Genomic DNA, 51,925 nt, shown 5'->3' with positions numbered 1-51,925 from the left:
GTTTAATAATCAAAATAACCCTCTCTATAGAAATTCTTAAATAAACTGAATACGCACCTTCCATTTAAAGCTTACTAAACTCAAAGCATTCCATATAAATCATAACCAAACTCGATAAATTTTACTCAAAAGCACTGAAATCAAGGTTGTATAAAATACTGAAATCAAATTTGTATAAAAGCACTGTGCTCGAGCCTTGCATAACTGAACAAATTGTATAAATGTATTAATGCCTGGAAACTCAGAAAAGCTGATATAAAATAACTGAAAATCATAATTATATAAAAGAAACTCAAAATCCTTTGAAAATACCACCAGTTTGTACCCCTGTCACTTCCGTCAATTCCCTGACAGGTCTCGGGCGTCACACAGGCTACCCGAGCCGCAAACTGGCGAAATCAGGGGACTATGATCAGCCTGTCCCGCCGGCAGATTTCTCGATGACACCAAGTCAGCTCGAGTCGCTCTGGCAGGATGCAGGGGACCGTCGTCAGCCTGATCCGCAATCCTGGCAGGTCTCGGGGACACAGAGTCAGCCGAGCCGCAATCCCGGCAGGTCTCGGGACACCAAGTCTGCCGAGCCGCAAATCCTGGCACTCACGGTCCGAGCGTCCCCGAAACTCGTGAGGCAAAGTCAAGTGCACTGACAGAACGATAATCAGACTGGATGTCCGTAGACATCGGTCCGACTCTGGGTAATCACCATAAACAAAATGGGTACAAGGTGGGTTTAAAATAGATTTCTTTAGAAAATCCGACTAAAACTGAAATCTCAAATTGTGCTGCTGTCTCATCTGATTTCAACCTCAAACTCTGTTTCTATGACTTTTAAATAAGCAGCACATATTTATAAAACTGTTACTGTACTGATCAAACCGTAATAAAACTTACTCAAGATCAAATAAAGAAACTTATTCAAATAAATTCATTTCTAAAAACTTATTTATATAAAATCAATATAAACTCATTTATAAAACTTATTTATATAAAAGCACATCAATCATTCATGAAATCTGTTTTATGAAAGAAGGTCCACTCACAGATGGTCCGAGCTACTCCGACCCTTCGAAAGTCTCTTTTCCAATTCTGTCGGGCTCCTGGTGCCTTACTCGATCGATTTGGTGGAGAAACGAAGGAGAACTTCGAGCTGGAAGTTTAGGTAGCTTCGAACGAACCTCCGTCGGAAAACACGATTTTCCGGCCAGTTCAGGGCGGCCCCAGGGTTGAGGTCGGTTGGAGAAGGTAGGGGACTCGATGGCGGTTCCAACGCCACCGGTCCCGTGGCCATTGGAGCTCGGAGGCGGCGCCAGCACCTTCTGGAAGTCGGTGGTCCGTTTCGCGCAGGGTCTGGGTTTATATAGATGCAACTTCGAAATATTTACGGTTATGCCACTGAGACTCTTTTGACCATAACTTTTTTGTTACAACTCCGATTCGGGCCCACTCCGTGTCTACGGACTCCTTTCGCCGTGCTCTACGCAATGGCGCAAGCGGAATTCCCAAATTCTTTCTCGATCAAAAAGTCAAATTTTCCCCATTAATAATGCAAGGGCAAAATGGTCTTTTTACTAAAAGATATTTTCCTTACTTTTTAGATATTTTCTTTCTTTTTAGATATTTTGTTTTGGGTTCTTACAATAAAATAGTATGTAGTCACCTAAATCTATATGTACAAAGTAAATGGTTGAGAATGGTGAAACATTCAAAATACGAGAAAATACCTTTAGTTAATGCAAATCTTAAGAATTAAAATTATTAATTAAATAAGGATAATATGATAAATTTATAGTTTTTCATATTAAAAAAATTTAAAATTTAAAACAAATCAGATCATAGGTCCTAGTCTTAAAAAAGAAAAAAACCAAGGGGCTAGTATCCAATAATTTGGTTTATATGGAAGACAATTTGTCATGAAATTTAACATTTGAATAAAATTATGTGCATGGATGTATTCCAACCAATATCTTTAAAAACTTTTATAAAACAAAGAAGTTGACTTGCAAAAGGATTTGTGTTGATCAATTAACCTCTTACCCAAGGAAAAGCAGCTGACCCATCACCCAAGAAAGAGTGAGGAGCAAGAAGCCGATCCCTACAAATCCAAAGCATCCAAAACCCGATATCCAAATCCCAAATCCTTTTCCCGTGAAAGCTCGACTTTTGAAAGCGCAAAAGCGCTTTTGGCAACAATGGGCATAATGGGAAGCAGCTTCTCGTTTATATTGGGCTCAGTGTTCGGCATCTACGTTGCCCAAAACTACAACGTCCCCAACATCCAGAAGCTCTCCACCACGGGCCTCTTGATCGCCAAGCACATCGAAGAGACTTACCGGAAGCCTAAGAAGAGGGACGACGAGAACCAGAACCAGTAGATCTCGCCGTACGACATCGTTCCGAAACAGGTTCTTTTCTCGTCGTGGAGAGTGAAGCGCATCTTTATTTCGTTGGGAATATGTATGTATTATTTTTCATTTTTTAGTGTTGGGTTTTGATGGAAATCTGAGCCTTTTGCTTTTGGTCCCAGTAATGGATGCAATTTCTGTTGTGAATGTAGTTCTTTTCTCCGTTTGGTTGCTGAGAAAGTGTAGGAATTGAAAGGAAATTTTTGGGATTTTGTTCAATTGGCTATTCAATTTGGAAATTTGTTCAATGTGCATAGCTGCCTTCCTAGTTCTTAATGCTAATGTCTGTTCAATGATTGGATTCTCCACAATTTACTGAGAATTTGCTTCCTAATCCTCCATTCATGAGCCTTGCATTTTAATCATCAATACCTATTACAAACCATGTATTCCTATCCAAAAAATAAAACCATGTATTCTCATATAGAGGGTGATAATCTGTTAGCTTTTTTGTGGTAGCTTTGCTAATGTATATTTATAAAAATGTATATTTATAAAACTACTGACAGAAAACCAGGAATAAAAGTAAGCATTTTATCATGGGAAGGCATTAATTCGAAAATAGATACGATCATGCTCTATAACTTATAGTTTTCCTGCTAGATAAAATATCTACTACATATGTACATTAGTTACATATATCAACATAAAGAAAAATGTAAAGCAGAAGTTGAAAGTTGCCTCAGCTACTTTTGTATTAACATTTGAATCATAAGCTGCCTCTGTTGTAAGCTTCAGGGTTGTGCATTCTATTCAATGGTCACGTAGAAGTCACTTGAAACAGAAGAGGCTGTGTCACCCTCTGATGGAGACGAAGAAGGAAAGGCCAAGGGGCTCTCCATCTTGTGCAACAAACGCCACTCATCAATGCTTGAAATCTGGTGAGGGTCCATACTTGGGGGAATTCTCTGGTCTAGAATATTCAGAATGTTTTCAGTTTTACCGAGAATGTAAACGGCATGCCTCACACTTTCCTCCCTCTCTTCAATGGTGCTGTTCAAACACTTCCTCTTTATAACTTGCTTAATATTCGTGAGACAAGCAGCCAGTACGTCAGATATCATGACAGTCAATGCCTCAAATAATCGCTCACCTGTCTGGTTGAGGCTGCCTTCATAATTTAGCAGAAGAGTTTCACTTATCCTATACATGGAATTAGCAGCCAATTCCTTGACAGGCCATTTTGAAGGGGTATCTCTTAAACATACATTCGTAATCATTTGCTTCTTTTTAGATTCTTCAAATATGAATTTTGCAGTTTCAGCAAGTCCTTCAAGTATCTCCTTTGAGCTCTTTCCATGAAGTGACAGTTTATGGAGATCCACATCCAGCCATGTATGGTAGAGATCAACTCCTAGCCACACCATATCTGCTGTCTTTCTGATGTTGGTAACATCCTCTTTAGAATCCAGGAAATTTTCAATAAAATTTATGTACATGATCCCTTCATGGACACCACATATCAACTCTTTTATTGAACAACTGCTGATGTTTGGAAGTGCAAGAGCAATACTAGTTAGTGTTACAACAGGTAGAGCCCAACTGTTTGGTGGTTCTTCCAAGTCTAGACAGGGAACTTTTTCACTGTCAAAATCTAATACTCCTTTGAATCCTTGTGAAAAGGTTGATTTCTCCAACAGTTTAACGATATATTTAGGCTCTCTTTTCTTTCCCCTCTGAAACCAATGATCAGTAGCATCACAATTACTTCTCATCGTGTGCTCAACCAATGCATCCTCACCTTCAAGATGCAGAACATAACATCTAAGATCAAGCTTTTGGTTTGGCTGTGACTCTGGCCCTGAGTCGTTAAAAACAGTGTTGAATTTGAACTTCTTCTTCCACTGTTTGCAGAAGTCACAGCATAACAAGATCCTGCTTACCAAGAAAATGGAAATGAGCCGAATTGCTTTACTCATTATGACATTCCCTGTCTGCATTCCAATACACAAATCCAAAAATTTGTTTCTTGTCTCATGAGCAAGTTTCCGGCAGTGCCTATTTTTGATTCTTATGAAAGATAACGGGCACTCTTTCAACTCTATCAGTCTCTGTGTCCAGTACTTTTCTACTCTGAATTCTCCTTTATAGGTGATGTTTCCTCTTTTTGCACACCTGAAGTTTATGGAGATGAACCATCTAGATGCAGGACCAATTGTGCCAACTGCTACTGCAATTGTTTGTGTAGCAAGAACCAAAGTGGTTGACCACTTGTAGTCAGACTCACCGCCGCAAAATGTAAATGACCAGGGCATCAAGTAAGTCCGAAGCATGGCTTCTGCTAAAATCATGGTACTCAAAAGACAGATTGCTCCAGAAGCTGTGCACGTCGCTGAGCGCCCCATCACAAACTGGGGACTAGAGGTATGAGCCATCATCCAATGTTTCATCAGACATTCTTTAAGTTTGCTAGCCACTCTTTTATCAGTTTCATTCATGCCTTCTTTCAGAGCTAATTGGTACCTTTTATTGTAATTGTGTTCTAAATAACGTTTAGATACGGGAATAGTTAAAGCAGAGAAATTCATCATGATAAGTAAAACAAGCATGATGAACATGATGAAAACATGCTCCTTGCAGAAAACAAAGATTGCACCAGTAGCTAGCTGAATGCAGATATTCACGATAAGGGTAATAACCAGTATTCCAAAAGCAATTATATTCATCATGATTTCTTTGTTTTCCATGGATCCAAGAGAAGGCATAGAGTTACCCATCACCGTGCAGATCAAGACAGAACTGCTAAGCTTGGCGAGCTGATCCTGGCGGCTAGGCATCGCAGTGTTTAGATCCACTGACAATTTAACTGCTACGCCTATCAAGGTCAAAGTAGTGGCATTGATGGAGAAGAACTGGCTAGGGAACCAGAGTTTCCAGTGTCGAAAGCCGTGGACGACATCTGCAGCCATTGCAATTAGGCAGGCCAGGGATGCTGCTGCTACATAGATGCCAATCCAAGGCATAGGAGCACTAAAATTTTCCTGGTTCAGGTTCCCATCGACGTTGCAGCCACCCATCTTCTTGCTCAGGTGGTGTTCTTTTGGGGGAAAAGCTTTCTGCTCTGGTTGTTGTGCAGCTGCTGAATGTTATTTGATCAAGTATTCCCGGTCCACTTGGTTAGCCTTAATATCTTGACTATGTTACAGTGCCTTCTTTGATGTTTGACTTGTTTCTGCTAAATGTTACTGCTGCTGATTATGAATGAAGATTAATTTTTTTTTTCTCCTTTCTTTTTTCAATGGTTGGACTTCTTGTTGAGAGTTGAGAACAGGCTAAACTTTTTTGGTATTTTCCTCCATGATAGTCAAGTGGGGTAAATTCAGGCTTATCTCGTCAGGGAAAATATCTCATCTTATTATCATACAACTTTTATAATATATTAATCAACTTTTGGATAATACAAGCACAATGAGTAACAACGAGAGCATATAATTATTTTGTTTGGAAATCATGAGGGTTAGTATAATTAATTAATTATATTAGAGTGGAAGCTTTCGGTACAAATTCAAATCCTCTTGCAGGAATGAAAGCAGCCGTGGGGGCCCTCCTCAAATCCACACTAAGCTGACTTATAACTACAATGCCTAAAGAGATGATATGAAAAAACCCTGCTACAATAACAATTGAATAGTCTCTGTCGACGAAAAAAATATTAAGAGTGATTCTTGCGTACAACTGGTTGTATACAAGTTTGTATCTGTTTTCCTCGTCACATTATCAATCACGTGATGAGATATATATATATATATATATATAAAATTATAATTATAATTTTTTTTAATGAGAGACAAATAATTACATACAACCAGTTATAAGCAAGAGACATATGGAGTCATACATGGGTTATGTTTTAGGTCCACTATCTTAGATCACTTCATTACACATAACAACTAAAAGGGTAACGAGCCTCATGCCCTGCAAATATAATCTAAAAATATCATAGATGAAGCAAAAGTTGAAAGCTGATTTCAACTAACATTAATTGTACAAATAACATGTGAATTTCAGTCCATGGTAAGGTAGAAATGATCACTTGTACCTGCAGAAGAGGCTTTGTCACTCTCTGATATTAGAAATGAAGTGCAGGCCACCAAAGGGATCTTGGGTTTGTGTAACAAACGCCACTCATCAATGTTTTCCATTTGGTGTTGATCAAAACTTGAAGGAATTCCCTTGTCCACAATGCTAAAAATCTTCTCAGTTTTACCAAGAATGTAAACTGCATCCCTCACACTTTCCTCCTTTTCGATTTTGCTGTGTGGGAGCAAATATTTTCGTATCCAATCACAACACGTGTGGAAAAGAAGATTATCTATTAAATTAATTAATTGAACCAGTTTATCTGGCTAATTAATTAATTGGGATAAATATTTTAATTAATATGATATTATTTTTATTTAATAAGATAATATTATTAATTCAGATATTATCCTAATAAAGAGAAAATAATATCATTAATTCAGATATTATCTTCATAAAAGGAGATAATATCATTTAATTCAGATATTATCTAAGTCCAACTCGATCCCTACGAATTTGGGCAAAGAATAAACTCAGCATATTCTCTATGAAACCCTAGCCCCGAGACGACCTCATTCATCATTCAAGGTACATCTAAACCTACTCCTAATACCCGAAAAAAATATTCGAAGCTCTCTCCACTCTCCATATTTTATCCACACGGCTTCGACCACCACACACGGCTTCGGCGCCCTGGTTCACACCCTACATACAACTCCGTACCCTTTGCTTAGCTATTGTTTTCCTACAAACACTCGAACCAATTTAGGTATTGGAGGGCTTTTGGCCAACACCACCTGGGTGTGGTCTATTTACTCCAATCTTTTTTTTTATAGGAAACAAGGAAGAGAGAGAAGGAAGATCGAAGGTTGAAGAATCTAGAAGCGAATATTCTCCCGCGAGATTATTTGCACAAACATTAGGTGCTTTCATTGAGAGCACGAGTTATACTCAACGCATGATCAAGGAATCCGTTCCTCCTATTTTCTAATCCATCGAAGCCTTCCAAACAACCATGGTTGGAAGCAAGCGCATGAGGAGCAAAACCTCCGTGATGGCTCAATCAGTGATGGCCCAAAGCTGCTCCTCCCTTGATCCCGCGATCGACATGGCAGCTCTACCACCTCTCGCCGCCACGAACCTGCAGCAGCCACCTCGTGTGACTGGAATGCCACCTGCCGAACTTGCAAGGAGGACCACCGCACCGGCCTCTGCCGCCGTCGTACCATCTCAAGGCCCCGTGGCCGGATCTAGCCATCTTCATAGCACTGTCGTTGCGCATGGTGGAACCTCACATCAAGGTGGGCTCACTACCACCGCCGACTTTGGCCAAATTTTGGAGCAACTTCAAGCATTCCCTCCATTGCCTCCATGCTCGACGCACACTCCCACGTACACATCCAATGAAACCCTAGCCCGTGTGCAATTGGGCTTCATACATTTCTCTCATCCTGATCCACGAAGTCAAGTAGATCTTATTCTGAGAGTTGACCAGCTAATTCAGAGAATGGACGACCAAAACAATTTAATGAGGTAGCTCCTCAACCAAATAGACTTGGCTCAAAACCTTGGCTTAGACAACAGGGCGAAGAGAGAAGGATGAACGAACGAGCCGATGGGTAGTTCGGTGGGAACTAAGCAGGCCGAGCAGGAGTAAGTAGACAAGAGAATGCACAACAACGCGATCAGCTTGCTGACATGTCGCAAGCATCTGCAAGTCACACTCAAAGCAGACGAAGTCTCCCATTTAGATTGAATTTAAGGACAAACGTGCGCGATAGGCTGGGCCCACAACTTGGCATCCGAGCCCGCATGGAAATGTTCATGAAAGGCTAGGCTCCTAGGGAGGTCAAACCGACAACCGCCGCAATAAGGATCGTGAAGAGAGGCGCTCCGCTGCCCGCTCGAAGAGAAATATTCACGAAAGGCTAGGCCCTCAAGGATGTCAACCTGGTAACCCTTACAATGAGGACCGTGAAGAAAGGCACTCCACTGCCTGCTCTCGAAGAACCAATTCTCATTGCCAAACTACTGGAAATCCCTCGCAAGCGCAGTCCATCAACACTCCGCCTAGGCAGCGCAACCGAGAAGGTCGACCCTTACAAACCAATAAGGAAGTTAATCAACATCGCCTAAATCGTGAAGGTCATCAACGTGACCGACTAGCCATGCGTGCAGCAGACGTTGAGAAGCTTGTGAATAACCGACTTTGAGACTTAAATATTGACGGAAATTTCGAAGATGCACTACGCATTGAGGTAGAACGAGCAAACTCCTCACCTTTCACCGCCAAAATCGAGCAGGCTACTTGCCCGAAACGATTCTCAACGCCCTCTTTCACATGCTTCATAGGTGATTCCGACCCCGAACGTCATCTGAAGCATTTCAAGAGCCTTATGATCCTCTACAAAGCCGAAGACGTCTAATATGCAAGGTATTTGCAATGACTGTGAGGAGCAGCTCAAGATTGGTTCCACACCCTGCCATCCGGGTCGATCAGTAGCTTCAAGGAGCTTACTTACGTCTTCACTAAAGAATACACTTCTTATCAAACGATCAAGAAGAACCTTAACCATCTGTTCAACCTACGCAAGAAGCCCGACGAATCCCTTCGATATTACATCAAGAGGTTCAAAGTAGAAAAGGCCAACATCGTAGGGTTAGATGACCAAATAGCATCCTCTGCTTTCAAGAAAGGTCTTCCAGCAGAACATGCTTATACCGTGAGCTAACTATCACTCCCAGTCAGACTCTGGCAGAGGTCTTCGCGACCGCAGAACGCTGTGCACTCTTGGATGACGATTGAATCGCCGCGAAGAAGTGCACTGAGCAAGAAGAACGACCCACCAAGCTGGCAGACCAAAGAAGCGACAAGGCTTGGCAGCAGGGACAAAACAAACGCAGGTCGCGCCCATAAGGAAACGCTATGACAAAAGAGAACTACACCAAGTTCTCCTCAAATTTTAGCCCAAGTGAAGGACAAACCTTGGTTTAAAAGACCGACACCCTTGAAAGGAGATCTGGACAAGAGGGATACCAAAAAGTATTGTGCTTTCCATGCGACACACGGGCAAAATACGAATAATTGCTTTGCTTGGAAAGCGCACCTCGAAGAACTCGTGAGAGAAGGTCACTGCATGGAGTTCATCGAGAAGCAGGCCATCCAGCAGATTGAGGACCGTGATACCGCCAAGGAGCCACCCCAGAAGGTCATAAGATTAACACAATCCTAGCCGACTCCGAGGAGTCCGGATTGACCAACAAAGAAAAGAAAAGGAAGATCAAACAGGCTACTATGATCTCCCAAGTCTCAACTTGCCTCTCATTGGTAGAAGACGATCCCGTGATCGGCTTCCAAAAGAAAGACTTAATCGGCCTTGATTTACCACACAATGACGCCCTTGTCATCAGCATTCAAATCGTTTTGGCCATGGTCGACCGAATCCTTGCAGATGAGGGCAGTGCAGCCAACATCCTACAATTGGCAGTCATCTAACAGATGGGCTTAGAGACAAAGATAAATAAATCAGCCAAGTCGTTGACTGGCTTCAATGACACAACAACGGTTACCGTGGGCACAATAGATCTCGACGTTTACTCCCTACCTTTAATCAACTGGCAAACATTCATGGTCATTGATGAAGTCTCACCTTACAATGGCATTCTGGGCAGACCATGGATCGGCAAGATCAACGCCATCACCTCTGCCATACATCAAAGATCCACTACCCAATCCTTGGGGGCGGTATTTACCAGATCAACATCAATCAGGCAATGGTGAGGAAATGCTTAGCTCAAGGGCTGAAGAAAGACAAGCAAACACAGTTCCTCCCTGTGAATCAAGCAGATTTAAAGGGAGTAGAACAAGTAGAGAAGAAAGCAGATCCTGTTCCTGACGGCCGAGCAGACTAGGATGGAAATGGAATAACTACTCTCCAATAGCAATTAAAGAGTCAGGACCAAGTCGAGGGAATTTGTCCGGAAGTCTCTCTGAAGAAGGATGGAAGCCCGAAGAGGACGTCGAACTAGTACCCCTTGATCCTGACAAGCCATATAGGAAAACGCGGATCGGCTCGGGCCTAAGCCAGGAGGAAAAAGTAGAGCTTGCAGCCTTCCTCCAGAACAACAAAGACGTATTTGCATGGTCACCATTCGACATGCCAGGCATCGATCCCCAGATCATCTGCCATCGCCTACACGTCAACCCAGTTATTAAGCCTGTAGTGCAGAAGAGACGCAAATTCGTCCCCGAGCGGGTTGCCATTATTGAAGCCGAGATCGACAAGCTTCTAGCTGCCAGTTTCATTGAAAAAGTCTCCTATGCAGAATGGCTGGCAAACGTTGTTCTAGTAGTAAAGAAAGACAAAGGCCTGTGGAGAGTGTGTCGACTACACTGACCTGAACAAGGCGTGCCATAAAGACAACTTTCCACTGCCAAGAATTGATCAGCTCATCGATTCAACTTCCGGCAATCAATTGCTAAGCTTTATGGATGCCTACTCCGGCTACAACCAAATCATGATTCATGAAGAGGACAAGGCAAAGACCTCATTCATCATCGAAAGAGGTACATATTGCTACAAAGTCATGCCCTTTGGGCTCAAGAATGTCAGAGCAACCTACCAAAGGCTGGTGAACAAAATTTTCAAGGAGCAAATTGGCAAGACCATGGAGGTCTACATAGACGACATGTTAGTCAAAGCTCAAGCGAGCAGACCACATCAAGAACCTTGCCGAGGCATTCAGCCTACTCCGAAAATACAACATGAAGTTGAACCCGAGCAAATGCACATTTGGAGTCTCGTCCGGCCGATTCTTGGGATGTTTAGTCACCCAAAGAGAAATTGAGGCACATCCAAATCAAATCAAGGCTATACTCAACATGAAGTCACCTGCCACGACAAAGAAGATACAAAGTCTAATGGGTAGAGCTGCAGCTCTCAACCGATTCCTCTCAAGATCTACCGACAAGTGCAGGCCATTTTTCAAAGCCTTGAAGAAGGGACACAAAGACAAGTGAGATGAAGAGTGTGAAGTAGCTTTTCAAAACTTGAAAACCTACCTCACTTTACCTCCCTTACTCTCAAAACTGATATCAAGCGAAGACTTGTACATCTACCTGGTGGTGTCCGACTTAGCTGTCAGCTCAGCTCTCATCAAAGAAGAGCTGGGGGCACAACATCTGGTATTCTACACTTCAAAAGCTCTCCTCGATGCAGAGACTAGCTATCTAAAAATGAAGAAGCTCATTTTTTCGCTTGTGGTTTCTGGAAGAAAACTAAGGCCATACTATCAAGCACACTGGATAATTGTCATGACATAATTTCCTTTGAGATCGATCCTCCACAGCCCAGTCAATACAACCTCATGAAATGGGCTATCGAACTCAGTCAATACAACCTCATATATTTGCCGAAGATTGCTATAAAAGCCCAAGCTTTAGCAGATTTTGTTGTAGAATTTACTCCGACAACCGAAGAAGAGAAGATGGTCACGAAAAGCAAGGAAAAAGCAGACGACACCTCCCCTACCAGTTCGAACCTACCTAACGACATGTGGCAGCTACATGTAGATGGAGCATCAAATCACAAAGGAGCGGGGGCATGCGTCGTCATAATCACCTCAGACAGAACTTTGTTGGAACAAGCCTTCACACTAGGGTTTTCTACATACAACTCTGTATCCTTTGCTTAGCTATTGTTTTCCTACAAACACTCAAACTAACTTAGGCATCGGAGGGCCTTTGGCCAACACCCCCCGGGTGTGGTCTATTTACTCAAATCTTTTTTTACAGGAAACGAGGAAGAGAGAGAGGGAAGATCGAAGGTTGAAGGATCTAGCAGCGAATATTCTCCTGCGAGATTATTTGCACAAACAATGGCCACAGATTGCGGTAAATTAGTGATACATGCACCCATTATGTCAGAGATCATGACAACCAAGGCCTCAAATAATCTTTCATCTGTCTCGTTTCTGCTGCTGTCCACAATTTAGCAGAAGGGTTTGGCATACTCTGTACATGGAATGAGCAGCCAATTCCTTGATTGACCATTTTGAGGGGCTCTCTCTTAAGCAATTTTTATTTTTATTTTTTAATAATACTAATTTGCTTCTTTTTAGATTCTTCAAATATGGATTTTGCTATTTTTGAAAGTCCTTCAAGTGTTTCCTTTGGGCTCTTTCCCTGAAGTGACACTTTCCCAAGATCCACATCTAGCCATGTGTGATATAGATTATCTTTTAGCCACACAATATCTGCTGCCTTTATGATGCTGGCAAGATCTCCTTTGCTATCCAGCTGCTTCTCAATGAGATTCATGTACGTGAGCCCCTTGTTTACGCCGTGTATCAGATTTTTCATTGAACCACTGCTGATGTTTGGAAGTGCAATGACAATACTTGTTAGTGTCACAACAGGAAGAGCCCAACAATTTGGAGGCTCTTCACAGTCTAGAGAGGGAACTTGGTCACTGTCAAACTCTACCACTCCTTTGAATACTTGTGAGGCTGTTGAGTTCTCCAAGAGCTTGATGAGATATTTGGGCTCTTCTTTCTTTCCCTTCTGAATCCAATGATTAGTAGCATTGCAATTTGTATTCATCATGAAATGAACCAATGCATCCTCACCTTGAAGATACAAAACGTAATCGCTAAGACCTTGCCTTTGGTTTTGTTCTAACTCTGATCCAGTGTCGAATTCAAACTTCTTGATCTTCCACTGTTTGAAATGTCGTGGAGTAAAAAGAGCCGACTTACAAAGAAAATGGAAATGAATCGGATCACTTTACTCAATAGGACAATCCCTTTCTGCATTGCAATACATAAGTCCAAGAGCTTGTTCCTTGTTTGATGAGCAAGTTTCCTGCCGTGCCTATTTTGGATCCTAAAGTTTAATGGACACTTCTGCAAGTCCATCAGTCCCTAAATCCAGTACCTTTCAATTTCAAATTTCAGAGAGAGATAGAGAGAGAGATAAGAGAGATGAACCAGATAATGTGATGTGATTGCCTCCCTGTGGGCGGTGGCTGCAAAAGAGGCCTTGGTCACAACTTTCACCTCCCTCCACTGTTGTGGACTTCGGCTGGAAGATGAAGATGCCTGAACTTAAGAGTGGTTAGGGCCAGAAGCATTCATTCGTAGTTTTCTTCTTTTGTTTGGGCTTCAGCCCACCTATTAATCGAACAAGGACAAAGAAAGAAAGAGAGACTGATAATCAAAGTTATATGCAATGAGAGATTCCTATCAGAAATGGAGCTAAATAGTTTACAATTAAGGAAGGCGTATTCAATTTAGATTTTAAATGATGTTAAAAGAGTTATAAAGTTGACGGAGTTTAATTGAATTTAATTGAGTTTGACTGAATTCTACAAACTCCACATAGATTTTAATTGAATTCGTGTATAGATTTTAATTGAGTTTGTCAGAATTTTATTATTGATTTTAATAGAGTTTATAGCAATGACGATGGTGGTGATCGCAATGGCAATGGCGATGGTGGTTTGTGGGGGAGGTAGTGGTGGAGGAGGTGGGGGATGGTAGTGGCGGTGGTGGTGGGAGTGGGGTGTGGAGGAGGTGGTGGGTGGTGGTGGTGCTAAGAGTGGCGGCGATGATGGTGGTGCTGGCGGGGACGACGATGACTATGGTGGTGGTGGCGGCAACAACTATGGTTATAGTCGTGATAAGATGGTGGTAGTAGAAGTGGTGAAATCATATATTGATAATAAAACTAATATATTTATCAAAATCTCTGGGGGGAAACAAAGATTTGTCATGGCCTAAAATTTATCTATTATCAAACAAAATCCACTACTTTTTGTATTTTCTTTAAAATCAATGAGTTTTTGAATACACCCAAACTTTTATGAAATCTTTTAAAGTCGTGATTGAATACATCCAAATTTGAATGGAGTTCAAAAAGTTTGAATTGAGTACACCCAGAATTGAATATACTTCTATAAAATCGTGATTGAATACACCTAAACTTTTAAACTTCTTTAAAATCTTTTAAGATCTAAATTGAATAGTTTGAGTTTGAGATTGTTTTTTTAGGAAACACTTCTATTTATAAATATTTTTATTGGAAGAACGTGCTAAAAGTACAAGTGTTTCTCGAAAAGTTCTTGAAAGTGCTTCATGAAGAAACATCATGCACACATTTTTTCACAAAGTGCTTTTAAAATCCATTAGTACTTTGAAATGTTATATCAAACACAGTGAGAGTGCTTTTGATTGTTTGAAAGTACTTTTAGTCATTCCAAAAATATTTTCAAACAGGCTTTAATTCATAATAATGTGTTCTATGTCTCTTTAATAAACTAGGTTTTGATACATTGGTCACATAAAGAAATAGGGTGAAGCACTCTAAAAGCGACAATATTGTATGATATATACGTCGCCACATAGTGTTAGTTCGAGACTCCTCAAATAAATAGAAGCCCAAATTCATGTTATTGCCCCCCCAACCAGCCAAGCTATGGGAGGCTAATTGCCAGTCATGCTACATTAGGTTGATTGATCACATGATATTTTGATAAATTAAAATTATTAATTAAATGAGGATAATATGATAAATTTATACTTTTTCATATTAAAAAAATGTAAAATTTAAAACAAATCAGATCATAGGTCCTAGTCTTAAAAAAAGAAAAAAACCAAGGGGGTAGTATCCAATAATTTGGTTTATATGGAAGACAATTTGTCATGAAATTTAACATTTGAATAAAATTATGTGCATAGATGTATTCCAACCAATTTCTTTAAAAAATTTTAGAAAACAAAGAAGTTGACTTGCAAAAGGATTTTTGTTGATCAATTAACCTCTTACCCAAGGAAAAGCAGCTGACCCATCACCCAAGAAAGAGTGAGGAGCAAGAAGCCGATCCCTACAAATTCATACAGTGATTCAAATCTAAAGCATCCAAAACCCGACATCCAAACCCTAAAACCCAAATCCTTTTTCCGTGAAAGCTCAATTTTTGAAAGCGCAAAAACACTTTTGGCAACAATGGGCATAATGGGAAGCAGCTTCTCGTTTATATTGGGCTCAGTGTTCGACATCTACGTTGCCCAAAACTACAACATCCCCAACATCCAGAAGCTCTCCACCACGAGCCTTTTGATCACCAAGCACATCGAAGAGACTTACTGGAAGCTTAAGAAGAGAGACGATAAGAACCAGAACCAGTATATCTCGTTGTACGACGTCGTTCCGAAACAGTTTCTTGTCAAACAAGGTATGGCAAATATTCAGATATGCTCAGATTCACTCATATTATTATTCTTCTCCAATATGGAGGTATTTATACAAGTACAAAGATGTGTTAACCCTAAATAAAATAGGAAATATATCTAAATTACAATAGGAAATAAATCTCTATTACAATAGGACTAATTAATAATTGGTAAGTAACCAAAATTCTAATGAAATAAGGAACCAAAATCCTAACTAAGTAAGGACTCGCCAACACACCCCCTTAAGTTGGGCAAAGATATTTCGCACGCCCAACTTGACAAACGAGTCACAGAACACCATACTTGAGAAGCACCAATTGTAAAGAAGGTCTTTTCGTCAACCACGACTGAAACAAGTGACAAACTAAAGCAAAGTTCGCAGTGGAAACACAAGAGCAAACCCTAAAAAATAGGGCACATAGCAGAACACAGAAACCCTGTGAGCACGACAATAGGTAAGACAGAACACAGAAACCCTATGAGCACGGCAGTAGATAAGGCAGAATACAGAAACCCTGTGAGCACGACAGTAGGTAAGGCAGAACACAGAAACCCTGTGAGCACGACAGTAGGTAAGGCAGAACACATAAACCATATGAGCACGGCAGTAGGTAAGGCAGAATATAGAAACCCTGTGAGCACGGCAGTAGGTAAGGCAGAACATAGAAACCTTGTGAGCACGACAGTAGATAAGCAGAACACAGAACCCCTGTGAGTACAATAGTAGATTAGGTAAAACACAGAAATCGAAACCTTGTGAGCACGGTAGTAGATAAGGCAGAACACAGAAACCCTGTGAGCACAGCAGTAGGTAAGGCAGAAGCAAAGGCAAAAGGCAAGGCCACAACAACAACAACAACAATGACCACATCAACGGAAAGCGAAGCAAGCAAAGGCAACATCAACAATGCAACATCGACCACAACAGAAACACACCAGCAAAGGCATGAGCAATAATATTGGCACCATAATAGGCATGAGCAACAAACTGGTACCAAACAACAGCAATACAAGGCACTGGCACCAGCAAGAGAAATGTAAGGCACTGGTACCAATAAGACAAGGCAGGGCAAACAACTGTGGTAGCAGCAACAACAGAGACAACTTCTCTTCACTCTCCCTCTCTCCCTGAAGAGAAGGGGTCAATAGAGCCATATGATCAGTGGTACTTAAGAAACAGGCAAGAACAATGAGCCATGATAGATAGGTAGGTGAATTGCAATGGAATAGATGAGTAGCAGTGTCACTCCCCCTCAAATCCGACGATGTATGAGAGTCGAGATTTGGAGAAAGTAACACCCAAATAAACAGAGAGACAAAGGCCAGTTAGGAGAAGACTCGGCGAGCAGTGACGAGGCTTGCAGAGGTTTGAGATGGCTAGGTGAGCAGTGACGAGGCTCAAGGAGGAAAGAGATCCGGCCATCAATGGCCAAGGGGCGTGTTACCCATATGGTATACATTTAAAAGAGAGGCTCGGCGGTGAGCGCAAGGGACTGAAACTAACATGGGCTCAATCTGATTTTAACAGAAAGCAAGCTCATAGAGAGATGAAAAGTAAGAGAAAAATGGCAGCAGCAGGCATAGGTAGAGAAAAAGAAAGGTAATGACTCAACATAAACACGGCAAGGACAAAGACAAGGGTAAAATTGCAAAAAGGTGCGGTTATGGCTAAGGCAGAAGAAATATATGTTGATTATTAAGGAAAGGAGAAACAGGGATTTACAGCAAGGTGAAGACCCATGATGGGTTAGGAATGAGGAATGCCAATGACTCTCAATTTGTCGGAGGATATCACAGGTTAGCAACCTGGCTGTGATACCATGTCAAATAAAGTAGGGCAAAATATTCAGATATGCTCAGATTCACTCATATTATTATTCTTCTTTAATATGGAGGTATTTATACAAGTACAAAGATGTGTTAACCCTAAATAAAATAGGAAATATATCTAAATTACAATAGGAAATAAATCTCTATTACAATAGGACTAATTAATAATTGGTAAGTAACCAAAATTCTAATGAAATAAGGAACCAAAATCCTAACTAAGGACTCGCCAACAGTTCTTTTCTCGTAGTGGAGAGTGAAGTGCATCTTTATTTCCTTGGAAATATATATATGTTATTTTTCTTTTTTAAGTGTTGGGTTTTGATGGAAATCTGAGCCTTTTGCTTTTGGTCCCAGTAATGGATGCAATTTCTGTTGTGAATGTAGTTCTTTTCTCTGTTTGGTTGGTGAGAAAGTGTAGGAATTGAAAGGAAAATTTTTGGGATTTTGTTCAATTGACTATTCAATTTGGAAATTTGTTCAATGTGCATAGCTACCTGCCTAGTTCTTAATGCTAATGTCTGTTCAATGATTGAGTTCTCCACAATTTACTGAGAATTTGCTTCCTAATCCTCCATTCATGAGCCTTGCATTTTAATCATCAATACCTATTACAAACCATGTATTCCTATCCAAAAAATAAAACCATGTATTCTCATATAGAGGGTGATAATCTGTTAGCTTTTTTGTGGTAGCTTTGCTAATGTATATTTATAAAACTACTGACAGAAAACCAGGAATAAAAGTAAGCATTTTATCATGGGAAGGCATTAATTCGAAAATAGATACGATCATGCTCTATAACTTATAGTTTTCCTGCTAGATAAAATATCTACTACATATGTACATTAGTTACATATATCAACATAAAGAAAAATGTAAAGCAGAAGTTGAAAGTTGCCTCAGCTACTTTTGTATTAACATTTGAATCATAAGCTGCCTCTGTTGTAAGCTTCAGGGTTGTGCATTCTATTCAATGGTCACGTAGAAGTCACTTGAAACAGAAGAGGCTGTGTCACCCTCTGATGGCGACGAAGAAGGAAAGGCCAAGGGGCTCTCCATCTTGTGCAACAAACGCCACTCATCAATGCTTGAAATCTGGTGAGGGTCCATACTTGGGGGAATTCTCTGGTCTAGAATATTCAGAATGTTTTCAGTTTTACCGAGAATGTAAACGGCATGCCTCACACTTTCCTCCCTCTCTTCAATGGTGCTGTTCAAACACTTCCTCTTTATAACTTGCTTAATATTCGTGAGACAAGCAGCCAGTACGTCAGATATCATGACAGTCAATGCCTCAAATAATCGCTCACCTGTCTGGTTGAGGCTGCCTTCATAATTTAGCAGAAGAGTTTCACTTATCCTATACATGGAATTAGCAGCCAATTCCTTGACAGGCCATTTTGAAGGGGTATCTCTTAAACATACATTCGTAGTCATTTGCTTCTTTTTAGATTCTTCAAATATGAATTTTGCAGTTTCAGCAAGTCCTTCAAGTATCTCCTTTGAGCTCTTTCCATGAAGTGACAATTTACGGAGATCCACATCCAGCCATGTATGGTAGAGATCAACTCCTAGCCACACCATATCTGCCGTCTTTCTGATGTTGGTAACATCCTCTTTAGAATCCAGGAAATTTTCAATATAATTTATGTACATGATCCCTTCATGGACACCACACATCAACTCTTTTATTGAACAACCGCTGATGTTTGGAAGTGCAAGAGCAATACTAGTTAGTGTTACAACAGGTAGAGCCCAACTGTTTGGTGGCTCTTCCAAGTCTAGACAGGGAACTTTTTCACTGTCAAAATCTAGTACTCCTTTGAATCCTTGTGAAAAGGTTGATTTCTCCAACAGTTTAACGATATATTTAGGCTCTCTTTTCTTTCCCCTCTGAAACCAATGATCAGTAGCATCACAATTACTTCTCATCGTGTGCTCAACCAATGCATCCTCACCTTCAAGATGCAGAACATAACATCTAAGATCAAGCTTTTGGTTTGGCTGTGACTCTGGCCCTGAGTCGTTAAAAACAGTGTTGAATTTGAACTTCTTCTTCCACTGTTTGCAGAAGTCACAGCATAACAAGATCCTGCTTACCAAGAAAATGGAAATGAGCCGAATTGCTTTACTCATTATGACATTCCCTGTCTGCATTCCAATACACAAATCCAAAAATTTGTTTCTTGTCTCATGAGCAAGTTTCCGGCAGTGCCTATTTTTGATTCTTATGAAAGATAACGGGCACTCTTTCAACTCTATCAGTCTCTGTGTCCAGTACTTTTCTACTCTGAATTCTCCTTTATAGGTGATGTTTCCTCTTTTTGCACACCTGAAGTTTATGGAGATGAACCATCTAGATGCAGGACCAATTGTGCCAACTGCTACTGCAATTGTTTGTGTAGCAAGAACCAAAGTGGTTGACCACTTGTAGTCAGACTCACCGCCGCAAAATGTAAATGACCAGGGCATCAAGTAAGTCCGAAGCATGGCTTCTGCTAAAATCATGGTACTCAAAAGACAGATTGCTCCAGAAGCTGTGCACGTCGCTGAGCGCCCCATCACAAACTGGGGACTAGAGGTATGAGCCATCATCCAATGTTTCATCAGACATTCTTTAAGTTTGCTAGCCACTCTTTTATCAGTTTCATTCATGCCTTCTTTCAGAGCTAATTGGTACCTTTTATTGTAATTGTGTTCTAAATAACGTTTAGATACGGGAATAGTTAAAGCAGAGAAATTCATCATGATAAGTAAAACAAGCATGATGAACATGATGAAAACATGCTCCTTGCAGAAAACAAAGATTGCACCAGTAGCTAGCTGAATGCAGATATTCACGATAAGGGTAATAACCAGTATTCCAAAAGCAATTATATTCATCATGATTTCTTTGTTTTCCATGGATCCAAGAGAAGGCATAGAGTTACCCATCACCGTGCAGATCAAGACAGAACTGCTAAGCTTGGCGAGCTGATCCTGGCGGCTAGGCATCGCAGTGTTTAGATCCACTGACAATTTAACTGCTACGCCTATCAAGGTCAAAGTAGTGGCATTGATGGAGAAGAACTGGCTAGGGAACCAGAGTTTCCAGTGTCGAAAGCCGTGGACGACATCTGCAGCCATTGCAATTAGGCAGGCCAGGGATGCTGCTGCTACATAGATGCCAATCCAAGGCATAGGAGCACTAAAATTTTCCTGGTTCAGGTTCCCATCGACGTTGCAGCCACCCATCTTCTTGCTCAGGTGGTGTTCTTTTGGGGGAAAAGCTTTCTGCTCTGGTTGTTGTGCAGCTGCTGAATGTTATTTGATCAAGTATTCCCGGTCCACTTGGTTAGCCTTAATATCTTGACTATGTTACAGTGCCTTCTTTGATGTTTGACTTGTTTCTGCTAAATGTTACTGCTGCTGATTATGAATGAAGATTAATTTTTTTTTTCTCCTTTCTTTTTTCAATGGTTGGACTTCTTGTTGAGAGTTGAGAACAGGCTAAACTTTTTTGGTATTTTCCTCCATGATAGTCAAGTGGGGTAAATTCAGGCTTATCTCGTCAGGGAAAATATCTCATCTTATTATCATACAACTTTTATAATATATTAATCAACTTTTATAATACAAGGACAATGAGTAACAACAAGAGCATATAATTATTTTGTTAGGAAATCATGAGGGTTAGTACAATTAATTATATTAAAGTGGAAGCTTTCGGTACAAATTCAAATCCTCTTGCAGGAATGAAAGCAGCCATGGGGGCCCTCCTCAATCCACACTAAGCTGACTTATAACTACGATGCCTAAAGAGATGATATGAAAAAACCCTGCTACAATAACAATTGAATAGTCTCTGTCGACGAAAAAAACATTAAGAGTGATTCTTGCATACAACTGGTTGTATACAAGTTTGTATCTGTTTTCCTCGTCACATTATCAATCACGTGATGAGATATATATATATATATATATATATATAAAATTTTTTTTTTTAATGAGGGGACACATAATTACATACAATCAGTTATAAGCAAGAGATATATGGAGTCATACATGGGTTATGTTTTAGGTCCACTATCTTAGATCACTTCATTACACATAACAACTAAAAGGGTAACGAGCCTCATGCCCTGCAAATATAATCTAAAAATATCATAGATGAAGCAAAAGTTGAAAGCTGATTTCAACTAACATTAATTGTACAAATAACATGTGAATTTCAGTCCATGGTAAGGTAGAAATGATCACTTGTACCTGCAGAAGAGGCTTTGTCACTCTCTGATATTAGAAATGAAGTGCAGGCCACCAAAGGGATCTTGGGTTTGTGTAACAAACGCCACTCATCAATGTTTTCCATTTGGTGTTGATCCAAACTTGAAGGAATTCCCTTGTCCACAATGCTAAAAATCTTCTCAGTTTTACCAAGAATGTAAACTGCATCCCTCACACTTTCCTCCCTCTTTTCGATTTTGCTGTTGAGACACCTGATGGCCACAGATTGCGGTAAATTAGTGATACATGAACCCATTATGTCAGAGATCATGACAACCAAGGCCTCAAATAATCTTTCATCTGTCTCGTTTCTGCTGCTGTCTTCACAATTTAGCAGAAGGGTTTGGCATACTCGGTACATGGAATGAGCAGCCAATTCCTTGATTGACCATTTTGAGGGGCTATCTCTTAAGCAATTTTTTTTACTAATTTGCTTCTTTTTAGATTCTTCAAATATGGATTTTGCTGTTTCTGAAAGTCCTTCAAGTATTTCCTTTGGGCTCTTTCCCTGAAGTGACACTTTCCCAAGATCCACATCTAGCCATGTGTGATATAGATCAACTTTTAGCCACACAATATCTGCTGCCTTTCTGATGTTGGCAAGATCTCCTTTGCTATCCAGCTGCTTCTCAATGAGGCTCATGTACGTGAGCCCCTCGTTTACGCCGTATATCAGATTTTTCATTGAACCACTGCTGATGTTTGGAAGTGCAACAGCAATACTTGTTAGTGTCACAACAGGAAGAGCCCAACAATTTGGAGGCTCTTCACAATCTAGAGAGGGAACTTGGTCACTGTCAAACTCTGCCACTCCTTTGAATCCTTGTGAGGCTGTTGAGTTCTCCAAGAGCTTAATGAGATATTTGGGCTCTTCTTTCTTTCCTTTCTGAATCCAATGATTAGTAGCATCGCAATTTGTATTCATCATGAAATGAACCAATGCATCCTCACCTTGAAGATACAAAACGTAATCGCTAAGATCTTGCCTTTGGTTTTGCTGTAACTCTGGTCCAGTGTCGAATTCAAACTTCTTGATCTTCCACTGTTTGAAGATGTCGTGGAGTAAAAAGAGCCGACTTACAAAGAAAATGGAAATGAATCGGATCACTTTACTCAATAGGACAATCCCCTTCTGCATTGCAATACATAAGTCCAAGAGCTTGTTCCTTGTTTGATGAGCAAGTTTCCTGCAGTGCCTGTTTTGGATTCTAAAGTTTAATGGACACTTCTGCAACTCCATCAGTCCCTGAATCCAGTACCTTTCAATTTCAAATTCCTTTTTGTAGCTCACGTTTCCTCTTATCGGGCACTTGAAATTTATCGCCATGAACCATCTAAATGCTGGAGCAATGGTACCAACTCCTACTGCAATAGCCTGTGTAAATAGGATCAAAGCGGTTGTCAATTTGTAGTCTGATTCGCCGGCGCAAAACTTTATCGACCAGGGCATTAAGTATGTTCTAAGCATGGCTTCTGCCAAAATCATGGCACCAAAAAGACAGAAAGCTCCAGAAGCAGTGCATGTCACCGAACGGCCCATCACAAATTGGGGGCTAGAGGTGTGAGCCATCACCCAGAGTTTAGTCAATGTCTCCTTGAGTCTGTAGACCTCTCTTCTGAAACTTTCATTTTTGCGTTCTTCATGAGACAACTGGTACCTTTTCTTGTACCCTTTTTCTAAATAACTTTTGTTGGTAGGAACAGATAAAGCAGAAAAAATCAACATGAGGAGCAAAACAAGCATGATGAACATAATTGAAGCATGCTCCTTCCAGAACACAAAGATTGCTCCAGTGGCTAATTGGATGCAGATATTGACAATAAGGGTAATGACTAAAATTCCCAAAGCAATTACATTCATGAACATCTCTTCATTCTCCATGGCTCCAAGAGAAGGCATGGAGTTTCCCATTGCTGTGCAGATCAAGACAGAGCTGCTGAGCTTTGCGAGCTGATCGTGGCGGTTGGGCATGGGAGTGTTTAGATCCACTGACAATTTCATTGCCACACCTATCAAGGTCAGAGAAGTGGCATTGATGGAGAAGAACTTGCAAGGGAACCAGAGTTTATGATGCCGGAAGCCGAGGATTATATCTGCTGCCATTGCAATTAGGCAGGCAAAGGATGCTGCTGCTACATACATGCCAATCCAAGGCATTGGTGTACTAAACTTCTCCTCATGCAGGAGACCATTCATGTCACAGCCTCCCATATATATATATATATATATATATATATATATATATATATATTTGTCTTCTCAGGTGATATATATTTTCTCCTGGGAGAGAGCTTTTCGTTCTGATTCTTCTGCTGAATGTGTTATCTGATCAAGAAATTCAAGTCTTCCTGGTTTTAAATACTTTAACATGTTGACACTGTTACATTCCTTCTTTAATGTTTGACTTGTGTATGGAAGAATGTTGGATGAATTTGAGTATATTTTTTGTTTTTGTTGTTGTTGGATTTTTCTATTTAGAGCAGCCTGAGCAGGTTAACTCTTTTTGTTGCTTACTGATCATGGGAGTCCAGTGGAGCAGTTTAGGCTTTGTTTTAGTAATAATTTGTCTGTATCTCGTCCTTCTTATCATATAGTTCCTTAAAATACACTCGTGTATTATATAGGTATTAGGTGTGTAATGTAACGATAGAGTGGAAGTTTGTGTTTGTGAACGTAATATTGCCACATCTTGTATTACTAGTTCACTTGTTGTAATATTGGTGGACGACAGTTTTAAAAAATTGCTTATGAATCATGATAGAGGCACTAAATTTTCAAACACATTATATCAAATTGATATATTAATTAACAATTTGAATATTTACCACATCTCTAATAGATATACGTAAAAAGACCGTCGATAACAAAATTCAAAATAATTTGTTGTATGTAAAACCTCTTCTAACATTTAGAATAAAAATATCACTAAAATACGAGTTAGTTTATAATAAAGTAATCTAATTTAATCGTTCATGTTTGCATGCTTTCCGCCACAAACAAAGCATGGTTGTCTTGTATAAGATTTGATTTAAACAGCCATAATGAGTAAGAGTGAGAGAATTAGAATAGAATAATAAACTGAAAGTTATTGTCGGCCAAATAAATGAATAAACATCTCTCATGTTAATACCTATCTTTGGTTCAATTCATGAATGAAAACCTTGAAATCGTCATTGAAATAACAACCATTTGGATTTTATGTTTAGAATTGCTTCTGTTCAATCTTTAGACAATTCTCGTACTCTATTTTATCTAACCTCCGGTTTAATAATAATTAGTTCCTGAGTTTGTGCCAATTGATAGTTTAAGGTGAAATTAGTGTTATAATGTAGGATAAATATTTTTGAAAGAAAAAAAAAATCGGGGATTCGGAGATAAATATTCATGAACACCATACTCTCACACCACAACTCCCTTGTATGTAAAGAATACACACACAACCTGAGTTGTTGCTTCTCACTTGATACTCAAGTGAACCCAAGAGAAACCCCTCTTGATTTTCCTGGAGTTCGTGGGACTGCTTGCTTGCATCTCACAAGCAGCCCACTCCCACTTATATTTGCCGTAAGCCTCTCAACTCCCTCTCTGGTTTGACACACAGCAGCACACACTGCTTGGATGCACAAGCCTCTCAGCTGCTGGATATTAACATGGCTTCCTCTACAAGCCAAGCCTACACCTTGCTCTGCAAGATCAACACATGACTTCCTCCAAAAGCCAAACCAAAGTCAGAACTTGCTGCCTCATTCACTACATGGATCCCGCGTCAGATTTTTACCAACACACCACCAAGATTTAAGATGTCTGCATTTTCATGCATTTGGAGTAATCTTTGTCGCTTATTTAATTTTAACTAGCATCCCTGCACGTGTGTGGATGGTTTTTTTTCCCTTTACGCGCGCTAGGCACGATTTATATAAAACAATACAATTGAAAAAAAAAAAATTAGAAAAATTGTACGTCGTGCTTAGCACGCGTGAAGAAAAAAAAGCCAATCTTTCAATTTTGTAGCCAATATTTGTTCCCACCTCCTTTATTTTGTTGTTGAAGTAGTGGAAGCACTTCATTGCATAGAATCCTACAGCAGCTCCCTGTCCCTGCTAATTGTTACATCAATCTTCCTTTGCTGCCATTGAATCAATTTCAGAAAATTAAAGACTATTATTGATTTGTCATATGATTGTAAGGAAGTATCAGCATCTTCATATAAACATAGTTAAAATTCTTAAATAGTTGAAAATGCTAAACGAAGAAATAATAGGTCACTACCAAGATAATCATACATAAAATGTTTACTTGACAATGAAGAATAAGAATCACAGAGACAAAGAAGTGCCCAAAGAAATATGATAATTTAATGAAACCACAAAGAGAATACCAATTTAAAGGCGAACATGCATTTGAAACAATATTCTGCATAATAAAATAATACAATTCACTACAATAAATGAATGCAATCTCATACGCTTCTTCATCCATTCCAAATGAAGGCAAATGGAAAATCAAAATCAAAGTGAGAAAAGCTTTGGATATATTTATTGTTTAGATAATAATTGTGTTAGCAATTGATGGCCTATTGGTAGTGCAGCATGGTAATTCTTTTTTTACAAAATTAGTGAAACACCCATTTCTATACATGAAACTATAAATATACCCTACACTATTTAAAACATAGAAACACACCTAAAATAAACCCAAAACTGACAGCTATTACATTTTTTAATTTAATTAGTTAAATGAAATACCTTTATTACCCACTTAGAACAAGTCCAACGGGCAGCTGAGCCCAAGGCTAGGGGGGAAAAAAATAGTTCCAGCTGTCAGCCCAGGCCAGAGGGGAGTGGGTCCCACCAACTCGGGCCAGCCCGAAGGCGAGTTCAGCCCGAGGTGAAGCCCGCAGGGGCTGACGTTAGAGCTGGCGTCATGATGACATCAGCGAGCGCGTTCAAATTTTTTTTACCGTTGGCGTGTGCGCGCGACGCCAGCTCCAACGGGAAGATGCCATGTGTCTCGCCCCTAGCCTCCGATCAGCATATCTGAATCCAATCCAACGGCTGGCATTTTTTGGGCAATAAAATTATGAAAAAAAATTCGAAATTACTTTTAAAAAATTCTAAAAAATTCAGATTTTTTTTTTCTATAAATACCTATCATTACCCTTCACTTTCAATACAAATCCTCATACATTTCATTATACTTATACTATTATTCACTCTTTGCTCAGCATTTTCCTCTTTTTCACCTTGTATTTTGATTTCATATTTTTATGGCTTCTTCTATCGAAACCGGAGGGGCTTGGAGCACCATGGAAGATGTTTCCTTGTGTGAGGCTTGGCTCCAAATTTGTCATTGTCCCGTGTCTGGCAATGAGATGAAATTTTTTCATATGTGGAAAAAAATTCATGCCGAATTTTGTGAAAAAATTCCGGGGTCTACTCGTACGGAGATGACATTATCTAGTAGGTGAAAAATTCTCAATAAAGATTTGGGAAAATGGAGAGATGCCCGGGCAAAAGCGATGGACAACTATAGAAGAGGGGAAAATCGTACTAACGAGGTAAGTATTTTATAATTTTTATTTTATTAAGTTTAATCTCCTAATATATATATTTTGTTAATATTTATTGCATTTTCAATATTTTGTTAATATTTCTTGCATTTTAAATATTTTGTTAATATTTCTTGCATTTTCAATATTTTGTTAATATTTATTGCATTTTAAATATTTTGTTAAAATTTCTTGCATTTTCAATATTTTGTTAATATTTATTGCATTTTAAATATTTTGTTAATATTTCTTGCATTTTAAATATTTTGTTAAAATTTCTTGCATTTTCAATATTTTGTTAATATTTCTTGCATTTTCAATATTTTGTTCATATTTCTTGCATTTTTAATATTTTATTAATATTTCTTGCATTTTAAATATTTTGTTCATATTTCTTGCATTTTCAATATTTTGTTAATATTTCTTGCATTTTCAATATGTTGTTAATATTTCTTGCATTTCCAATTGTTTCTTAATTTTCTTGCACTTCTAATTTATTTGTAAGGTTAATTGCATTTCCATTATTATTTTTTTTTGTTACTTGCATATCCAATATATTTTAAATATTTATTGCATTTCCATTTTTTTTGTTAAATAGATGATTCAAGCACAAATGTGGTTCGGTGCAACCGGGGGTGGCAAAAAAAGTTTCAACCATCATGAATGTTGGGAGGTGGTGAAATATTGCAAACGCTTCATAATTATTCCGACGGATCCCGCCGTTGTGTTAAACGAGACGCCACTCCGTGATTCAATGACATCGGATTCACCTCTCGATTCCCCTATGAGTCAAGACTCACCCATCGAAAAGGAGCCGAGGCCCATTGGCCGAAAGGCCGCGAAGGCAAAGAAAGCGGGTAATTCAAGCAATAATAATTCAAAGTTTTTGGAGGAAATTGCAAGGCAAAACGGCATAAGAATTGAAATGGAGCAAAAACGCCAAGATAACGAGTTGGCCCTTCAAGCTGAGTATGCACGAGAAAGGGAGTATTTGCACAAAAAAGATATGGACAAGACGGATCGGGAAACCATGGCGATGGATACAAGTCATATGTCCCCTAAAACAAAACAATTTTGGAAGCTAGAACGAAGGGATGTTATGAGAAGAAGACTTTTCCGGGATGATGGGCCTAGCAACAAGGATTGGTTAAATGATGGAAACCATTAAATTAGTTAGCATACCTTTTATGTATTTGTATTTTTCATGTTTTCTATTAAAGTTGTTGTAATTTATGTATTTTATTTTAGTAGTAGTAATTCTTAATGACTTGTATTGGATTTCTTTATTTAATAAACAAAGTATTCAATAAAATACCTTTTTATTCAACATATTCCATACATCAAACAAAACATAATTAAAATAAAAAAAATCTACAAACAAGGCATAATAATAATAACAAACAACAACCAAACCATAATAAATAAATAAACAACACAACCAAACCATAACTAAATAAAACATAACAAAAGCATCTATGCTCCATCTTTCATCTTCATTGCCTTTCACCTCCCATAGATGCTCCATCAAGTCAACTTGACGTCTTTCATGAATATACGAAAATTGCATCTCTGTATATCGATCTATCATCCGGGTCATGAAATGACCATCCCTCACCAACGGTTCCGACTCAAATGGTTCTCCACTGGCCACATGGGCCTTTCATAAATCTGTGTCAAGGCCGTGTTCATTGGATCCGGTTCGTAGACATATAAAGCATCATAATCGTACTCATCCTTCACAATCATATTATGGAGGATGATGCAAGTCATCATAATGCTTCTGAGGATCTCCTCATCAAACATACGAGCCGCACCTCGAATAATCAACCACCGAGCTTGAAGGATGCCAAAACACTTTTCGACATCTTTCCTGTATCCCTCTTGATAGGTAGCAAATAATTTTTGCTTCTAGGATCGGGGATTCGGAATGGATTTGACAAAAGTGGTCCACCTCGGGTAGATGCCTTCAGCTAGATAATACCCCGTCTGGTACACTGTATTGTTGACTTGATAGGTGATATTGGGGCCCTGACCTCTCAATACATCATTGAAGACTGGGGATTGACCTAGCAAGTTGAGGTCATTTTGGGATCCTACAACTCTAAAAAAGGCATGCCAAACCCATGTGTCGAAGCCAGCAACGGCTTCAAGGATGATACTTTTTTGGCATTTTCTATTTCCGTAATCACCTTGCCAGGCAGTTAGGCAATTCTTTCATTGCTAGTGCATGCAGTCGATGCTACCAATCATGACAGGACCCGATCCCAATTCCACTTTGGAATTCGAGCTGGATCCTGTGCGTGGCCGACACCTGGCGAATGTCGGGCACCAATGACCTTTTTACCCTTCTCGCTACATTTACACCCAAAATCTTCCACCTGTTAAACAAACAAATAACTTTCCACCAACTGCCAGAAGAAAACAACCAAGCATTCACTAGTTCAAGTTTCCCATTAAAACTAGATATCAGAGCATTTTCTAATAATTTACAAGATTTCAAGAACTTTTACAATAAAATCCTACGTTTCTTGGTGGCGCGGAAGCTAGGGATGGCCCGTGGTGGATTCCTTTCCACTTCTACGGCCTGGGGGCGAAAAACAAGATTGAAAGTGTGAGTGGACAAAAGTAATGTTCTTGAAACAGTTTATAAGCATAATAAAGTTCAACTGTATAGCTAAAGTTCAATTGTATTTAAATATAAGGTATTCATCTAAATATATATATACATTCGTATAACTGAACAATTATATGAAGATATAAAACATGCATGAATATCGAGGAAACTGGTATAAAATGACTGAAAGCAATAGCTGCATAAAAGTGCTCAAATTCCTTTAAAACTACCACCTAATTGTACCCCTGTAAAATCCGTCAAATCCCCTGGCAGGTCTCGGCGACACATAGTCTATCCGAGCCGCAAACTGGCAGGATTCAGGGGACTATAGTCAGCCTGATCCGCCGGCAGGTCTCGATGACACAAAGTCGACTCGAGCCGCTCTGGCAGGATTCAGGGGACCATAGTCAGCCTGATCCGCAATCCTGGCAGGTCTTGGGGACACAAAATCAGCCGAGCCGCAAATCCTGGCAGGTCTCGGGACACCAAGTCTGCCGAGCCGCAAATCCTGGCACTCACGGTCCGAGCGTCCCCGAAACTCGTGAGGCAATGTCAAGTGCACTGACAGAACAATAAATAGACTGGATGTCCGTAGACATCGGTCCATCTGAGGGTAATCACCGAAATCGGGTACATGGTTGTCTTAAAATAACTATTTTAGAAAAATCTGATAATTCTCCGTAATCTGATAAATCTGAGCTAAACTGCTATTTCTGTAATATAAATCTCAAGTTTGCTGATCAACTAAGCAGTATAGAAATAAAGACATTTCACGATACAATTTATGCTCGGAAAACATGCAATAACACTTATTCAAGATCAAATATGAAATTTAATTATAAAAATCGTTTAGAAAAGAAAAGTCCACTCACTGCTGGTCCGAGCTAGCTGAACCTTTTGAAGGTCCCTCCTGTGGATCGGTCGGGACTCTGGTGCCTGATTAACCATGAATAATAAATTAATAAACTGCTCAATAAAAGAATTAAATTAAAAACCTTGACCCCCGACTCCTAGAAATGCGTGCATTCATTTTCAAGTCAATCCTATGCCCACTTTAGCTTTTCATACAATTAGAACGGCTTAAAAGATCCGAAGCTGTACTAAGCGATAAACTGCCAGACCGGCCGATCAGGAACCTCGTGGGGTCTACGATCTCCGATGGCCAATCTGGGATTCTCTAAAGGTTCCTCACAGAGAAAGACCCATGTTCCGCGAGTTTGGTCCGAAACGGACGGTCGGATTAGCCAAAATCGCGTTATCGCTTAAAATCCAAACCCTAGCCCCAGGGTTCGCGATTTCGGAGTATCCGGGACTCCGATTCATAATTCGTTTAATCCTACACGATCCTGAAATCATGTAGAACGACATATCCAAAGTTGAGTGCGATCCAACGGGTCAACGATACTGGACCCAGGAATCGCGCAATATGGAAAATCCGTTCGGGGCTCAAACGGATTCCAAATCGACATCCGCGAAATCCTACGCGCTCGTGACAACACGAGGATCGCAAAACTACACAGAATTGCTACTGTACCCTCACACGCGCCGACAGCTTGGGTGTCCAAAGTGATACCGGGTCGCCAAAAAAACTCAAAACTGAGACTCCAAACTTCTATCCTAGGTAAAACACCCTATTTGGACTCACTTTTATTCTTGGACATACCCCAAAAAGTGGCCGAAAATGGCCGATCACGGCGGCCGAAGTTCTGCTGATTTTCAATTCGAAAATCGAGTGATCTAGAGGTAAAATCGATCAAAACCCAGCCAACCATCAGTTAGAGCACGAAAAATAGCTGAGAAACCATACCTTACTCGAACGATTTGGTTGAGAATTGAGGGAGAACGAAGAGCTTGAAATTCAGGTGAAAACTGTCGATTCTCCTCCAGTTTTCGACGAGCTCCGGCCGGTGCAGGGGCGGCGACGGGTCGTGGCGTGACGGCGGCGACGTGACGAAGCTGATGGTACCAACGCCGGAGATCGGCGTGCCCTGTGGTGGCGACGGGAGGAGCTGGAAGGGAGGAGGGCGCACGGCCTGCGCGCGACGGGAGGAGAGAGAGAGAGGAGAGAGAAATGAGGGGAGAGAGAGAGGAGAAAAGGGATAAAAATCTGACTTTTTTTCCAAATTATCATTTTGCCCTTCGCGGTATTTTGACCGTATTTTCTTCGTTACAAATCCGATTCGAGTCTACTCCATGTCCACGGACTCGTTTCGCCGTGCTCTACGCAACGGCGTAAGCGGAATTGCCAAATTCCTTCTCGGTCAAAAAGTCAACTTTTTCACTATTAAATAATGCGAGGGCAAAATCGTCTTTTTGCTAGAATAAATTAATCCTCATTTTTAGATATTTTGTTTTGGGTTATTACAAATCATTCCTGGAAATCCTCGAGCTTCGGCTTTTTGTAGAAGCAGTTGGAGGTCCCTGGGAGTAGGTCTACGTAGGTAGTCCCTAGTGTACAAAGTTTCAACTGCTTGACAAAATCTTACTAAAGCCTCCAACGTAGTGGACTTCCCCATGTGGGCAATCTCATCCACCTGATAAGCAGATGTTCCATACGCTAACATTCGTATAACAGCTGTTAGCTTTTGCTCTGGAAGAAGCCCCAAAACCCCAGTAGCATCACACTTTTGAACAAAGTATGCATCATAATTGCAAATATCATGCATGACTTTATTGAACAAATGGGGTTGCATTCTAAATCGCTTTCAAAAATCAATATCAGAGTACAAAGAAGTTGGGATAAAATAATCTTCCAAAAGATTCTTACCCCGAGAATGCCTATGTCTGTCCACATTCCGGCGGCGGCCAATTTGTGAACCAAGGCGGCGACCTTGGTTCTCTTCATCTTGCAAAGCTACTACTATGACAACTTGTTCATCGACTTGTCTCTGCAACTCATTGATTTCATCTGCTCTACGATTTCTCTCATTTGTTTCTCGCTCTTGCCTCTCCAAGCATCTCCTAAAATCTTCCATTGAGAATGAATGAAGTATGAAATCTAAACTCTGAGAAATGAAAATATAGAAAGATGTGGTGTGAGAGGTATGAGCTGAGCATCTGGTTTTATAGAAAATTTTGGCAGATAGACATGCCACGTGGCTTGATTTGATTGGATGAAAATCTTATCTGAAATTTGAAATTCATTCGAAATTTGAACCCAAATTTATATGAAATTTGAATTTTGAAATTCATTCGAAATTTGAACCCAAATTTATATGAATTTTGAATTTTGAAACTCATTCGAAATTTGAACCCAAAAATTTATCTGAAATTTGAATTTTGAAATTCATCCGAAATTTGAATCCAAAAATCTTATCCGGAAATTTTATCCGATTATGAACAGTCTTGACACGTAGGAACCCAGAAATCTTATATGAAAATATTATCCAAATTAATTATTTTCATTAAAAAATTTGTGGAAAAAAAAAGAATAGTAATTGACCTTAGCCATGACAATGGGTGGAAACACAAAATACTATTTGCAAGGGGCAACCACTATTCACGTGAATAGTGGCTGCCCTAGCTCCCCCTTGCCATGGCTAAGGGCAAATGGGTGGAGTTGCTCTTAGTATTAAATTAGTTTTTAAAAAAAAATTCTGGGCTCTCTCTCTCTCGTTTCTCTCCCTTCGTGGAAACCAAGCCAGCGATCTTGGTGCTCCGGCCACAGTCAGTAGTGAGAGTGGTCGGAAAAGAACCAAGCAGGGCCGATGATCAAGTCTGGGCTACTTTGTACTGCAGCGACTTCAAATGAAGCCTGCGGAAGTGCTGATTGAATCCACTGGTGTGATTGGCCAAAGGATAAAAAAGGTACTATATAACCATCATATTCCTGTTTCCATGTTATGCTCAAATTCTAATCATACTGATTTGCACAGGATTTCTTGAAATATTAACAGATCAGCTGATAAATGTTGCATGATGATTTTAGGAAGATTTATAACATGATCTGTTCTAAGTGTTGTACAAACGATTCATTTTTTAATTTTCATATGTAGGAAGCACTTCTAAAATCTCTTCCAAAACTAGTTAATTCACTATCAGCATCAACTGAGGGGTAAATGTTAATGGTTTTGAACTTAATTTATTTTTAGCATCGAATTTCAATTCGTGTTTTTCTTTTTCTGTGAAACCTTGGGCTTAAATTTTTTAAATCATCTCCCTGAGAAGTCATTTTGCCTTGGTCTGCAGGGCAGATGATGCAGCAGTGGCAATCACAACAACCGACCCTGTTAGCAAGAGTGTGGCAATTCAGTGTCAGGTGTGCAAGATCTAGTTTCATGTATTTATATCTGTAGTGAATGCAATATCTGCTACTTTTTGGATTATGTTAATTGCTGATTAGCTGTACAAAACTTTGGCAATATCATGTTTTTATTTTTGAAACCTGTAGGCAGTAAAATAGAAACCAGGCTGGTCCTTAAAAAAAACTGGTGAATTTTTCAGGTTGGAGGGACAGATATAAGAATTAGGGGAATGGCAAAAGGTTCCAGGATGATCCACCCCAATATGGCTACCATGCTTGGAGTATGTCTTCTAGTGTTTCTCGCTTGATGTTTGACTAGTGATTAGCTAATATAATTACATGGACAGGTAATAACAACTGATGCAATGGTTAGCAGTAATGTTTGGAGAAAAATGGTTCCAGTTGCTGTCAACCGAAGCTTCAACCAAATAACAGTACGTACATTTTTCCAATTATCGAACACCGTAACTTAGTGGGGCTACACCTCACGTGGTGTAATCTCCATTTGCTTTTGTGTCACATCAAATTTACTAATCTTAATTAATTACCATATCCGTGGAAACTGCAAAAGGATTTGCTCAATATCAGGTTTGTTGCCATTAGTTAGCACCTATGTTGCACCGATACGGATACGGATACGGCGATACGATACGACACGATACGCCGATACGGCAAATTTCTAAAAAATAAGATACGGGTACGGCACCGATACGGCGATTAAAATAATATAAATATAAAAATTATAAAAATATAAACATATATATGTAAAATTAGCATTTTGGGCTTTTTTTTCTGGTTCCTTATGTTTTTCTAGGCCATATATGAGTTTCAGTTCTTGGGCTCGGCCCAAATGAATACATCAGAATTAAAAAGGTATAAAACAATTTTTTTAACAAACATGCAACTAAAACGGTGAGTATTGTAATTAGGGCGCCCAACATCATCTTCTTCACTAGTTAGCCGCCTCTTCTTCGCACAGCAACTATCTGCAACTGCAGATTTGCAGCAGCTGCAAGCGCAAATAAGTTATCTTCTTCTTCATTCTTCCTTCTTCCTCCTTCCTCCTTCTTCCTCTTATCTTTTAGTTGCCGTCAAAGTTACCCATTGATGTATCGGGACCTAATCAATGGAGTATCGGAGCCGTATCGTAAAGTCAACATCCTAGAAAAGTCTACGATACGCCACATGGCGTATCGGATACGTATCGATGCCGTATCGGTACCGTATCGTATCGGCGCCGTATCGGATACGAGCATACCCCAAAAATCCGCCGTATCGGTGCAACATAGGTTAGCACGGAAGAAGACATTTAATATTTTTTACCAGTGGCAAAAAATGAAAAGAAAATCAAGGCATTCACTGCTGCAGCTCATATTGTTTGTTTCTGTCATGGCAGTTTTGGTAGCAACTTGTTGCCAAACCAGTTCACATGCAGCACTTGTTCTTTCAATTTCAGTTGTATTACAAGGTTGCTAGTTTACGAAGATGAGGTTTTTGCTCTGGGTTCCTAGGTTTGTTCCAAAGGGTTGTATTTTCCATTATGTTTTTCAAGGTTGTTGGTTTATGAACATGAGGTTTTGCAGTTGTACATTTTTATCGTAGCTATTATGCAAATGAAATATAGTTGTTAGCTTCTAGTAAGTGGTATAAACAGTTGTTAAACTGTTCCTACCTTGCAATTGAGTTGATGTCTATGACATAGTATTAACAGTGTACTTCCATGACATAGTATTAACAGATTTTTCAGTAACAAAGTATGCTCTATATTTTGCTCATATAGCTGTGCACTTGAAGTTTATGATATGCATAATGTGATTTTCACTATGAAGGTAGTTCTATGACACAGTATTAACTGTGCACTTTTTTTTTCTTCTTGTAGAGGGCCTTTGCGATTGCTTCTGGTAAAACTATGGACAATTGGAGGTGGTTTTTGCAAAGGATATCAGATATCTTGCTGGGCTTTTTTGGGTTTTTTTTCCGTATGAAATGGTATTAACAATGTTTTTATATGAAATGATATTAATATTGTACTTCTATGACATGATATTAACAATATATTTCTATGACATGGTATTAACAATACACTTCTATGACATGATATTAACAATGTACTTCGGGCTTGCTGGGCTTATTTTGGTTTTTTTTTTTTTTTGAGTTTTTTGTATTGAGCTTGTTTTAAGTTAATAAATGGCAGAGATGTAATTATAGGAATTTCAACACTCATTTTTTAGATAGTAAATGGTTTTTGGGTGTATTTCTAAAGTTTATTCCATATAGGGTTTTTTTAAATAATTTCATGTCCTATTTTGGATATATTACTAAAGCTCCCTTCTTTTTTCCTCTATCGTGTTTTATATTTCTGTCATTTTTGTGTGTGACAACCATAGATTAAGTCTTGGCTTTTTTTGGGTGAAAAAAAGTTCAGGAGGAGATTGGTTACTCTCACCACAAACATTAGGGTAGACCCACAATCTCGAGTCATAAGGACTTACGCGTGGCACCCAATTGCCAATTGCCAATTGCCACAAGTATAAATTTATGTATAAAATTATAGATCGCGCAGCAACGAGGACTACTGACAACATGACTCGAACACATAGTAGAGTTGTCTCAAGTAGTTCCACGTCAACGGAATTTGTTTTATGCCCAATTCACCTTGTGGTTTCTATTTTTCTCCATCTTTTCTTTTCTTTTCTTTTTTGCTCTATACATCTTTTTCTTCTTCTTCTTCACTTGCGCGCCACAAATTAATTTTCAAAATAAAATTAATATTTTAAATATATTACTATACGATTATACAAGCATCCCCCAATATTAAGCTGTTCATTCGGTACACCAACCACAATCACACAGTCCACAAGTTCCTTCTTTTTCCCCTTCCTGCTCAGCCATGAAACCCATTTCCTTATCTTCATGGTGGTCTTAAAACGATAACGTTTTTCACACACTGCTCTTCATTACTTTCTCTGCCGTAACGCCGTTATAATCTCATTCTGGGTTTTGTTAATAAAAAAATACAAGACCACAACCACCACTCCGTTATTGCCGCTAGGCCCATTGGGCCTCCCGTTCGTCGGCAACCTCCTCTCTCTGCGCCCACACCTTCACTTCTACTTTCTGGGCCTGGCCCAAGCCCACGACCCAATCTTTAGGCTCAGTCTAGGCACCAAGACTTGCATCGTCGTCACCTCTCCTTCCTCCGCTCGCCACATCCTCAAAAACCATGACGTCACCTTCGCCAACCATGACGTCCTCGAAGCGGGTCAGACCGCCACCTACGGACCTGAATGGCGGATGCTGAGAAAAGTCTGCGTGCTCAAGATGCTCAGCAACACGACCCTGGCCTCGGTGTACGGGCTCCAGCGAAGACAGATTCGGAAGACCGTCGGGTACTTGTACGCCCGGGTTGGGTCTCCCATCAACGTGGACCAGCAGGCATTCTTGACGGCGTTCAACGTTGTGATGAACATGTTATGGGGCGGGACCGGAGAGAGAGATGAGAGGGTTGGTCTCGGAGTAAGAAGCATGGATACGCACGGAGACCAGCGTATCCCGTGTCGGATACGCACGGAGACACGATACGCAGAGGATACGCTGAGATACGCACAGGATACGTATCCGAGTCAACGGATACGGTCAATCACAAAAGGATACCCGTATCTGTTACGTATCCCAATTTGCAGATACGATTTAGGAAATAATTTCAGAAAAAAAACAGAATTTGACACAACTAGGAAGTCCTAAACGACACGGGATACCTGTTTTGTTTTGGAACTTTGAAGATTTTTTCTTAATTCCGACAGATCTTCATCTTCTTTATATAAATATATGGGCATAATGCTACCACCACCCATCAATTCATCTTCTTCACCAGAAAATAAAAGCAGCCTGGTTCTTCAATTTGTCTTCATCTGGTGGTTGTGGTTCAATATAAAATCTGCTCTTTCTGTGTTTTTGGAGGCCGTCGTCGGTATGTTTGCCTCTCTCTCTCTCTCTCTCTCTCTCTCTCTCTCGTGTTCTCTGGTCCAGTTTTGTATTTTGCCCTTATACAAATATATATATATATATATATTATATTATATTTTTTACCAAGTTGCTCTGCTGCCTGCAAGAGTTCACGTGCCAAAGATTTCATATCATTATTATTACTAATAGCACAACTGATCTGTTAGTTGGGTTCTCCTATTATTAATATTATTATTATATTTTAAATATATTTCTAGAGTTTAAATTTGAATTTGGTTGATGAATTTCAATTTTTATGTTAATTAAAATATGTTTTAAATTATATATATTGTTATTATTATATTTTAATATAAATTTTTAATTACCGTATCCATGACGTATCGTATTTTAGTTTTTGGAGATTTGTCGTATCCCCGTGTCGTATCGTATCGTATCGCCGTATCCGTATCCGTGTCCGTGCTTCTTAGGGGCGGAGTTTCGGGAAGTGGTGTTGATTTTAACAGAGCTTATTGGGAAGCCGAACGTTTTGGACTTTTATCCGGGTTTGGCCCGGTTCGATTTGCAAGGGATAAGGAAGCGGGTGGAGAGGCTGGTCCGGAGGTTTGATGGGGTATTTGAGGAGATGATTGATTGACGACTGAGGATTGAGAAGGAAGGCGGCAAAGGAAGCAAGGATGTTTTGGCGTTTTTGTTGAGTTTGAAAGATGAGGTGGATTCTAAGACGCCTCTCACCATGAACCACGTCAAAGCCCTGCTTATGGTATGTTCTTCTCTCTTCTAATTTTTTAAAAATGGCTTATTTATGTATATGCCCCTTGTGCTTTCAAACTTGTCTCAGATTACCACAAGTATTTGAAAACATCTCAAAGTATCCTCTAACCTTTTCAAAACTGTCTCACGTTACCCTTTCGGTAAGTTTTTTTAACATTCCGTTACAAATGTTGGGCCCCACTTCCTTTTTTCTTCTTTTTTTCTCCTCCTTCCCCTTCCCCCCATTCCAGAACAACAGCCCCTCTCCTTTGTTAATGTTCATAGCTTATTTACCCTCCAAAACTCAAAAATTTGTCCTAACCAACACAACTAGCAGCAAGAACAGCTCGAGAGGTTGAAAAACATACATGGATCGAAGAAAATGGTGCTCGGAATCGCCCGAATGAGCGATGGAGATTTTGGGTAAAAATCGGCCAATTTCTTGCTTTTTCTAGCGATCCAGACGGCGGTTGGCAGCGGCTGAGATGTGAGGCTAGTGGAGGACAACATGCTGGTTCTTTTGATACCCATGTCGTCACTTGGGGTGGCTGGAGAAGGAGATGGCGGCCTAAAAACTGGTCAGATGAACAGTAACAAAGCTGTTCTGGAATTTTTTTTTTTTTGGGGGGGGGGGGGGGGGAAGGAGGAGAAAAAAAGGAAGTGGGGCCCAATGTTCGTAACGGAACGTCAAAAAAATTGACGGAAGGGGTAAAGTGAGACGGTTTTTAAAAGGTTAGAGGGTACTTTGAGACGTTTTCAAATACATGTGGTAATCTGAGACAAGTTTGAAAGCACATGGGGCATGTATATAAATAAGCCTTTTAAAATTTATTGTATGTGGTAGGTAGGCAATTCTTGACAATTCATTTTTATATATATTTGCATATTTTAGATTATTTTCAAAATTTTTGTATTTATCAAATATGGAGTGTCAGTATATATTGTGTTAAGTTATTTTTCCTCAAAATTAAGTTAATTTAAAGTAATTTAAATTATTATATATATAAATAAAAAAATATATTAGCCTTTGGGTTGTATTTTAGATAATGTGATATGGGAATCCATTACAAGTTAGGGATGTGATGGTTGGGGATGGTGTGGGTTAGGGGTCATTATTAGGCTCGCCAATCCGTGGATTGATAGAGGCTTGTTTGGCCCATCGAGAAAAAGCTTGACTCGTCTTGTAACGGGCTATGAGTCGGTCCGACTCATTGTTGAGTGGGTCGGGCTTGAGCTTGGGTATCTAAAGCATGGCTCGTTTGAGCCCAAAAAAATCCAACATGGTCCGCTCAGAAAAGCCCTACTTGTGGGCCCACATACATATAAATAAATAAAGCCCGGCCCGACCTAGTATGGATACCTATAACTACCCATTGTCTATCCTTAGCTGTCACGCCCCGTTCTAGAAATAAAGAATATTCTAGAATCAAGGTGTGTGAATTGAAATAAATAAATAAAAAGATTGAAAACTTGGTTAAAATACATTACCATTATATTTATAAATATATATATATATATATATATAATAATCTTATAAGTGTACAAGATATAAATAAAAGTTTATCACTCTAAATTAATCCAACTTCTCTGATTTTGGTTTTGTCTTACGCACTAATTGATTTGAAAAACAAAATATGTGAGGGATGAGCAAACCACCGCTCAGTGAGTAGATTATGTAATATGTCAATCAAGCAATGTCATTTTACACACTCTAGAAAAATATAATAAAAAGATACACAATCCAAATCATATCACATCATTACTTCATATCTTGGTTATCCTTCACAAATTGTACCCAGTATGTGACCCCCATCAGCTTCACTGCCCTATGTTCCCGTTTGGTACATTTATCCTTCGGATGCCCCGTCACTGAAGTTCTCATGTTCCATGAATAATACATACTTCACAAAAACTCCAAATAATATATATTGTGTGAAATATTGCACAAATTAGACATGCTTGACTTGAAAATAGAGAGAGGTTTGTAAATAGAATAAACCCATGATTTTCACATTTATCACAAAATAAGAACTTTTAGAACATATTACATAACCCACTCACCATGATAAGTATGAAATATTGCAAGACAAACACATACACACTCTTCATCTTGTTTCTTTTTCTTCCTTCTCTCTCTCTCTCTCTCTCTCTCTCACACACACACACACACACACACACACACTACTTCATGGTAGAAATCTATGTTTAAGGATTGGAATGATTGAAGTATGAAAGCATGATACTTATAGGAGAGGTTATGGATGCACCCAAATAATATTTTAAACCACCAAAAAGATAAGATAGAAAAGTAAGGGAATGATATGACTCATCCCCCTTTGGCCAATGATATCACAAAACCACTTCCAAAAGATAAGATAGAAAGATAAGGAATAATGTGACTCATCCCCCTTTGGCCAATGATATCACAACACCACCACCAAAAGATAAGGTAGAAAGGTAAGGAATAATGTGAGTCATCCACCTTTGGCCAATGATATCACAACATCACTTGTTACTAGCATGTGAGGTGGCATGACAATGTTGATTTGATTAAAACCAATTCTAAGTCTCTACACATGGATAAGAAGAATGATGTCATCTTTCAACTAAATGGATAATCTCATACTAGGCTTAAGATTTAATAACATATAAATCTTCACAATAAATATTTAAATAAGAAAATTTCATATTAATAAATAATTAATATGTAGTATGAATAATTATTTTATATATATATATATATATATATTTTACAGGTTCTCACAATCTACCCTTCCTAAAAAAAATTTCGTCCTCGAAATTTACTGACACTATATCACATTTCTTCCCCAGGGGTATCTAATCCCTAGGCTCTAATACCATTTTGTCACGCCCCGTTCTAGAAATAAAGAATATTCTAGAATCAAGGTGCGTGAATTGAAAGAAATATATAAAAAGACTGAAAAATTGGTTAAAATATATTACCATTATATTTACAACTGTACAAGATATAAATAAAAGTTTATCACTCTAAATTAATCCAACTTCTCTGGTTTCGGCTTTGTCTTGCCCACAAATTGATCTGAAAAACAAAATAGGTGAGGGATGAGTAAACCACTACTCAGTGAGTAGATGATGTAATATGTTAGTCAAGCAATGTCATTTTACACACTCTAGAAAAATATAATAAAAAGATACACAATCCAAATCATATCACATCATTACTTCATATCTTGGTTATCCTTCACAAATTGTACCCAGTACGTGACCCCTATTGGCCTCACTGCCCTATGTCCCCATCTGGTACATTTACCCTTTGGATACCCCGTCATTGAAGTTCTCATGTTCCATGAATAAAACGTTAACTCGCAATTGTACGGGCCAATTAGTAGTATAGCAAGACAAGTACGAGGTCGTACCCACGAGGACTGAGAAGTTAAAATTAGTTATGTACTTAGGTTACCAGATTCAAGAAAGTAGGAGGTTAAGTCTAAAATAGAATTTTAAAGCAAGAGTGGTTGTAATTGTTGAACAAATGAGGCAAAACGAAATTTCAAACAAAAGCAAGGTGAACAAATGTAAAAAAGAGTACTTTTGTAGGCTGGAAAACAGGTTGGGATACTAGGGCATTCGATTCACCATAACAATTCAATTCTGGGTTATAAGGAGTCAAGTGACAAGTCTCATTCGGATTCAAAGGTTGATTCTAGCTAAAGTATGATTAGGCCATGGTGTCTGGTCCTAACCTTGTGCTCCTAATTCCCTAACTTGATTATTTGTTGTCCAATCTAAATTAAGCATTAGGAACCCATTAAGCATAGAAGAACAATTTAAACAACCAAGCATGTATCTAATCTCTGTTGTCGAATGTCCATACATACTTTTCTTATTCATAGTTCAATTCAAATCAAAGCATGGTGTCTACTCTTGATTCAAACCAAGGTAGCTAATATACAAGTTCTAATGGTGATCAATCATCCAAACAAGCATTTTAACTGATAAGCATAAAGAATAGGAATATGAATCATGAATCAAACTTGAAACTCAAAACTTCAACTTATAAACCCGGAATATTCATGTTAGGTTACATCATAGCCCTAGTTATGAATTTAGCTACTCATAATGGAAATGAAACTTACGCAAAAATGAGAAAACATATTGAATGCAATAAGAGTAGAGAAAACCAATTCTGAAGTTGCTTGTGGTTTCCAAGGCTTCTCCAGGTGCTTCTCCACTTCTAATGCTACTCCAAGAACTTTCTCATGTCTAGAGTATGGCAACTAAAGAGGTGATTGGGGATGAGTTTGGGTGGCTGGTGATGGCAGAGAAAGAACAAATTCGTAGGAATATGGAAGGAAGGCTTGCTGGAGTTCTTCTTTGTTCTGATTTTGGGCTCAATCCCTTGATATAGGATGGCTGGAGTGAATTATAGGTGAATGGAGTGACTCTTCTGCACTTGAGTAGCTGACACACCTCCCTTAATTACCTCCCTTAATTGCTCAACATGTCAGGTCTAAAGTCAAAGAAAGACCTCCCTTAATTGCTGGAAAGACCTCCTTTAATTGCTCAACATGTTCCTCCGTTAATTGCTCAACATGTCAGGTCTAAAGTCAAGGAAAGACCTCCCTTAATTGCTGGAAAGACCTCCTTTAATTGCTCAACATGTTCCTCCCTTAATTGCTCAACATGTTCCTCCCTTAATTGCTCAACATGTCAGGTCTGGTGTGTACATGGGCTCACGAATTGGGCTCAACTTCATTATCTGCTGCATTTGAGTAGTCCATCTTGAAGTTCAGACTCTCATCTTTCCAACCACAATTTATTTGGGCAAATCCAAGTCCGGAGGAAGATGTTAAGGCCGAAATGAGTTGCTAACCCAGTCTGCTCGTTTTTGCACCATTTTGCATCTTTTCTTATCAAAAGACACCATTGTTACCTAAGGCCCAATGAACTGAATGATAAACAGAAAAAGGGATTAAAAGCACATGTTTGACTCAATAACATAACCAAATCATAAGCAAGAAGGGTACAAAATGATATACAATTGTGAACTGATCACTTCATACGAACCGGAATTATCCAATTTCTTGGACTAGTCGATATCGGATTGTGTCTAAAACTTGGGGAACTTCGGACAGCGAACACACCGCCTTCATAACGGACAAAGGGTTGTACTGTTACAATGTCATGCCGTTCGGCCTGAAGAACGCAGGGGCAACATATCAAAGGCTTGCCAACAGAATTTTCGCCAGATACATCGGCAACATCATGGAAGTTTACGTTGACGACATGTTGGTAAAAAGCAGAACTACCGAAGATCACCTGCACAATTTATCAATCATGTTTGGCATACTGAAAGACTACCAGATGAGGCTGAACCCGATGAAATGCGCCTTCGGTGTATCTTCCAGAAAATTCCTTGGATTCATGATTAGTGTAAATAGAATAAACCCATGATTTTCACATTTATCATAAAATGAGAACTTTTAGAACATTTTACTTAACCCACTCACCATGATCAGTATGAAATATTGCAAGACAAACACACACGTTCTTCATCTTTTTTTTTCTCTCTCTCTCTCTCTCTCTCTCTCTCTCTCTCTCTCTCTCTCTAAACACGACTTCATGGTAGAAATCTATGTTAAAGGGTTGGAATGAATATATTGAAGTATGGAAGCATGATACTTATAGTAGAGGTTATGGATGCACCCAAATAATATTTTAAACCACCAAAAGATAAGATAGAAAAGTAAGGGAATAATATGACTCATCCCCCTTTGGCCAATGATATCACAAAACCACTTCCAAAAGATAAGATAGAAAGATAAGGAATAATGTGACTCATCCCCCTTTGGCCAATGATATCACAACACCACCACCAAAAGATAAGGTAGAAAGGTAAGGAATAATGTGAGTCATCCACCTTTGGCCAATGATATCACAACATCACTTGTTACTAGTGTAAGAACCCAAAATAAAATATCTAAAAAGGAAGAAAATATCTAAAAAGTAAGGAAAATATCTTCTTGCAAAAAGACAATTTTGCCCTCGCATTATTTAATGGGGGAAATTTGACTTTTTGATCGAGAAAGAATTTGGGAATTTCGCTTGCGCCATTGCGTAGAGCGCGGCGAAAGGAGTTCGTAGACACGGAGTAGACCAGAATCGGAACTGTAACGAAGAAGTTATGGTCTAAAAACCGCGAAGGGCAAAATGGGAATTTGGTCAAAAAGTCAGATTTTTATAGCTCTCTCTCTTCTCCCCCGTCAGCCCTTTCTCTCTCCTCCCGCAGCAACCCTCCCGCGACCTCCGCGCCTTCCAACCGTTCCCCAGGCCACCACACTTGGGGCCGATCTCCGGGACCGGTCCCAAATGAAGCGCCACTCGACGGCGAAGCATTCCCGAGCCAGCGCCGCCGCTGCCGTGGTCGGTATCGGCCGGAATCCACCATGGAAGCCGACGGTTCGTCCGAATGCCACCCGAACTTCCAGCTCAAAATTCTCCCTCGTTTCTCCACCAAATCGATCGAGTAAGGTATGGTTTTTGACCTATTTTTCGTGCTCTAGATGATGGGTATATGGGCTTCGATCGAATTTAGCGTTAAGGGGTTCAATTTTCGACTTGAAGTTTGGCCGAAACTTCGGCCCTTCGAAACTACTATTTCTGGTCGCTTTTTAGGGGTGGTCCAAGAACAAAAGTGACTCCATATAGGGTGTTTTACCTAGGTTAGGAGTTTGGAGTCTCGGTTCCACGATTTTTCGGCGCACCCGAATCGCTTTGGACACCCGATCTGCCCTGCGCGTGTTGCGGCGCGTGTGCCAGGGTGGTGGCATGGCTCTGGCCAGTTTTGAGGTCCTCGTGTCGTCACGAGCGTGTGGGATTTCGCGGATCTCGATTCGGAGTCCGTTTGAGCCCCGAACGGATTTTCCATACCGCGCGATCCGTGGGTGCAGTGTCGTGTAATCGTTGGATCGCGCTGAATTTTGGATATGTCGGTCTACGTGATTTCAGGAGCACGTAGAATTCGACGGATTGCGAATCGGAGTCCCGGATACTACGGAATCGCGAACCCTGGGGCTAGGATTTGGATTTTAAGCGATAACGCAATTTTAGCTATCCGACCGTCCATTTCAAGCCAAATTCGCAGAACATGGTTCCCTCTTTGTAAGGAACCCTCGGGGAAGCCCAGATTGGCCATCAGAGATCGTGGACCCACGGGGTCCCGGGTCGGCCGATCGGGCAGTGTATCGCTTAGCTGAGCATCGGACCTTTTAAAACTGGTCCAATTGTCTGAAAAGGCTAATGTGGGCTCAGGAGTAACTTGGATTTGAACGCACATATTTCTAAGAGCCGGGGGCAGGGTGTTTAATTGAAATTCTTTTATTCAACAGTTTATTAATTTATTATTCATGGGTAATCAGGCATCAGAGGTCCAGCCGACTAGCAGGAGAAACCTTCGAGGGGTCGAAGTAGCTCGGACCATCTGTGAGTGGACCTTCTTTCCTAAGTCAGATTTCATAAATGATTTGATGTGTTTTTATATAAATAAGTTTTATAAATGAGTTATATTGATTTTATATGAATAAGTTTTTAGAAATGAATTTATTTGAATAAGTTTCTTTATTTGGTCTTTGAGTAAGTTTTATTACGATTCTGAACATGATCAGTACAGTAACAGTTCTATAAATCTGTGCTGCTTATTTATAAGTTATAGAAACAGAGTTTGAGGTTGAAATTAGATGAGACAGCAGCACAACCTGAGATTTCAGTTTTAATCGGATTTTCTAAAAGGAATCTATTTTTAAACCCACCTCGTACCCATTTTTTTTATGGTGATTACCCAGAGTCGGACCGATGTCTACGGACATCCAGTCTGATTATAGTTCAGTCAGTGCACTTGACTTTGCCTCACGAGTTTCGGGGACGCTCGAACCGTGAGTGCCAGGATTTGCGGCTCGGCAGGCTTGGTGTCCCGAGACCTGCCAGGATTGCGGCTCGGCTGACTCTGTGTCCCCGAGACCTGCCAGGATTGCGGATCAGGCTGACTACGGTCCCCTGCATCCTGCCAGAGCGACTCGAGTTGACTTGGTGTCATCGAGAAATCTGCCGGCGGGACAGGCTGATCATAGTCCCCTGATTTCGCCAGTTTGAGGCTCGGGTAGCCTGTGTGACGCCCGAGACCTGCCAGGGAATTGACGGTTATGACAGGGGTACAAATAGGTTGTATTTTCAAAAGATTTTGGTTTTACCGTATTTAATTATGACCTTCAGTTATTTTACATCAGCTTCTCCGCTTTTTCAGGCATTAATACATTCATACAGTTTGTTCAATTATACAAGGTTTGAGTACAGTGCTCATATACAAATTTGATTTTAATGTTTTATACAACCTTGATTTCAGTGCTTTTGAATAAAATTTATCGAGTTTGATTATGATTTATATGGAATGCTTTAAGTTTAGTAAGCTTTAAATGGAAGGTGCGTATTCAGTTTATTTAACAATTTCTATAGAGAGGGTTATTTTGATTATTAAACTGTTTTCAAGAATTCTTATGTTGGTCCACTCACATCTTCAAACGGTTTTCACCCCCAGGCTGTAGACATACGCGGGATCCACCACCGGGCCACTCATAACCTCCGCGCTTCAAGTCAGGTAGAGTTTATAGAAAATCCCTGAAACCTTGAAATTTAGAAAATGCTCTGATATCTAGTTGAAACTGAAAAACTGGAGTTGGGATTTTGTTATTTGAATTATTCTGGCAGTTGGTGTGGATTATTTGAATGTTTAACAGGTGAAAAGTTTTGGGAATGGTCAAAATACAGGGGAGACTCTGCCGAATTTTCGGCAGAAGTCTAAAGGAATTTTAAAGAAGAGTTGAAGCAAGAAGGGTAAAAAGGTCCCTTGTGCCCGACATTCGCCAGGTGTCGGATACGCACGGGACTTGGCTCGAATTCCAAAGTGGAAATTGGGTCGGGTCCTGTCAACTAGCATGTAAGGTGGCATGGCAATGTTGATTTGATTAAAACCAATTATAAGTCTCTACACGGGGATAAGAAGAACGGTGTCATCTTTCAACTAAAAGGATAATGTCATACTAGACTTAAGATTTAATAACATATAAATCTTCACAATAAATATTTAAATAAGAAAATTTCATATTAATAAATAATTAATATGTAATATGAATAATAATAATTATATATATTACAGGTTCTCACATTAGCTGTCCAGAAGTTTGTCTATGCATATGCATGATGAAGTTCTTTGAAGCTTAAGAGCTTGGGGTTCAATCTGAATATTAATTAATGGAGTAATACTTTGAAACTCATCATCCTTACAACTCAAGTGGCTCAATTAAAAAAAACAACACAGGTAACCAGATGAAAAATCCCCTTTAAATTGAAGTAACCAAATATTATGTTACTAAGTTAATTGGGGCAATGTCGACGGAGTCTAGCTCAATAAAAAATAGTCTTAACCCGCTTCCTCTTCTTAACTTTGGAAAAGAAAAAAAAGGGTTAATTGGGGCAACGAGAGAGGATATGAAGGGCAAGTTTTGATGTGTCATTAACTAGATAATATGATATTTGATTATTTATTTATAAAATTAAATTTTAAAACTTAAAAAAAATAAATATACAAATGATAATTTAAATTACTCTAAATTAATCTAATCTACGGAAAAGGAATTTAAACTTGAGTGCAAGAGAGTAAACTCATTGCATTGACCAACTGCTTACCACATGTCTTATTTTTTAAATTGTAAGGATAGTTTGAATGAAGTAGTGCATTAACATATGACCTTGGTGTTCAATATTGTGGACTGGATATGGTGACGGCTGGAACCGACACATCCTCCTACACAGTAGAGTTTGCCATGGCCGAAGTCGTGAACAAACCAGAGGTGATGCAAAAAGCCCAGCAAGAACTAGACGCCGTAGTTGGCAAGCACAACATTGTAGAAGAATCCCACATTCATAAACTACCCTACTTACAAGCCGTCGTGAAAGAAACCCTTCGCTTGCACCCAGTCGTGCCACTCTTAATCCCTCACTCCCCAACCGAAACCTGCACCGTCGGAGGCCACACCATCCCGAAAGGGTCTCGGGTTTTCGTCAACGTCTAGGCCATACACAGAGACCCTTGTAACTGGGAGAACCCATTGGAGTTTGATCCAAACAGGTTCTTGGATAGTAAATGGGATTATAGTGGAAGGGACTTCACCTATTTGCCTTTTGGGTATGGGAAAAGAATATGTATCGGGATCGCTATGGCTGAGAGGATAGTGATGCATTTGCTTGCTACGCTTTTGCATTCTTTTGACTGGAGATTGCCATAAGGGGAGGAGCTGGATCTTTCCGAGAAGTTTGGGCTTGCTTTGAAGAAGGAGGTTCCTTTGGTTGCCATCCCCACTCCAAGGTTATCGGATCCAGCACTCTATGAGTAGCCCTAATGGGTAGGAGACACTTGTATCAAACATTGGAAACTATGCATAATTCAAGCTTGGGTATAGTTATTGGGTAATGTTGTATTCTAAGGCAGTCTAGTATGTGTTGTCTACCTTTGATTCTTTTGTTTTCATCACATTTCATCAAGTACAAAAAGCATAGCAATATGTTTCAACAAGTTTCTTAACATATTTTTATATTATTATCTATGCTTTATTACACTATACAAGAGAAGGTGTGAAAAAAATTAATTATGTCCTTATTACACTATACACAATTGATTTCGAACATGGGGCTAATTCGCAAACTTCACTTTCTATCACCTACACTCTTATTGATTGACCTAGAAGGTAGTTTATTTTTCCATTTTCGGTTTGAATTTATATGATGCGTTAAGTTAGTAGATTGACACGAAACAACTCGTTAAACAGGGTGTGAAAATTCAAACACCAGAATTAATAATTTTTTCAAAACGTCCCTAATTTACCTATTAAAACAACAAAAAATGATAAACTATTTTCTTTGTATCACTTTTTATTATTGCTGCCAACCCTAGTAAAATGCTAATTATGTTGCAATTGCGAATTATGAATACAAGAAAACTCTCTTTTTGTTATTGACTACAGCATTGCCTAGACTATAATGAGTGGCAAGTTATAAAGGGTAAGTTATAAGGGGTTCACTCTATAGCCATCAGATCAATCCAAGGGCTGGGGAGAATTAAGATAAAGTTTTGCAATTGGGTAGGTGAGGAACCCAAACCCGAATTTAATATCCAGCATTGAAGTTGGTCCCAAAAAAAAGAAAAAAAAAAAGAGGCAAGTTCGAAGTTTGAACAGAAAAAACTCATCGCTCTAAAACCCATAGCTCTGAGAAATGGTTGAAGGCAACGGTTAACGATGGTTGAAGGCAACGGTTAACGACTGTTGAAAGCAACGGTTGAACGTAACTCCGTTCTCTAAACCTTGAAAAAGTATTTATTTTGAGTGGAAGGGGCAAAGGCGTGGATTCTGAAACAGTGAAGGGGCGAAGCAGTGGAAGGGGAAGGAGAGAAGCCATATTCGTTAGAAGTGATAGGTTCCATTTGTGGAGCAAAGCCACCCAAAGACCCCACACAGACACCTTGCGATTGTTCAATAACTAGTATTTGGTGAGTAATTTATGGAATTTGAGTTTAGGGTTAGAGTAATGGTTTTTCCCAATTTGTATGATCAATGTTGTTGAATTTGGCATCTCTCACTACTACAAAAAAGCAAAAAGACGACGGTAAAACACCGTCGTGTATTCGGTTTTTCAATGGTCGTTGAATCCACCGTCATCTTTTCCCTCATAAACCACGACGCTAAATCACCGTCGTTGTTAAAATATACAACGCCATCAACAAATACAAAACGACGTCTTTGTACTGCAAAAAGATCTAAAAAAGCAGTCGAGGATGAGAATAGACGACCAACTCTCTAAAAAAAACGTCGTTAAAAAGGAAAAATATGACACATATTAACAGAACAAGGCTGCAAGATAGACATACAACGACGAAAATTAAAATAAGACGCCGTTAAATATCATTTTCACGACAATAAAAAATATGACGCCTTTAAATACATTAGAAGACGACGTTATTGATTCCTACTACGTCGCCTATATAAAAACAGTCGTCGTAAAATAAATTTTTCACTTCGATTTTTCTATAAAAGATGACGTGGAAATAGTTGTCAGTGTCATTATTTACGACGTATGTATTTATAGAGTAGACGTTGAACAACGAAACAACGCCGGTTACAAATATATGAGAGTCGTATTACAAAATTTATACGTCCTATTTTCAGAAACAAACAACGACGATAAATATTAGACGTTGTTAAATAAAACAACAACGTCGAAAACAAATAAAAACAGACGTGTTTAGTCTGCTAAAGTTCTAAAAAATAGTCGAGGATGAGAATAGACGACCAACTCAAACAAATCACCGTCGTTAAAAAGGAAAAATATGACACATATTAAAAAAACAAGGCCGCAAGATAGACATACAACGACGACAACTAAAACACTACGCCGTTAAATATAATTTTCACGACAAGAAAAAATATGACATCTTTAAATACATGAGAAGACGACGTTATTGAAATCTACTACGCCTCTTATTTAAAAATAACCGTCGTGAAATAAATTTTCCACTTCGATTTTTCTAAAAAAGATGACGTGTAAATAGTTGTCAGTGTCATTATATACGACGTATGTATTTATGTAGTTGACGTTGAAATGCGAAACAACGTCGGTGGCATTTATATAGTCGACGCTGTATTTATATGTATTCATTACTCACGTCGCACTTATTAATGTAGACGACGTTGAACTTCTAAACAACGTCGGTTCCAAATAAATGAGAGCCGTATTACAGAACATATAGACGGCGTTGATTATGATGAGAACCGTATTACAAATAACGTCGTTTAATTGATGTTAGACGGCGGTTATAATGAATTACCGTCGGAATTCATTTCGTTCCTCTTCGTTTATAAAAGAACTTGCGACGTGGAAAATGTATGATGACGTCGTATTTTTTAACGTTCAGTTTATATATCTCGTTTTTTAGACATCGGTATTATGGGATTGGAGTCGTGTTATTTTG

The 51,925-nt window shown here is 39.4% G+C and overlaps 5 protein-coding genes and 1 pseudogene across 5 annotated transcripts; 3 read left to right on the top strand and 3 right to left on the bottom strand.

Annotated features, from left to right (window-relative positions):
- Nucleotides 1-1,995: 1,995 nt before the first annotated feature.
- LOC117628363 lies at nt 1,996-2,706 on the top strand. The gene has a single exon (XM_034360793.1). It carries the CDS (start codon nt 2,190-2,192, stop codon nt 2,370-2,372), a length of 183 nt encoding a protein of 60 aa, XP_034216684.1. The 5' UTR covers nt 1,996-2,189; the 3' UTR covers nt 2,373-2,706.
- Nucleotides 2,707-2,956: 250 nt separating this feature from the next.
- LOC117626883 lies at nt 2,957-5,729 on the bottom strand. Its single transcript, XM_034358672.1, has one exon. The coding sequence runs from the start codon at nt 5,417-5,419 to the stop codon at nt 3,152-3,154; it is 2,268 nt and encodes a 755-aa protein (XP_034214563.1). The 5' UTR covers nt 5,420-5,729; the 3' UTR covers nt 2,957-3,151.
- Nucleotides 5,730-15,426: 9,697 nt separating this feature from the next.
- On the top strand, nt 15,427-18,035 carry LOC117628941. Its single transcript, XM_034361484.1, has 2 exons — nt 15,427-15,655; nt 17,974-18,035. Exons 1-2 carry the CDS (start codon nt 15,427-15,429, stop codon nt 18,033-18,035), a joined length of 291 nt encoding a protein of 96 aa, XP_034217375.1.
- Nucleotides 18,036-18,254: 219 nt separating this feature from the next.
- Nucleotides 18,255-20,888, bottom strand: LOC117626921. The gene has a single exon (XM_034358727.1). It carries the CDS (start codon nt 20,715-20,717, stop codon nt 18,450-18,452), a length of 2,268 nt encoding a protein of 755 aa, XP_034214618.1. The 5' UTR covers nt 20,718-20,888; the 3' UTR covers nt 18,255-18,449.
- Nucleotides 20,889-21,693: 805 nt separating this feature from the next.
- Nucleotides 21,694-23,943, bottom strand: LOC117628940. The gene has a single exon (XM_034361483.1). It carries the CDS (start codon nt 23,941-23,943, stop codon nt 21,694-21,696), a length of 2,250 nt encoding a protein of 749 aa, XP_034217374.1.
- Nucleotides 23,944-33,656: 9,713 nt separating this feature from the next.
- LOC117628939 lies at nt 33,657-49,295 on the top strand (annotated as a pseudogene).
- Nucleotides 49,296-51,925: the final 2,630 nt, after the last annotated feature.

The sequence above is a fragment of the Prunus dulcis genome, chromosome 5, assembly GCF_902201215.1.
Source record: "Prunus dulcis chromosome 5, ALMONDv2, whole genome shotgun sequence".
Lineage (NCBI taxonomy): Eukaryota > Viridiplantae > Streptophyta > Magnoliopsida > Rosales > Rosaceae > Prunus > Prunus dulcis.
The sequence above is the reverse complement of the archived record's forward strand: the minus strand, read 5'-3'. Positions and strand labels throughout refer to the sequence as shown.

Excerpts from the sequence above, each read along its gene's own strand:
- LOC117628941 (XM_034361484.1), top strand. The coding sequence starts at position 15,427 with ATGGGCATAATGGGAAGCAGCTTCTCGTTTATATTGGGCTCAGTGTTC. Across the intron at positions 15,656-17,973 it reads ACAGTTTCTTGTCAAACAAG|CTACCTGCCTAGTTCTTAAT; the intron begins GTATGGCAAATA and ends CAATGTGCATAG.
- LOC117626921 (XM_034358727.1), bottom strand. The coding sequence starts at position 20,717 with ATGGGTGGCTGCAACGTCGATGGGAACCTGAACCAGGAAAATTTTAGT.
- LOC117628363 (XM_034360793.1), top strand. The coding sequence starts at position 2,190 with ATGGGCATAATGGGAAGCAGCTTCTCGTTTATATTGGGCTCAGTGTTC.
- LOC117626883 (XM_034358672.1), bottom strand. The coding sequence starts at position 5,419 with ATGGGTGGCTGCAACGTCGATGGGAACCTGAACCAGGAAAATTTTAGT.
- LOC117628940 (XM_034361483.1), bottom strand. The coding sequence starts at position 23,943 with ATGAATGGTCTCCTGCATGAGGAGAAGTTTAGTACACCAATGCCTTGG.